The sequence below is a fragment of the Nymphalis io genome, chromosome 12 (genome assembly GCF_905147045.1).
Source record: "Nymphalis io chromosome 12, ilAglIoxx1.1, whole genome shotgun sequence".
NCBI classification, from domain to species: Eukaryota; Metazoa; Arthropoda; class Insecta; order Lepidoptera; family Nymphalidae; genus Nymphalis; species Nymphalis io.
The window spans coordinates 10146112-10218200 of NC_065899.1; the positions used below are offsets into that span (position 1 = coordinate 10146112).

The 72089-nt window shown below is 33.0% G+C and overlaps 6 protein-coding genes across 12 annotated transcripts in view; 2 read left to right on the forward strand and 4 right to left on the reverse strand.

The window, feature by feature from the left end:
* LOC126772482 (exportin-4-like) overlaps positions 1 to 2406 on the reverse strand; it is a 153809-nt gene extending 151403 nt beyond the window's left edge. For all 3 annotated transcript variants that reach the window (XR_007669666.1, XM_050492866.1, XM_050492865.1), the window contains exons 1-4: positions 1673 to 2406; positions 1289 to 1567; positions 368 to 1195; positions 120 to 286 (exon numbers count right to left, since the gene is read on the reverse strand). Coding sequence is in view for 2 of the 3 variants with exons in the window: in XM_050492866.1 (XP_050348823.1) it covers positions 120 to 286; positions 368 to 1195; positions 1289 to 1567; positions 1673 to 1723 (1325 nt within the window). In the remaining variant the exon portion in view is untranslated. The remainder of the gene's footprint in view (positions 1 to 119; positions 287 to 367; positions 1196 to 1288; positions 1568 to 1672) is intronic.
* Positions 2407 to 4130: 1724 nt separating this feature from the next.
* LOC126772492 (acetyl-CoA acetyltransferase, mitochondrial) lies at positions 4131 to 8540 on the reverse strand. Of its 3 annotated transcripts, none has more exons than XM_050492884.1 (4): positions 8425 to 8540; positions 6272 to 6460; positions 4948 to 5966; positions 4131 to 4572 (listed from the first exon to the last, which is right to left on the reverse strand). In XM_050492884.1, the coding sequence occupies exons 2-4, from the start codon at positions 6446 to 6448 to the stop codon at positions 4302 to 4304; spliced, it is 1467 nt and encodes a 488-aa protein (XP_050348841.1). In that variant the 5' UTR covers positions 6449 to 6460; positions 8425 to 8540; the 3' UTR covers positions 4131 to 4301. The 3 variants fall into 3 exon arrangements, with proteins under 3 accessions (XP_050348841.1, XP_050348840.1, XP_050348842.1); XM_050492883.1 differs by lacking the exon at positions 8425 to 8540 and adding an exon at positions 6708 to 6982; XM_050492885.1 differs by lacking the exons at positions 4131 to 4572; positions 8425 to 8540 and adding an exon at positions 6708 to 6982 and having other exon boundaries at positions 4619 to 5966.
* Positions 8247 to 21729, forward strand: LOC126772481 (sodium-dependent transporter bedraggled). Of its 3 annotated transcripts, none has more exons than XM_050492864.1 (14): positions 8247 to 8474; positions 9837 to 10926; positions 11002 to 11132; positions 11257 to 11538; positions 12553 to 12743; positions 14809 to 14946; positions 15665 to 15899; positions 16049 to 16266; positions 16403 to 16597; positions 16863 to 17087; positions 17671 to 17738; positions 18127 to 18253; positions 18505 to 18683; positions 19528 to 21729. In XM_050492864.1, the coding sequence occupies exons 2-14, from the start codon at positions 9884 to 9886 to the stop codon at positions 19943 to 19945; spliced, it is 3450 nt and encodes a 1149-aa protein (XP_050348821.1). In that variant the 5' UTR covers positions 8247 to 8474; positions 9837 to 9883; the 3' UTR covers positions 19946 to 21729. The 3 variants fall into 3 exon arrangements, with proteins under 3 accessions (XP_050348821.1, XP_050348819.1, XP_050348818.1); XM_050492862.1 differs by lacking the exon at positions 8247 to 8474 and adding an exon at positions 9517 to 9772 and having other exon boundaries at positions 19534 to 21729; XM_050492861.1 differs by lacking the exon at positions 8247 to 8474 and adding an exon at positions 9518 to 9772.
* Positions 21730 to 23802: 2073 nt separating this feature from the next.
* Positions 23803 to 28320, reverse strand: LOC126772489 (cell division cycle protein 20 homolog). The gene is made up of 10 exons (XM_050492878.1): positions 27928 to 28320; positions 27736 to 27842; positions 27442 to 27612; positions 27153 to 27246; positions 26570 to 26799; positions 26288 to 26434; positions 25838 to 25965; positions 25477 to 25624; positions 24792 to 24991; positions 23803 to 24496 (listed from the first exon to the last, which is right to left on the reverse strand). The coding sequence occupies exons 1-10, from the start codon at positions 28223 to 28225 to the stop codon at positions 24397 to 24399; spliced, it is 1623 nt and encodes a 540-aa protein (XP_050348835.1). The 5' UTR covers positions 28226 to 28320; the 3' UTR covers positions 23803 to 24396.
* Positions 28321 to 30667: 2347 nt separating this feature from the next.
* LOC126772471 (apoptotic protease-activating factor 1-like) lies at positions 30668 to 52292 on the reverse strand. The gene is made up of 20 exons (XM_050492851.1): positions 52108 to 52292; positions 46100 to 46254; positions 45724 to 45948; positions 45422 to 45630; positions 44010 to 44304; positions 43324 to 43556; positions 41935 to 42496; positions 40932 to 41122; positions 40014 to 40131; positions 38907 to 39090; positions 37991 to 38332; positions 37229 to 37490; positions 36913 to 37071; positions 36427 to 36712; positions 35699 to 36038; positions 35032 to 35340; positions 34474 to 34619; positions 33473 to 33681; positions 32519 to 32680; positions 30668 to 32110 (listed from the first exon to the last, which is right to left on the reverse strand). Exons 2-20 carry the CDS (start codon positions 46235 to 46237, stop codon positions 31948 to 31950), a joined length of 4533 nt encoding a protein of 1510 aa, XP_050348808.1. The 5' UTR covers positions 46238 to 46254; positions 52108 to 52292; the 3' UTR covers positions 30668 to 31947.
* Positions 52293 to 67777: 15485 nt separating this feature from the next.
* Positions 67778 to 72089, forward strand: part of LOC126772475 (toll-like receptor 6) — a 4864-nt gene continuing 552 nt past the window's right edge. Inside the window, exon 1 of the mRNA XM_050492854.1 lies at positions 67778 to 72089. This exon is cut by the window's right edge and continues 552 nt beyond it. Within this exon, the coding sequence (XP_050348811.1) occupies positions 67964 to 71989 (4026 nt within the window). The 5' untranslated portion in view covers positions 67778 to 67963 and the 3' untranslated portion in view covers positions 71990 to 72089.

The window sequence follows — 72089 nt, forward strand, 5'->3', positions numbered from 1 at the left end:
TAGTATATGTAGTATATCAGTTGTCTGGTTTCTATAGTACAAGCTCTGTACGAGCTTAATGGGAGATGGCCGTGTGTGAAAAAAGGCCCAGGACATTATTATTATTATTACTGTATTACCTGGTTCCATCAGGCGGCGCCAAGCGACATTGTAAGTAAGTGTTGAAGATCTCTATACAATGGTTCATCATTGTTTCATTTGGAAAACCTTCTGCATCATGGACTAATGAACTCCATGTATGAAGAAATTTATTCAAAGATTCTCTCCATACTGTATCATCATTTACCTAGAAGGTAATTATATAATAAATGTAACAAAAAATTGGCTTATTTCTATTTAAGTTTTAAAATAAAAAAAAAATACTTACACCTTCTTCAATAACAGATCCTCTAATGCAATGGCAAGTATATGTGGTCAAATATTGAAGGAAAGCTGGAGAAGTTGATGCTATCATAGTTGCTGCAAAGAACTGAACCAATCGTCGATATATTTGTGCTATACCCAACATTTCCCTTTCTGATGGATGAATAAAACCTAAAATCCTCACCAAACTATTTACATAATTCTCTAAGTACTGTTGTTTCACGTTACTGACAGATACAACGACACCGCTCAAACTTGCTAGCTGAACTAAGCATGTAAGTGAAGAATTAAGCAAATCTGGATTGTTTCGAACATACATATGTATTTCGAAGAAGAGAGTTAATAATTCTGGTTGCATAATTGTATCTCTCCAATTGAGACTAAGACGCAAAGCAGGTGCAGTGTCACTTTCATATATTGCCTCAAATGCTCCAATCAACCTCTTGGAAAGCAATGGTGATACATGATTCCAACATAAAACAGATTCTACAATTGTTAACAGCTGTTTTGTCAGTGACGCCTGTTCCCCTTCCGGTTGGTGACCTGATCTAACTATTTGTTCTAATACTCCAACGGTAAATCTAAATATTCTTTTAAGATCCTGACATTCAAATGTTTTTTTCAGTTTAAAATGTACTTCCCATATCAGTCCAACATCAGCTGATTTCACAGTGATGGCATATTCTTGCATTATTGATAATATGAGTGAGCATGCCAATTTTTGCTGACTTATTGGGGAGCTAAGGATAATTTTTTCTAGTTCCTCCAACAATGCTTTTCTTTCTCTTCCACCATCATGAATGCTACCTCTTTTAACTATTACTGCGATTGTCTACAAAAATATTTAACATTAAGTAAGTACAGTATTTGTATGCATAATATTTTTCATCATAGAACTATATATTACATATGATAAGTAAGATACCTGTAGTAATTTTTCTCTTAAATAAGTTGGCACTTCTCTTCTGAGAAGGTAAAGCAATAGGTATTCTCTGAGTGACGATATATCATCAACAGATAGTAAGTCCCATTCTCGTATAAGTGCAGTCTTAATAAGACTTGCACCTTCAAAGAGTACACAATCAGTATTTGATTTCTCAAGAATTTCTCTACACAGTTGGTATGGATTCTTAGTACTCCTGAATTCAAGAAAAACGCTTTCTGCCTGATGTCTCTGCTCAGAACTTACTAAATTAGGCGGTGCCTATAAAAGAATATTTCAAAAAATATAATATAATGTGTAAATTTTATTGTAAATAAATACACTAATTTTTAATACAACTTTTTGTTATTTAAAAATTTAACTTACCATAAGCACTTGCGCCGCTGCCTCCAACGTTTGTATAGCGGAATTATCCATGATTATTAGCAGATATTAAAAAATAGAAATATTTTTATGAATGAAAAAATATTTTATTTACTCCAAATCATATCAATACATTAATATATTTGTCGACCGCATATATCTCGATATTCACATATAGGTAGTGATGTATCACACTCGATGTTTCAGATATATTTAATTACTATTTATAAGTAACAAATCCAAAATTATTAATTTTGTATTGTGAATGTGATGTGATAGATGTTAACTTAATACCCCATATTTCGTCACAGACTAAAAAAGCAAATCAAGTATCAACATAAATCCTTCCACAAAGAGAAAACAGACTGCTAACTGTCAAAAGATCAATTTGCAAGGAATTTCAGATAGTTTTATTGCTAAAAAAGGGATTTTTTCTTTGAAAACATAAGTAAAACATAATATATATTTTTAAATTGATAATTATACATTGTAACCGTGATCGTTAATACTTCATCAGATGTCTTTGTATCTCATCATTTTTGAAAATTTTTACAAAAAATATTATTGGAACCTTACTTATTAAGTACTTATTATTTTTGGGCTTTTGTTGATAAAAATGTATGTATTTATGGCGAGCGTTAATTTTAATAATAATTTTAATACTCCGTCAAAGCGAAAGAAAACTAAATAACAATTGATAGGCAAAAGCCAAGTAATAGCCGTTAATATCTCGAAGCGCCCTTTAACCTCCGTTCGAACGTCATTTGAATTTTTCTTATCATTTTTAGGGTTTCACAAATCTGATAAAAAACGTACGTAAAATAAAGAAAAGGTGTCTGTTAATCCGTCGGCCCCAGCGTGTTCACTCTGATGTTTTCGTGTAATAGATTCGAAGTTAAAAGGTACGAATAAAGAGCTGATCTCATCAATATGAGTTTAGCCTAAACAAACGAATTTTGATTTTTGCATACATGACAGATTTACATTCAACCCATGAAGGAACCTCACGATGTTTTCCTCCGCCGCCGTGAACGACTTGACTTGAAAAAGTCTTTTACGAGAGTAATATATTTAAAACATACTTATATACAAATATCAAAGTCAATTAATAAGTACAAATTATGTATATAATATGACGACATTGATATCAAATTTTGTGTATGATAAATAAGTTTCTATTTTGTGAAACTTTTTTAAATAACGTTTACTTCAAATACCGAACTAGTACCTTAGTGCTAGTATCTTCAAATACCGATCAAAATATTTTTACAGTGTAAATTTCTAGTTAAATTTAACAAATAATAAAACGCGTTTTTTTTTTTTTTTTTATAGAATAGGAAGGCGGACGAGCATATGGGCCACCTGATGGTAAGTGGTCACCAACGCTCTTAGACATTGGCATTGTAAGAAATGTCAACCATCGCTTACATATCCAATGCGCCACCAACCTTGGGAACTAAGATTAAATAATGTCCCTTGTGCCTGTAATTACACTGGCTCACTCACCCTTCAAACCGGAACACAACAATATCAAGTATTGCTGTTTTGCGGTAGAATATCTGATGAGTGGGTGGTACCTACCCAGACGAGCTTGCACAAAGCCCTACCACCAGTAGGCGTTACGTGTGGTCAAATCTTGCAACTGAATTTTAAATTAGTTTCAAGTGAGTATCACCCAACTGAGCTGACACACATTTTTATACTAGTGGCAAAACAATCTAATATCTAGGACAGTTATGGTTCAATGAATAAATTAAAGCTGGTTTTTAAAAACAACTCATTCGCGTGGTCATTGGCCTATTCTGCTATTTTATTCATATTTTATAAGGTGCGGGGTTAAATTTCTTCCAAATTAAAAATATTTACAGAAACCAATCGAATCTATATTTTTTTTATTTCCTTTTTTAAATACAACGTAAAACGTTGTTATTTTATTCACTTATTGTTTAATGTACAGAACTTTAGTTTGATTCGCACGTGACCGTTTATTTTTATATTCGATTCAATCCGATTATGAGAACAATAAATTAATACTGTTTTACAATGCGTATTGTCAAATGTTGTCGCTGTTTACTGATTTGTTCTTATGTTTAATGTTAATTAAAAAATATTTTAGCGATACAATGAAAATATTCCCATAAGATCAATAATTCCTGATAACTTGATAATTATGATGGAGTAGCATGGCTTCATCAAATAATTAAGGAAATTGCTCTTATCCATGCGCTGTTAGTACAATATTAATAAATATTAATAAAATTTGATTGTTTTAATTCAAAGCGTCATTAATTATACAAGTACGCAATAAAGTTATATAATAACTGAAACATTCATTGAAGTATCTGTCTTTTACTAATTTAAAAAAAAAACCGAAAAAAATACTCATAAGGTAGTATGATTAGTTTACTGGGGCACTCTCAATGCTTCTGGGAAGGTTTGAGTATATTTTAAAGTTCACAAGTATGTATTTTTAAGCATAATTGTTTATTGCTTGATGTAGTAAGTTCATTTATAAAAAAAAACGTAGTTATTTAATGTGTACTATTACCAAAGTAAATAAATATTAAGCTAAACCAAGTTTAGCAAGACTAACTTTTGTTCTTCAACTAAATTAGTCATTATTTAAGTTTCTTTAATTGTTATTTTCAAGGTCTTGTAATCTTTTTTGTAACAAATCATGATCTAATCTATGCTTACATAAAAATTTACCATTAAAGAATAGAACTGGTATATCATATCTATATAGTCTTAGCCACCTGAGATTTTCTTTCTTTGTTATATCAACTTTTTGAATTATAAGTTTATTTTTATATGGTTCTAACTCTTCCATTGCTATGTCACATAATTGACATGGGTCTTTTGTGTAGAATGTCAAAATAGGCGGGCCATCAACACCATCATCTCTGAAAAATTACAATGTCTAAGGAAAAGTTATAAATGATACTATAATTAACATTTTAAACATTATTTTTATTATTAAAATATTCTGCTTTTATATATTTTAAATAATTTAATAAAAAACCACAATATAATTTTTATATGAAATGTGATATAAAACAATTGCTTAAAGCTAGCTTAATAATACATAGTATGAAATTCACCTAACAATAATTGTAGCAAATAAAGAAGGCACTAACGGATACTTATCCAAAGTATTTTTCTTTTAATCTTTTATTTATAATAATTTTATTTACAACAAATTTATATTTCTTTAAGATTTTTTCAATCATATTAATTCAGTGTCACAGATAACATTCATATGATTTGCATAAACTTACAATTTTTCGATCATAATAGAAGACGCACCACCACCTCCATTACAGATAGATGCCACACCCTTTTCACCTTTCTTTAAAGCATGACATAAGTGCACAACAATGCGTGCACCGGACATACCAATAGGATGTCCAAGACTAACTGCACCACCATGAACGTTAACCTTGGCAGGGTCTAGATCTAACAGTTTTTGATTTGCAACAGCTACCACACTAAAAGCTTCATTGATTTCCCAAAGAGCTACATCTTCCTTTTTAACTCCAGTCTTTTTCAATAAATTAGGAATAGCAACTGCTGGTGCAATTGGGAAGTCTATTGGATCGCACTCCCCATCAGCATAACCAACAACACGAGCCAAGGGCTTAATATTTAATCTCTGAGCTGCCTCAGCAGTCATCAATACCAATGCAGCTGCTCCATCGTTTAAAGTGGAAGCATTGCCAGCTGTAACTGTGCCATTTTCCCTTTGAAAAACAGTTGCCAATTTACCAAACTTTTCAAAATTAACTTTTTTGTACTCCTCATCTTCTGAAAATATAACTGGTGGAGCACCTCTCTTTTGAGGAACTGACACCGACACTAATTCATCAGCAAAAGCTTTAGCTTCATATGCAGCTGCACTTCTCTTATAGCTAGACATGGCATAATCATCTTGCTGTTGTCTGGTGATTTCTAATTTCTTAGCTGTATTTTCAGCACAATTTCCCATGTGGAATTTGTTATACACATCAGTTAACCCATCAAATACGATACCATCAACTAATTGCATTCCACCGTAAGCAGTTTCACCTCTTTTTAAATAAAAGGGCACATTTGACATGGATTCCATACCTCCAGCAAGTATAACATCTTGGGTACCAGTTTGTAGACCTTGAGTTGCTAGCATCACGGATTTCATTCCTGACGCGCATACTTTATTCACCGTGGTGCATATGGTGCTTTTAGGGAGACCAGCAAATATCACGGCTTGTCTGGCAGGAGCTTGTCCAAGAAACCCTGAACAAACATTGCCCATGTAAACCTAAAAAAAAAAATTAACTACATGGGTATTTTTTTTCTTTTTAAGTATAAACAAGTAAAAAAAATAATTCGTAGAATACTTTCCCGGTGTTAACTAAAGAAAAATGATTCTTATCTAAGTCTTTGATGCTTGATAACGTATCTTATTTAACAGATTTTTTTCTTATAAGAAAATTTTTGGTAATTTAATAATTATATAATTAATGGGGTAGAGCACAAAATTAGTAATAAAATATTAAGTAAGCATGTATATTCCATATCATCAAATATAACTGTAAAATAGAAAGTAGGCAAACATGAACTAACCTCTTTAACTTCTTCATTTGGAATGCCGGCTCTTTCAATGGCTGCTTTAACAGCGACGGCACCTAATTCTGTTGCTGACAAACTAGCAAGACTTCCTCTAAATGAACCCATAGGTGTTCTAACTGCTGATGCAATAACGACATCGTTGAGAGAAACTTTGGTGGAGTACGCTGCCATTGCTCTTGATAACTATTAGCAAATAAAAAGACAAAATAGTACCAATTTTTTAAGATAGATATCTGTTACAGTATTATTATTATTTTTCATCTATTTATCTTATACTATAATACGAAAAAAAAAGTTTTTTTTGTACTAAACCTTACACTACGACAGCCTAAAAGCGACTGATACTCTCAGCTCAGGTGTAATATAATATAAAAACGAAAAATACTTCGTCTTGAGCTTGGCGCATTGAAGACTTTAAATGAATACGTACCATACTCCTGGGAAGCATTTTTATGCTAATTAATCTTGTTCCTTTCAGAAATATCATATTTATTCTATTCACGGATAAACGATACTTATCGGATTGAATACTCGCGACAAAAGACTACAAATCAAATCTACAAGTTATCAAATAATTAAAAAAATATTTATTCAAAGTTATCTAAGTTTATGCTATATAAATATCAATCTTTTGTCTTGTAAATAAGGATCAAAATTTGGTGTACAAAATTATACAAATGTAATCTTTGACCCTGCGATGTAAGATCGAGTTTATAAGGATATGTTCACACTTTGGTGTAGGTAATATAATTCTATTAAAAATTACGTACATGTAAGTAGTGCTTATTGTAAATAATTCGATCATCGCTAGATAATATGTTACTGATGATATACATCATTAATTAAAATAAATAATCACCTGGAACTTAAGTTCTTGTTGAATTTATCCTTATTTTTTTTATAGAATGTTAAAATTATTTTTTAAAGATTGTACTAAATATTATCAAATCTGTTAAAAATCGATTGAGTTCAGTAAACCATGGTCACAATAAGTCAAGCATTAAGCACCTTCATATTTGTAAAAAAGACACTGCGGTCCATCTATTCATGATATATTCCAAAAGCCAAAAACTTTTAAGCGTTGAATACACATGAGATAAATTAGTAAAGATTTATGAAGAGAGACTTAATAGATTCTAGCTCAGTTATTTAAACACATGTAATTAAAGAAATGACCAATTTGCTTTAATTTATGTACATGTACATTAAACGAAATGATTGCGTTTTTTTTTTTATTGCACTTTATCAAATTCTTTTTAACTTATCTCAAAAGTCTAATAATGACTTTTGAGATCAGTTAAAGTCTAATAATGACTTTTGAGATCAGTTAAAAAGAATTGGAACAACTGGAAATTTAGCGTAATATAATTAGTAAATGTACAAAAAAAAATCTCAGTCCAACCCGATTAATTCTTTAATATATTTTAAATAGGCAAACAGGAGAGCCACGTTTTTCAATTATTTATTTTATTAATTGACCAAAAAATAATAAATGAAATGTAGACAGTTTTAAATAAAGAAACTGTGGTTCGGATTCGATAATGAAAATTTTGAAATCGAATATTCTTTTTTTTCAAATATACATTTATTTATTTTCTTAGGTATAATAATTTTAAATCTGGTTAAGCCTTAATATTATCTTAATTTAATGTCGATCTAACCTTGTAAGATCCATGGTTCTAAAAAGTAAGTTAATTTAAAGTAAAAATTGATAATATGTTAATAGTAACGTATAAATAATATAATTTAATAATTTTTTTGAAATTTCCTATTAAAAGTGGCTTGAAAAATGATTAAAATGTTAGTTTTATTTTTAGCTCTTCGCACTGTTCTTAACTAAATTTAATTGTAAAGTTTTTACTTGACTTTGTTGTTCGAATAATCATTCGATTGGAGTTTAGGTAAATTGGGTAACCTACCTATCTATTGTCATAATGTGAGTTTCGTTTCGCAGCGAACTGTCATTTATATGAGTAACCAAGTTGCATATTTGTTGTAATTATACTTTAATGTACCTATTAAAATAGGTATTAAGTTGCAAAAATAAGTTTAGGTTAGTGATTTTTGCCGCAAATAATAGTATTAATATTAAAAATGATTTGTTTTTCATACCAAATTGAATATTATTGGAAAATAGAATAACTTACCACAAGGTAAACTTGATGATGGCTTATGGTAGCAACAGACGAATAATTTGGTAAGTAATATTAAATTTTAACTTAATGTAGTTGAAAAGACTAATGACATTCAGTTTTATATAGTGATATTGTTTGCGAGATTTTTCTATAATATAATGAGAAAGATAAGATAATGTATGTCAATCTTTATAAGATGAAGTATTTATTTATTGTGTTTTATTATTATTAAATCACATTAAAACTGTTTTGTTAAAGAAGTCGTAATATATACGTATTTATTGAGATAACTATTATGTACAGTGCTTGTTTGATTTCTTATTTAACCTTAATTAAAAATTTAATTTTTAATGAAGAAATCTATTATAAAGATAAAAATATCTTTAAATAATATTCATTTCCAATTAATATCTTTAAATAATATATAATTGTTATAACAATCTATTGTTAGATGAGTAAATTACAGCAAAAAGGTGATAAGAATATTAAAATTTTTCTTCATCATCTATAATATCATATCATAAATCTTTTAATTTCTTTATGCTATTCTAAAATACATGTTCTTAATTTTAAATATGCCTGTGGCTAATAAACCCATATCTGTCACAACATCAGAAAAGTTAATCTTTTTATGATACAATCTTCCCCGTGTAGCTGGACAGATTAAAATAATACTTATCCATATAGGTTGTATGTGTTAAATGTGAATGATATTTTTATTTTAGTGAAAAAGGCCAGTTATATAAAATAGCTTAGTTTTTATAAAAAACTTTTTCAATTTTATAAAATTTTATATACTTAGGTATTTTTTATTTTATATGAAATATTTTTAAAATAAAAAGTTAGTAATTATTTATATAAATAATAAAATAAATTATGAAATTATCATTTGAATATTATCTTGTTCTGATCCAATATTGTTTTGTTTTTACTAAATATCTAAACAAAAAAATAAATAAACAAAAAGTAAAAATAATTACTAGAAAAACAAATAGTAATCTAAGATTGTAGGATAAATCTACTAAAACTTTTATGATTGTGATAATTTTTCATAAATTTTATTGAAACAGTATCAAGAGGTTGATTATTCTTACTCGTAAAGAAAGATAGTAGAGTAGGTTAGACATTAAGATTTTATCTTTGTGACTAGCAAATATTGTGAGCCTAGTATGATTCATAAAATTTGCAAGCATTGCATACTGAGTTCGCATTGTGGTGCTAAAATTTAACCATTTTTCATAAGTGTTTTACAATAATTAGAATCATTAGTTCTGTGTCTTATTTGCTTGTAAATAACCATTGAGAGTACATGCCTTGTTGACCATGTCTAATCTGTGGAAAATTGTGTCTCCTAAATATTGTATGTTGTAATTTTTAGTCTGTATTATTTTTTTTAACAGCTTAGTGATTGTAACTTGTTTTAGGGTTTACTCCAAGCCGTGCTGGTTATGACTTAGGCCATGCAATAAAAATGGAAGTTGTGAACATGGATGAAGGTCGATATGAACAGAGGGAGAGTCAGCCGGGTAGTAGTGCGGATAGTGATGCCTCGAGTCTCTTTGAAAGTAATGATAGTAGTGAACAAACAAGCGATTTTGAAAGGGCATCTGATGATGAAGAAGATTTGAAAGAAGATTTACAAAAAAATATAGTTAATTATTATAAGTCTGATTCAAATTGTACATCACATAATTCTAACGACATCACGAATGATGAAGAATTTCAAGCAACAGCTCTATGTCAATTTATGGATATATTGAATGACTTAGATGAAGTACTTGATAAATCACTGTTGGCATGTTTAGATGATGGTACAAAATCTCTAGATAGCGACGATGATGATCTCATCTGTGAAATAAAAAAATGTGATAACACTAGTGAAAATAGATCTGATCACTCAAATTCTCAGAGTTCAATAGATGATACTACTCAAGTGGTTATGTACCATGCTCACGCTCAAACTTCAGCACCCTCAATGGAAGAATTGGAAATTTTACAAAGTAATCTTTCACCGAAAGCTAATTTAGTGCGTTCAAAGAGTTTCTCAGAACTACCAAGAAGTAACAGGCAAGTTTCTGCATTGTCTTTAGAGAGAGCTGGTACTGTAAATGACTGTTTACGGAATTCAATGAGAAGATTAGATCCTATTGTATTGCCGGCAATTCCCACACAAGAAACGTCATGTGAACCTCTCACTTTACCCGTTATATTGTTCCTTGAACACCATGTTAATATGCGACCGACTAGTGCACCTATACAGCTTCAAGTTACAGCAGCTAATTTGAGCAGTGATGGATCATCAGGGCCACTCATAGTGGGCCGTCGGACATTGTTGATGAATAGAGCGTTGTCCTTACCTTCAGCTGGTGATAATGATAGTACAGCTGTAGACTGGACAGAACGGAATACAAATAGAAATATAGGAAGAAGTGTAAGTGCCTCCAGTTCTTCGAGTGAATCATTGATTCGTCTAGCACATATTAATCCAAGTGAAAATAATGCTTCTGAAGACAGGTAATGATTGCCTTATTATTTATGTGAGTGATGATTTTTTTTAATGTAAATTATAGTGAAATGTATTCATTGCAGAAATGAAGAGACTGATTTACCCCCTTTTGGCGTTTGGCCACACAGAATGAGTGCGATGCTAGCATGCCTTAGTTGCACCGTTGGAATATTCAACATTTCTAGATTTGCCATACTTAGCGTACATTTTGGAGGTAAGAAATACTCTTAATCGTTCATATCAAATTAAGTTTTAGATTATATTTATTTATTATTTTTATATCTTCAATAAAAAAAAGTACACTTAATTTATTTTTTTGACAATTTTTTTTCTTTCAGCTAGTTTTATAGTTCAGTTCTTCATTCTATCTCTTCTGGTCGGAATACCACTTTTTACTCTGCATTTATGTTTGGGGCAAGTGCTCGAGTCCGGTCCCGTGGATATGTGGCGAATCTCGCCGATATTCCAAGGTGTCGGCATAACCTTGTTGTTAATCCAAGCTGTGATTGGAATTTACAGCATAATTGGCCTGTCGTGGATATTCGTGTATTTCAGAGATTCATTTATAACGTCCGATGATAGATACAAGTGGGCACTGCCGCATGAGTTTAATTTTGACGGTGAGTTTGTCGGATTAAGTAATGACTTGAAGTATTCTTTTGGTTGAAACAATATATAAGCCAAATGTTGATCATAGTGCTCATACAAATATGTACTAGTTTATTTTTTTTTTATATAAAAATATAATCAGTTCGTTTCCTTAACATCATTTGCTAGCCCTTATTCCATCTGTTTACATTGCATTACTTTTTTGCATTCATCCGTTAAGTTACTCTCCCTTACTCATTTCATGACACACTGTCACGTCTTCTTTTGAATTTTCCCCTCTAATTGATACTATAATCTCCCCCCATGACCCCATAGTCTATACAATGATAAACGGTTTCCTATCAGCATATACCCTAGAGCTACTTTCAAACTTCATATTAACTATATTTGAACTATCCACTCTTGTCATTCCCTTGATGGATGTATACAGCGTCGACCCTGACCCTTGATCAGGGTAGAGCGAGATTGTCTTTCAGCGCCCTGTGGTTGAGCTTTCACTTCACATAAATTGCATTTCAATTAATCATATATAAATATTAATTCTAACATTTATAAAAATCAAACAGCGCTTATATACCCCTTGAAATTGTTTTTGACATTTCCGCCCCCCTTGCTACCTGGCGCCTATAGCGATCGTTCTTCTCGGTCTAACCCAGGGCCGCAGCCGGATGTATAGAATGATGAATGAAAAGCGAATTAATGCATTCGCTTAATCCATCACGAACAAAACATGATGACAGTCGTGATAAAGTCTTATATAATAAATATAACAATGGGTGACATGATAATTTCCGTGTAATTAATTTATCTGATATTATGCATTATTTACATATATTGTTACGTGCAAACCATTATAAATAAGCAACCAATCGTTTTTGAATTACGATTTTAAAGTAGCTTCTAGAAGGTCACACATGACTTCGAAACTTACGAAGCGTTTTTAATAAGGACAGTTTTGAATTACGTCTCGAATTATAGAAAATACTTGGTATAATGAATAAATATATAATACAATATATTTTCAGATGTCAGTCAAAAAAATGCTACAATTAAAATACAAGAGACACTGCCGCAATATTTCCACGGAGAGGTGCTCCAACGTAACTTAAATACAAACGGCTTTGGCTCAATAAAGTTTCAAGTTGCGTTCAACTTAGCCGTAGTATGGATGATTGTGTTCGTCTCACTCAACAAAGGATTGAGGTCATACGGCAAGGTAATTTACAAACGCTAATTATTCTGTTCCGCCTTCTCCGATGAATTTCGTCTGCAAATTAAATGTTGACCTTTATCAGCGGAAACCATTATGTCCGAAGTCTAAAGTATTTTGTTTTTGTTTCGACGTTTGATTACTTTTATTGCTATTATGTAAAGTTCTATTATTATTTCACTGTGTAGACTGGTTCTACATTTAATCTCGTATAATATATGTTTAAGTATGTTTGTATATTTATAATAATTTGCTATATCACCAAACTCACGCTAAAGTATATATGGGTCAGAATTTCTACACAAGCAGGCTTCCTCGCAATGTTTAGTGTACTGGTGGTAGGGCTTTGTGCAAGCTCGTCTGGGTAGGTACCACTCACTCATCAGATATTCTACCGCAAAACAGCAATACTTGATATTGTTGTGTTCCGGTTTGAAGGGTGAGTGAGCCAGTGTAATTACAGGCACAAGGGACATAAAATCTTAGTTCCCAAGGTTGGTGGCGCATTGGCTATAAGCGATGGTTGACATTTCTTACAATGCCAATGTCTAAGGGCGTTTGGTGACCACTTACCATCAGGTGGCCCATATGCTCGTCCACCTTCCTATTCTATATAAAAAAAAAAGTTTTCCTTTACTACGGAGAACAATGTTGTTTTTTGCCTAGATTTAAATCCGTTTTTTTCACATATGATAAACTCCTGCTTATACCTAATGTATCTAAGTCGAGAGCTCATAAAAATAGTTACCATTCTAAATCAGCGATGGCTCGAAAATGAGCTTTATAATCGAATATTAGGGCAATGTTCGTTAAGAATTTTAATGAACACAATACTGAATTTATTTTAACATAACGACCTAAATATATTAACATACAAATTTGATACGATTATATTATTGTAAAACCAAGCAAGGAGTATTTAATGGAAGTGTATTTTCGAAAGAATGTTTAGCATTTTCAATATATTTCATTTTCCGAATGCAAAATACTCGGTTCAAACCAATACAAAAACCTTTATATAATTGTTTATAAGCATTAAGGAAGCTGTTATCGTAATTAATTATGTAATCGATTGACTTCACTCATGTTATTTAATCTTATTACTATTTGTTAGGGACTTGAGAGCCGAGATGTCCGAGTGGTTAGAATGCGTGTATCTTAACCGACGATTGCGGGTTCAAATCCAGACAAGCACAACTGAATTTTCATGTATTTAATTTGTGCTTATAACTAATTTCGTGCTCCGCGGTGAAGGATACTCCAAAGCGGGTTGGTGGTGGAATGCACTTGAAACTTCCCCTCAAAAAGGACAGGAGGCTAAAGCCTAAAGGGCAAAAGCCCAGTGGGACTAAAGCAGGCCTTTACTTTCTCAAATATATAAATATTGTTTTAATAATATGATAAATAATCATGACTGACATATTTTTTAGTATATAATATTTATGACTTTTATTTTATTATTTTAAGCGTTAATCTAAAAATCACCATATAAGTTTCAATAAAGTGATCTATTTTCATAATTACCAATCCATCTAAAACGCATCGCGAGTATTAATTATTTAAATGACATATATAGTAAGTATGTTTCATCAAATTAAGTCAAAAGAAAATATTTTTATTCAAATTTACTTTTAAAAGCCGAGATGGCCTAGTCACCACTGAATTTTCATGTGCGTACTTTGTGTTTATAATTCATCTCGTGCTTGACGGTGAAGGAAAACATAGTGAGGAAATCTGCATGTGTCTAATTTCATTGAAATTCTGCCACATGTGTATTCTACCAACCCGCATTGGAGCAGCGTGGTGGAATAAGCTCCCAACCTTCTCCTCAAAAGGGAGAGGAGGCCTTAGCCCAGCAGCGGGATATTAACAGGCTGTTACTGTTACTACTTTTAAATGAATCGCCAAGCTCGGAACCACAAGTTCGGAATGTGGATACCGAGAAGAATCGACAAGAAACTTAGTATTAACTTTTTTTTAAACAAATTTGTATAAATTACATACACTTCCTTCACGAGATCCAGAAATCATTCAATCCATGCACTTCATGATGTGCTTATATTATTTTCAGGTGATCTACATGCTCATATTCCTGCCCATCTGCGGTACTCTAGTGCTCTGTACAAAACTATTGACTCTAATACCGTATGATTCAGTTATAAATATCTTCTCTGAAACAGAGTGGAGTGAATTTTTTATCAATAGCAATGTAAGTATGCGGATAATTTCCATCATCACGTGTTCTAGAAAGTTCGCCTCGGTTTTCAGTAGGCTTAATAAGAACAGGTCTCAAAGAATAGCAAAATTCACATGATATATTCGTTTGCACAAGTGTGAGTGCAACACACAAGTGTACGCTTTCTCGCTCTAATAATCCGATGGGGCGGCGAGTCGACACGACAGACAACAGCTCAGGCACGGCAGTATTACAGTTAAATAATCACCAATATTATAAATTATTTAGTTATCTGTAGCGGATATCTAGCTGTAACTAAAATAAAGAGGTAGTTAACGGTTTGAATGTATTAGATGAGATTGAAAATGAGAATTTAAAGACTGTACTACAGGCATCATTCGTTTTGCGAATAGAACGGCAAATATTAATAAATATGTGAAATAAAATTGGAAGGCGGACTTGCAAATTGATTACTGCGCTTAGACATACTGTAAGAAATATTAGCCATTACTTACAATAAAGCAACTAACTATGAGTACCAGTACTGGCTTAATCATCTTTCAGCTCAGCAATACTGAATATTATTAACTGACGGTAAAAAATTTGAAGAGCGTACTCAGCCAGACGGGCTTGCACATATACCTTAAAGGCCAAACAGTCCTGAAATACAAGACGTACATCTAAAATCATATGTACAAATATTAGATTGATCAATAAAAAACTGACTACTTTATGAAACTTTATCTTTCAGAGTTGGGCAGCCGCAGCTCAAGAGACATTTCTCACGTGGGGTCTACTCGGCCCCTGTATTATGCAGTTAACATCTCATAAAGATCCGAAAAATAAAACGAACATCATGCTTCAGAAAGAAAGCGGCTGTATAGTCGCCTTTACATTTGCAGTGCTATTACTGAGCTCATTCTTAGCCAACACGTGTGTTCAGATTTTGAAGAATTACGGTTACGTTTTTATACCAAGCAGTTTTGGTACGTTAACCAATCACATTTAATGTTTAAATAGAATTATTTATTATCTCATAATTTTATAAAGTTAAATATAAATCAGTGCTACACTAAGTAAATAAAATTATCTTTGTATTTTACAATAAATAAATATATTTTTTTTGTATTTTCAGAAACAATTAAGTCATCACAATTTCTATGGCCGGCTTCAGAGCCGTTACCTGGCAACACAGTGTCAACACCGGTTCGATACATGGGTCATTACGGCAGTTTAGTCGGTCTGACAGTGTGGAGAACTGGTAATCCTGCAAAGGTGCTAAGTGGCTGGCAACCCTTACAACTTGCTACGCAAATAGTGCCCGCTACTTTAGCCGTTTTGCCTGCTAATGTTGTAAGCTAGAATTTTTTTTTTCAATTTTCTTAATTATTTTATCTAATTATCATTATTACTCAAAGTCGATATGTTTCAATTTTTTTATTAAAATCTAAACATAAAAAAATTAACCTATTATTATCTTTCATTTCAGCTATCGCCAGCGTGGGCGGTAATATTCTACTTCATCCTGATAATGTTCGGCATCGCGCAGCAGCTGGCGATCTGGCACTGCGTGGTGACGGGCGTGATGGCCATCAACGCGCGCGCGCTGCGAGTGTGGGAGACCACCATCACGTTCTTCAGCTGCGTGTTCGGGCTGGCGATGGGGCTGCTCCTGTCCACTGATGTATGTGTAATTGGCTTTGAAAGCTGAATAAAGAAAGAGATTTCTTTGATTTGATCTCAATATCTTGGCTTCATTTTGCGTTTTATAAAAAATAATAGTAATAACACATATTTATTAATATTATTTGGCATAAAGTTTTTTTTAAAAAGACTAAATATTAAATTCCGACATTCGACAAGGTATTAAGAATGTATAAGAGTCGGAAAGGATTTTTTATAAAACAAAATACGGCCTCTGTTTAACTATGGTGTGATCCGGCCGGCAGGCGGGCATCCGCGTGGTGCACTTCGTGGACTACACGTGGGCGGGCGCGTGGTGGCAGGGCGCGGCGCAGGTGTCGCTGGCGCTGGGCGTGTTCGCGGTGCGCGGGCGGCCCTACGCGCCCGACGCGGTGGTGGCGGCGCTGTTCGGGCCCGCCGCGCGCGCCTCGGCCGCGCTCGCCGCGCTGCTCAGCTTCACGTGGACCGTCGTGCTGCCCGTGCTGCTCTGCGTGAGGCGACATCCTTACTTTATTATATATTTATTTATTATTCGACCGCCTCCGTCGGTCGAGTGGCTGGATGTGAGGCCGTATACCCGGAGGTCCGGGGTTCGAATCGCAGGTCGGGCTAATAAAAAGTAATTGGGCTAGAGCCGGAGCCGGAGCCCGAAGTCTCGAATTTGGAAGTGTGTGAACTCCCGGGTTTATATATAATAATAATAATAATAATATCCTGGCACATTTACACACAACCATCTGAGCCAAAACTAAGCAGAGCTTGTACTATGAAAATCAGACAACTGATATACTACATATACTACTTTTCTTTTGTAAATACATACTTATATAGATAATTACACCCAGACTCAGGACAAACAGACATGTTCATGCACACAAATATCTGTCCTGGGTGGGAATCGAACCCACAACCTTCGGCGTGGAAGGCAAAGTATTACCAACCACGCCAACCGGCCGTATAATATACGGAAAGCCTCTAATTATATAAATTTTACTCAAATTTATTATTAAAAGCTGCGTTGTTAATTAAAAAGTGAATTGTATGTAATGTGTTATGGTACTGTTTTGATTTCAGGCTCTATGCGTGATGGATTTCCGTGTCGGCCAGCAACGCCAGTTGTATAGTTGGAGGAAGCCCATAGGGTACTTGAATATTTCGTATTTTTGTAGCATTACTTATAATTTAGTATCTGTCGTGGACCCAAGTTGTTCAAAAGCACCGAATTTCCATGTGCTTAAAATCGCGTTTGTAATTAAGCTCGCTCGATTATGAAGGTAACATCGTAACTCATTACAATGAAAATCTACTATATATCTATCAAGCATTAAAACAGCACGTTATAATAAAGACTAAACTTCCTCCTCAAATAAGAAGAGGCATTAATAAAAAAAGACTCAACTGTGGCACATTAGTACTCATACTTTACTTTTATGTATTATTTTATTTACAATATCTAAAAAACTACTAAACTACCTTTTTCTTTGTGGGTTGAATAATTTGTTATCCTATCCGATTGCATCTGTGGGACAGGTACTTCCCTGTGTGGGCGAGACAAGTGGCAGTTTTTATGCAACAGGGAGCCCTTTTGCTGGTGCCGCTGGTCGCCTTCGTGCAGACCTGGCGCTACATAACTAAGGGTCCACCGGATATACTCGAGGTGAGACCTGTTTTTCGTATAAACGTAAATAAAAATAAAAAATATTATATACAATAATCATATTGCGGTCGCGTTGTAAAACATTTAAAATGTTGATGCTGCTAGGATATCGCATCGAACGACCGCTTGGACGACTCGGTAAGAGCGAAATTATATACTTAGCTTGTCAGGTGGTCGATTTCTGTTCACCACCGCAGTAATATTAGTATAGCGTATCGCGCGTCTCACGTGGTCGCGTTCGACGTCCGCAGCGCGTGCAGAACCTGTACCGGCCGCGCATGGAGGCGGCGGCGGGCGAGGCGGCGCCCCCCCCGCCCGCGCCGCGCGCGCCCGACCCGCCGCCCAAGTACACGCCGCCGCCCTCGTACTCCACCGCCACCGGCGCGCGCCTGCTGTCCACGCTGCGCCGCAGCTTCCGCACGCTGCGCAGGTGAGAGTTTAACTATTTAGTTCGATTCCTCCGTCACCTGTTTACCATAGAACTGCGAGGCATTAGTTGATGTGTCTGAGACACGTCCGAAACGATTTGCTTCCTCGTTTCTGACACGCATCGCTAAGATCTGGGATACCCTCTCGACCTTCAAGTCTAGAGTGAATAGGCATCTTCTAGGCAAGCGCGCTCCATCTTAGACTGTATCATCACTTTCCATCAGGTGTGATAAAAGTCAAGCGCTAGCGCTTATATATTAAAAAAAAAGAAAAAAAGAACGGCTCCAGCTGTATAGACTGGCTACCTGTAAGGTACAGAGCGAAAGGAAACGATAACGATAGGACCTAAAATGAATCCCTGTGAAACGCCTCTCATTGGCGCAGTTCCAAAGGACTTGAATCCATTTATAAAAACTTTAGAGTTCTTTGATTTCGAAACGAGAGATCGAGAGTATTCTGCTTACCTAAAGGTTAATAAGATTTAACTCTTGCTCTTGGATATTAAGCGTAAATAAATGCGTTTCGTGTGCCAAAAAATCATTGATGTATTTTGTGAACTTTCTAAGGCAAATGCCTTCCAATACCAATAGCTTCCATGCATTGTATATGTATGGTTAAGTAACACTACTCGTCTCAGTCATTCGTTGAGCGACACCCTTGTAAACCGCATTGATCACATGACTGAAATATTATTTATTTATTTCGTAATCAACAGCGTTAAATTTCATTTTTGTGCACTGATAAATGTATAAAAAAGGCCAAATACATTACAAAATATAAATAATTAAAATTCATAATGTATATTCATAAATCAAACGAACTACATAAGATTCATATTAATTTAGTTTCAGGATAACTACAAACCGCGCTGAAACCACAGACGAGGTATCACAGATTCCAATCACATTAAGCGAAAGCGTCGATCGGCAGCCGCAGCCGCAACCCCCACAATACAACTTTACACCGACGATCACACTTACCGACGAAACCGATGGTCGACCGACACACTCGAACAGACCGACATCTTCCCGCCATTCCCTCACGCTGACCCGCGATTATTTGCGAAGATCATTCGTCAGGAAGAGCGATTCGGCTAAGAGCATACGTTCAAGCTTACGTCGCAGCTTCAAGTACGGGGGACCGCTGACGACCAGCCACGAGCAGTTGGTGCGAGACGTCGAACCGATATCCAATACAGTGGCCATGTCCGCGATGCTAGGAGACGATATTACCCACACCCGAAGTCTTGGCTCTGTTATTTGATTTCAACTAAACCGCCTTAATAATATAGGACAACAAATTTAATAATAATGATTTTACAATTAAATTTTTTTATTGAATAATAATTTTAGTGATATTTTTGTAACGCAACGAAATCAGTTGTATTTTATGAAGAAGTCTAAAAAATCGTTTAATCGATAGATCAGTTAGGTTACTGTTTTTACAACTTAGGGAGTACGGATTTTGTTTAAGATCGGAAAAGTAACACAATTGATTATAATCTCATGAGGTATATGTGTAGTTATAAGTATATTAAATTGTAAAAATCTTACTTTTAATTCGATTTGAGTTCAAAAATACTCACATGAAACATTTAAAATGTTACAGTACATCACTATTAAAAAATTTAATTGTTTACAACGACAAACAAAGTAATTAAGATGTGTCATAATGAACATTGTACAATGGTTCCCAAACCTAAGTTATAAACCCCCCCAAAAAGTTAATTATTAATATAAGAGTAATTATATTATTAACACAGTATTGATCGAGGGAATCTCACAATATTTTACAATGAGCGATGGAGGTTATTTTTACAATTAATAGGTACTTAATAATATGAGAGCTTACAGAATAAAAAAGTGCTACTAAATTAAAATGGCATTTTATACAATAGATTTTGTAATGTAGCAATAAGTACAATGTGGATTCATTGTATCGTTAGTGTGTTGATGCATTTTTATATAAATAATGTTACATTTGAATGTCGTATTTATTATGTTATGAGCGGAAGCGTTTTTAAGGGAACAGTTGCAATATTTATGTATATGGAAACAAAATTAAATCATTTTGCAATAATTTTCACATAATTATGATACACAAAATAGTTATGGCAATATTTTTCGATAAATCAACTATGTTGCAACATTTTTTTATATATTTTTAGAAAATATCAAATAAATTAAGTATGTACTTAGTACGTTTTTACAAAGAGTAGTTGTGAGTTATTGAAATAGTATTTTATTTTTTTATTGTTTTTAAGAATTACAGTGGACTTGATGGGCTCTGTTCACACTATCAACTTAATCAAAGTTATTATGATATGTTTCACGTATGTTTACTTATTATTTCGAATGTATTCGCGAATTATTTAAAATTTTTAATTATACAAAGTAATAGTTATAAAATATACAGTTATTAGTACAACAAAATTATATCAAGTACTTCATATAATTTTACAGTTTATATAACAATTTGAAGATATAGTAATTAAATTGTTTTTTTTTTATGTTAAACTATATTATTGTACATGTAAATAGCTACACTTAAGCAATCAATGTTGTGTACACTATAGAATTCCTTGTAGGGTCAGAAATAAGGAAAAAAAGTTATGAATGTTATCTTGTCACATCACATAGAAACTAGAACTGCCGGCTTAGTCAACATCATATTAATTAACTTATTGTATTAATTACTTTATTTTGAAAAGCTTTTTTTTTTTTAATTGTGTAGAATAGTAAAAGTGTACTTTAAATAATTAAGCTAACCAAGTATATCACCACGCAATCCAAAGTTAAGCTTATATATTTAATTTAGTTCCTTTCTTGCATTTATCAAATTTTATATAAATCCTTGTATAATTTTAGTTCTAGTCATATCACGGCTTCCATGAATTTGTCGCTTTTTAAACATCACACTTTTTAAATATAGCGCACATTTTATTCGAACATCTATTTGAGTTTATTCTTTAATGTATTTATCATTTTACATTCCACTAATAATTCCAACATGTACTAGATAGTTAATAAACGTTTCTTTTTACAACATTGTTGTTTAATTTTAAGACACCAATATAAATAATTAATATTATAATTTTGCCAACTTTATGCCATATATTTAACTATTAAATGGTGCCTTTCTCCTGTATGGCGTATAACTCTCGTGATTCCTATTCCCAAAGTTTCCAATCCTTGGCTTCCTTCTCATTTTAAACCTATTTGTGTTCTTCCATTTCTTTCAAAGGTATTAGAGCGTGTTGTTCACTCTCAAGTAAACCAATTCCTCACTATTAATAAAATCCTGTGCCCTTTTCAATCTGGGTTTAGATTAGGCCATATTACAGTTACAGCTCTTGTTAACATAATAACATACATACATAACATCGACTATGACATATGCTTGGCAATCCTAAGATCGTTAAACATAGATTCTACTGCCATTGAATGGTATGGTCTGTTTAACCGACAGCAATGCATAATGGCTAATAATAAATATTCATCCTATCTAGATATTCCTTCCGGTGTCCCACAAGGTGGTGTGCTCTCTCTTCTCTTTCTATATTCATTAATACTCTCTCTTCATTTATTTCTTCCTCTTATCATCTATATTCTGATGATCTACAAATTTACGTTACCGCTCCTTTAGACAGTATCGATGAGGCTGTTGCAACTTTGTATCATAATTTGGCAAAGATATCCGATTGGTGTAAATCTTACGGTCTCCAAGTGAACCCGAGAAAGTCGCAAGTGGCTATATTTGACAGTCTTAAGCTGCTGTCGAGGGTCCAAGGTAATCATCTACCTCCAATCTTATTTGAGTGCCAAATATTACCCATGCAAGAGACTGTTAGAAATTTTGAACTACTTCTTGATGCTTCCTTTTCCTGGGTACTTCAAATTGCTGAAATGAGTCGTAAGATTTTCGCTGTCATTGGTTTTTTAAGGCAATGGAAAAACCTATTGCCTATTAAGGCTAAGATCAGCTTGAGGAATCGAATTAGCTTTCGTTCCTCTTACCAATACTGGATTATGCTGATGTCTGCTACATGGATTTAACTGAAGACATAAATAAATTAGAACGGCTGCAAAATATAGCCATAAGATTTATTTTTAGTCAGTGAAAGTTTGATCATGTTTCTGAGTATCGGTCTCGGTTAAAGTGGCTGCCAATCAGACTTCGAAGAAATCTACACGCCTTATCTCTTCTCTACTCTATTCTTTATATCGATGACACACCATCTTACCTTAGAGAACGATTTAAATTTCTTGGTTGCGACAGCGCACACCTGCGTTCTTGGGATGATCATAAACTAGTTACCCCCTGCAGCCGGACCCAAACCTATATATATATATATATGTATTATTATATGTGGTAAATGTACTTACCTATTCACCAAAGGTTGTCTGTGTGAGATCGCTATAAGCGATAAGACCGCCTTTGCGCACCATTTTTTATTTTTCTTTGATTGTTTCTTATTTCTCTTATCTTATTTATATGTTGTGCAACAAGTGTTAGATATATAAATAAATAAAAACATATTATACACAATTATCTGTTATTTAAATAAAATTATCATTTTTTATTAATGAAATATGTATACTTTAATTATATATGCCTTAAATATATTACAAATTAGTCTTAGTTTGAGAGTTCGAAGTTTTGGAGTTCGATTTCTCTGGTGTAAACAGCATTATACAGCGCTTCAGTGATCATAAATATCAGGGCCATATATATGTTCAATGAAAACTTGCCATGTATTTGTTACGTTGATTAAAAATAATTTTTCTTAAACCGATCTAACGATGGGTCAAATGTCCTATTTAGGTACTAGTTTATCTATTTGAGGCGAAGGAAGCTCGGTCGTTCATATACAATAATGGAGCTAAAAATTTACATTGATATACAATAAACTTTTTCTTGAGTTAAGAAGATATAAATTGGGGGAAATTGAAAGCAATTCTTATTATTTTTAATCATTTATTAAAAAATAACAATCACTAATTAAAATGTTCACAATTTATTTTTAAATCCATAGAAATTAGAAATAATTAGCATATATACTCATAATACTAGTCAGAAATATAGATTACAAATATATTAAATTAAAATAAGGAAGCCGAGGTAATGAAATGTTAAATAAAAGAAAGAGAAGTATGAAGATAAGAAATGAGGAAGAGAAAGTAAGACAAGTGATTCAGATTGAGAAAAAAGATCGCGATACATTTAACGACCTCAACTTCTCTTGTTTTCAGTCAAAAAGTAATAAAATACTCTAAAATATTTAAATCAATGTTGTCGCCTTCGAAAAAAATATCAAAACATTAACATTATTAAAAAAATCGTTGCGTCAATTCTTATAATAATGTATAAATAAGTAGTCACTAAAACACAGCGTTTTACATTAAATTATTTAATTGTAATTAATTTTTAATTATAACGCTAAAATCCTTAAAAAAATATGGCAACATTAGTGTTGATTGAACAACATGCTCGTTTTACACACCCCTTGGTACACCTCAATACAAATTATGGATTAACCATTCAATAGCAATAATGCTTGAAAATACATTAGTGTATTCACAAGTAGTCAATAAAATCCAACACTATTTAGGGTCAAAACTTTTATTGGGCAACATAATTTTTGTCCATTTAATTTACTTTTAATAATAAAGAAATCACATTTTTTTTTCGCTATTACATTTAGCTAATTTATATTACCTAATTAATGCATTCATATTTAGGAGAGATTTTGCAGCCTTTGAATCAGTTGGTTCTTTTTTCTTAGACGGATCAAGCATGAAGCACTTCCAGAGGCTGAAACAAAATAAAAATATTTTTTATTCAAAAAGACTTTTACAAGTACTTATCAATTGTCAAGCGCTACCACCGGGTCGGAAAATGAAATAAAATTAATATCAATTGATACTGTATAAAAAAACATATTTATTCGTTTTGAATTAGTCTACCTAATATGCAGCGTTTATTGTTTCTGTCTATTATATATATTGGTTGTTTTTTTAAATATTATGCAGTATAATAACATTAAATTGCAATTCATTTAGTTTCGTTGGATGTTTATGATATTATGTTCGGATGCAGTGAGTCATACCGCAGCGTCTCGTCGGCGCCGGCGGACAGCACGGTGGTGCCGTCGGGCGACAGGGCGAGGTGCAGCACGCGCGCCACGTGTCCGCTGAGCTCGGCCACGCGCGTCAGCGCCGGGTACTTCCACAGCACCAGCTGGTTGTGCGCGTAGCCGTGTCCCGACACCAGCTCCTTGTAATGCGTGCTCCACACTATGGAACACACCTGCAACAGAAATAGACTCTCATTCACTTGCTCTATCTCATTTATTTAGAATTGTAGTGTCTTTCTCTTTCACTTATTTTTTTTTTTATTATATTGGGACATTCACACACGGCCATCTGATCCCAAAATAAACAGAGCTCGTACTATGGAAACCAGACAACTGATATACTACTTATACTACTTTTCTTTTGAAAATACATACTTATATAGATAATTACACCCAGACTCTGGACAAACAGACATGTTCATGCACACAAATGTCTGTCCTGGGTGGGAATCGAACCATAACTTTTGGCGTGAAAGGCAAGAATTTACCAACCACGCCAACCGGCATGTCAATCTCCTTTCTCACATCATATCTTCAGTGACTTCCTCCTTAAAATTGTCCTTACATATCTCACAGCCACAGCTATCCATAATTATAGAGTAACATTCATTTTAGTCACGCGCACAAGACCAGTTTTTAGTTAATATTAGGATGTTACCTGAGACTTAGTATCCACTGTGTTAACATTGGTCCCAGTATTGACATTCCAAATGCGTATTGTTCTGTCGGCAGTACCACCGCCTGAAGCAAGGATGCCTGCACTCCATGGACACCATGCTAGACCTTTCACTGCTGCCAAGTGTTGACTGAAATTTAATTTTTATTATTATAACCTATGTAGTTAAACTGACCTATATAGTAGCTATTATTGAACTTGTAAAATGATTAAAAGAAATATATTTGCTTGTTATTATATAGCAGAGCACAGCACAACATTATCAAACAGTTTACCATTTAAAATTTTATCATATATTTAGGTTTTATACATTTGTAAAATATCAACATAATGGTTTGCTTACTTGAAAGAGTACAGGTGTTGTGGCTGAGAGTAGTGCTGGCCTTGGTTAATGGGCCAAATATTCAGCAGATTATCATTACCACCGGATGCTAAATATTTACCATCTGGTGACCACTTTAAGCCACATATCTAAAATAAATAAAATTGTTAAAAAAACTTTTTAAAACATTGTTACATCTATTACTTGATTTATATATCCAAAAATGTAAATGATAATGATGATGCAACAGTGATAGTTAACTATGCAGGAAATATTATAGTGGTGCAGGCACAAGCACACTTCACGTTCACTTGAATTCTTATATTCTCATAGTCAGATGTGCAGATATCAATCTGACATGGCCAAAGATAAATCAGCCCTATGAAAAAAGATCTGCAGTTTCTAGTCTGCAGTTTATTACAGTGCAAACAGGGCATATAGCTGAAATACACTTAAAAGTAAAAAAAATACCTCTTGCGTGTGAGCAGCAAACGATGCGACGGCGTGGTCACGTTGCCGCACATCGTGATGCACGATATTGCCATCGCGTGCGCCGCTCGACACCACGTACAGGTTCCACGCAAGCGAACCCACGCGACCTGTGTGTCCATCCATTATCTGTGCAATAGAAGAACTTAAGCTGTTTACTCTACTTATTTTGTTTGTTCTACTTGTTAAACCTATATATATGTTATTTTGCAAAAGCAATAATATTATAATAATAAACTAAGCATTAAATATAACAAAACTTACTCTCAATCTTTTAATCTTTTCACAATCCCATAGTTCGACTGTAGCTGCAGATGTACCAACCGCTAAATGAGAACCACCTCCTTGTACCCATGCAACGGAACAGACAGTTTCTGACCCTTCTAATGTCAGTAACTGTTCAATTTGGCCAGTACCAGCATTCCATAAATATACCGAGTTTCCTAAGGCAACAGCTAGTATGTTGGATGCACTCCAGTCAACTAAGTTAAGGTCTGAAATGGAGAGATAATTTATAATAACTTTTTTACTGGTGTATGACCTGGTGTGGTTAAGTGGCTAGAACATGTAAAGCTTAATCTAAGATTACAGGTTTACTCCCAGGGAAGGGCTACTAAATTTTCATGTGCCTAATTTAAGTTTATAATTCATTGCGGTTGGTGTTGAAGGAAAACATTGGTGCGGTTTGCCGGAATAAGTGCCTTCGCCTCAAGTGTAGAAAAGGCCTTAGCCTTTGCCTTAATAGTATTGAAGTTTTTGAACAAATAAAACTAAATATTATATATAAATAAATTGTAAAATATCTATCAAGCTATGTTTTAAATCAAGCATGAAATATTTAACTTACAATAATCGTCCAGAATGTCAGGTGCATCCAAAATTCTATCTGGTGCTTGTGGGATGTATCTTGTTGTATTTTTTACTGATGATGGAACTTTAGCCTGTATAAAGTTAATTACTTATTTTTATCAACAATAAAGAATACATTTTATATAAATAATATATTTTTTGCATTACGTTTATGCTTTCTAATTATTTTGCATACTTTGTGTATGCAAATATAAACTATATATACTATGTAATACATATGTAAATTTATAAAATTACTGGCACATCTAATTAATAAATAAAAATACCTGTGAGTATACCACTCTGAGCCTGTTCTGGTAGCCTTCAGGAGCAGCAGGTGCTTTACAAGTGTATTGTAAGAGTCTGCCTGGCTCAGTATCAGTTAGTGCACGCCCAATAGCTTCACTGGCTGCTGTTTGAGAAATTACTTCTTCACTTTTGTCATCTTCTCGACTTAACTGTGATAAAAAAAATTGATAATTTTATTTGTGTGCCTAAATATATAGTTTATAAGTACAAAAAATATACCAAAACTTTTTGTTAACTCCATATTGTTTAAAAATAAAACTCAATATTCTTACCATATAATGACATAAATCAAAATTTGAGTTACTTCTTGAAGGGATAAATCTGTCTGCTTTATTAGGAGTCTTTGAAGCTTTATTTGGGGTTGGTGTTGTTGATCGACCTACAGTTACGAAAAGAAATTCAATTATTAATTCAAAACAACTGACATAAGACTAAAGAAATTAGATTTTAAATTAAAAAGTTACCTGGAGACTTGTTTTTAGAAGGAGTTTTCTTGCCTTTTTTAGATTCATTTCTAGGCGGTGTTTTGTTACTGGACAAAATATTGTTATAACTTTGATTACTAGAAACTGACAACTTTTGCATAGATTGGTTACACGAACTTAAGTTTATATTTGATATATTTTTAAATGATGTACTCAAAGATGGATTCAGATTTTCATTATTACTCTTTTTAACCCATCGCTGTAGTGGCCCACGAGTTATGGGTCCGTCTATTGTAGCTAAACTATTTAATTCATTAAGGTAGTTAAACTGTGCCATTTTTCTACTTTTTGCACTGAATAACGGTACAAAATATAACACTATTAAAAAACAAGCAGAAATCAAATGTTTAAAAGAAATTTTCAGTCATTTATATAATTATATTCTTAAAATTCTTGCAATTCTATTCTAACTTGTCTTCAAACATAATTTGACAATTGTTCAAAAATCCGTTAAAATTTAAAATCGTAGTGGTGGAAACATTGTTGCTACGATAAAAAAAATTAACTATTAGGCTTAATATACACTATACACACATACATATAACTAAAAAAAATTAATAAGAATGTAACGAAGCCATAAAAAATCTTTATTATAATAAAAAATAATATTATAATATTAAAAAATAATAGCAGCACACACGTACGCACGTGTATCACGTACACGTGATAGGAGTGCAAATTCTAAATAACAATGTATATCTGGTACCTTTATGTGTAACGTTTGAGACATCTACAAGTCGTATATGCGTGAGCGTCACATTATTTCATTCACTCTTAGATTAACTGAAAATCAATTTATGTGAAGTGAAAGCGGACCAAGATAGGACTAGGGCCAGCCTTCGACCGTGTATCACAAGCACAATGCCAAAGGAGAATGACCAAAAATGTATGGATCTTAGTCAGAATGTACACTACAAACGAGACCTATGTAATAAAATATTCTACTAAATACTGAGTTATTATAACCAGACAGCAATAAATAATTTGCAGTCAGTAAAAAGTTATAATTGAATAAAAAGTCAAGTTTTTTTATCCTTTTTATGCGGAAAATATCGTTAGCATAATTCTGCCCATCACATATTTTGAACTAAGCTACGCATGTTATGTCATACCACTTAGTGTCCCTTGTTAGATTTCACTGAAATACCATTGTTTAGTAGTACCAGGTACCCAGGTACTACTCTAGGCACTCAGTTAAAATCCGATCGCTTTAGTGTTCTAGCGCAGAATTTGTTAAGTGCGAAAGGGATAAAAATAGTGTTATCTACAATATACGCAGGGTTATGGGTGAAACATCATTAGCACCGGTAGCAACGCATAAAGAGTAGCTACCTGCGCACAACTGGATTTAAATAAATAGTGAGCAAAAAAAAGTTAAATTATTACTATTTTTCATATAGTCATAACTTTTTACTGACAGCTTATTTTTTGTGTCATAGTAAAAGTTACTCTCTGTTTAGTGGACTATAAGTCAACATAGGTCTCGGTTGGATATTTAGACTACTTTTAGTCATTCTCCTTTGTAGTTCGATACATTCGATTTATAAAATATATGTTTTTTTTTCGCATTTATAATATTAGTATACTCTTAGGTATAATATATTATAAAGGCGAAAATTAAAGAATGTATATGCTTAGTTTTTGCGTTAATCTAAAATAAATTAGTTGTTTTCGTTTTGGTTGAGTAGTCATAAGACTTAAAAAGAGACAGTTATACTTGAAATCAATTTTAGTTTGATGTAAATCTTGAAACTCGACCGATTTCAATTAAATAAAGACTATATTGTATGTGGAATACTTGTTACTCATAATAATTTATTTGTTTTGTTAATTTGAAGATGACCCTGGATAAACAGACGGACAAAAAAAGGATTGTTTTGGTTATGGTAACTCGCATGTTAGTATATTAGCTTAAAAGGAGCGGCTATTTTTATGCAAAAAGGAGACACTTCTACTTTATTTATCTGTAGATTTTTATTTTTCCGGATTGTTATTTACACATTTAATAATAACGTCGTGCAGACCGATTTCACCAACTGCGCACGAGATTATAGTGCACAAGTGTGTGCGCAAACACAGGTGCACTCTATTCCCTAGCTCTCTTTCATAATCTGATGTGACGGCAACCCGACACGACCGGAAAGAGTTCAGGCGCAGAAAAAACGGCGTTACTTGCTTTCCGAGGCACGGGAGTGTACACACTTCCAACTTCCAGACTCCGGGCTTCTACTGAGAATTTTCTGACAGAAAATCCCAATAACTTTTTATTGGTCCGACCTTTCTGGGTTCAATTCCCAAATTAAACCCAGGATCTCCGGGTCTGCGGACTTACATCTAGCCACTGGATCAACGAGGCAGCACGTCTAATATTATATATATTTTTTTCGGATTGTCTTGTTAGCCTTACTGGCCTCTACAGCGTCACCGGGCGGTATGGGCGAGTTGAACTCAGCCGGATGTTGGGAGCCACACTGGGCTCAAGAGAGACGGGCGTCCTAAAGGTGCCTCCTGTGAGGCCGGACCTCGGCTTAGGACTCCGTTGAAATCGGGAGGGAAATATTATATTGTTAAAACTTTTTAGTAACTAAAGTTGTACGCAAAAGTAAGTTAAAAATCATTTTAAGAAAAATGCATTTATTTAAGAATGTAAAGAATTGTTCACAAAATATGTAATGTCTAAAACATCAAAAAATATAACTATTATTTTTGCATTTTAAATAATGATACACCATACATATTGTTACTTCTTATAATTACGTTTTCTATAATATTGCTAATAATTATTTGTTTGAAGATATTGTAAATGTTTTATTAAGATCACATTTAAATAATTTGTCACATTACATCAACATAAAAATTCAATTATGAGCTACGTACGGTATTTTTTTCGTGTCGTATACAAATTTAAACAAAAAAAAAAAAACATAGATGGTAAGTAAACTAGGAACAATTAGCAAATGCATCATTTGAGCATTGACGTTTTCTAAAATAATAATAATTTTATAACAAAACATTACCGATATTATTTGACATTTTATATTCAAACTTACTTGAAATACGACATTTATAGCACCATTAATAATTACATTATATATAAGATACATAAACAGTTTTTCTATCTTTAATCATTTACTATTTACAATCATTTACCAAAATGGCACAGACAAATCAAATGCGGACATTTTTCAAACAAAGAGGTTTCAAATAATTTTATATCCACATCCTAAACACTGTTATTCCTTTTTTTTTTTAAATGTCTTTATTTTAATACTGGCTATCCTATCCACCTTACCTTTACGATAATTTCTTATAAAAATAGTATTTTATTTATATCGAATGCCACTGAGGATCAAATAATTCCTTAGTTTATTCTTAACAACATTATATACTTATTTTATAAAAAGCACTGGTGGGAACTGCAATTATAGTACAAAATTATCTCCATAAATTTATTTAAAACATTCATATTAGTTTAGACATTTTAATTCTTTTTCACCAATTAAAATGTATAATTAAAATTCTAAATGATATAATTTATGTATTGATTGTTCGTTGTTAAAATTGACTTAAAAAGAGATACAAAAAAATTCTTAGTTTAATTGTAAAATGGCAGTTTATATTAGACTATAATTGTTCTATACTGATTGCGGTTACTAGTTAACCAAGTATCACGAAGGCAGAGAGCATTTAACATATTTATTACTCATAATCTCGTTATTGTAAAATATTGTATAAAAAAATTAAACTAATATTATTATGAATGAATGTTTGTTCATTTCAACTATCTATACTTGATATTTTTTAAATGCAAAGTACAACAACCGATATTACGGAATTTTAAAAGTAATTTAAATTCACAAATTTTTTATAATAAATAACAAATTAAATTAATTTTACGTACTTGTCATCACAGGGTATACGAGAACCAACTGTATTGTTTAATTAATAACAATAACATTAAGTATAATTTGAGCGGAAAAGAATAATATTGTATCTGTGCTACGTTGAACAAGTACTCATCATTTTCATTATATGAATATGTCCAGGGTTGTCGACTGTCACGAAACAGGAGAATTTCTCGTCGAGGCAAATTTGTTTCGCGTTCATTCCAGATAGCTTTATACACGCCAGTATTTCTTTTCTTTTCGAATTTTCCTTACACCTTTAAAATAAATTGTAAAATAAAAAGTTATATGAGGCAAGTTTGTGAATATCCCACTGCCGGGCTAAGGCCTCCACTCCCTTTTTTTTAGGAGAAGGTTTGGAGCTTATTCCACCACGCTGCTCCAATGCGGGTTGGTGGTGTTACTGAGACAAGTTTTACACATACATTTATGTATACATATTATTATAAAAATGTATAAGTTGTTGAGTGCTACTATATAAAATTAAAAATAGATACATAATTTTTCTCATTCATAATATATATATTATGCAAAAAAAACAGGCCACACACACAAAAAAAAAACTTCCTATTTGGACTGTTTTACTAAAATGCTAAATGCTGTTAATTAAAATACTTTTAATTGTATCGTTTAGTTAATTTATAATTTAACAGTTCAATACTTACGTTTTCTTTTTCCAGTTAACTTTCCAACACTGTTGCGGATTTAACAGATTACCTCCGAAGAAGAAATTATTGCACGTGTTTGAGCTAGAATTGTCGACCGATTGGACTTCGTTCCTTACGTCTAGTGGACTCGCTAGTGGTGTGATTACATTAAGACCAGTCCTGTAAAGGCATATATGCGAATTAAGCGAATTTATCATATAAATAAAATGTTTATATTATATAGTCCCCGCTAATCATAGCCTGAGAAGTAAAGGTTGTACAAAATTTTACACATTTACAGATATCACTGCTATGTTAGCTATCAAACTTTTTTGAGTATTTAATCTTTAATTATACAATAAGATTTAACTACACAAACTTTCTTTTAAATAACTTAAATGACATAATTACTTTACAAAATAAAACCAATGCAGTTATTTGTTTTTTCATCTTCAGGTAATTTGTTTTTGAACTAGTCATTCAGTATTATCTTTATTATTGAACAATCATGCTATCCCTAAAGATTTTTAACAATAAATCAATAAATTTATTAGTAGCTAAAGTCAGCTCCCAATTACTTTATTGTAAGTATAGTAGTATATCCAAACCTTCTCCTCAAAAAGGGAGAGGAGGCCTTAGCCCAGCAGTGGGACATTTACAGGCTGTTACTTACTTACTTAATTAAGTATAGCAAATAGCCGAGTGTTTAATACTAGCGGTAGAGCTTTGTGCAAGCTCGTCTGGGTAGGTGCCACCCACTCATCAAATATTCTACCTCAAAACAGCAGTACTTGGTAGGCACAAGGGACATAACATTTTAGTTCCCAAGGTTGGTGGCGCATTGGTGATGTAAGCGATGGTTAAAATTTCTTACAATGCCAATGCAATGGCGTCGGTGACCACTCACCATCAGGTGGCCCATATGCTCGTCCGCCTTCCTATTCTACAAACGAAACGTTTGGATGAGCTCACCTCAAGAAGCCCTTGCTGCGCACGCGTATGATGTGCGAGACGTTCCACCACACGATCTCGGCGGCCAGCGTGACGAGCACGAGCGGCGGCTCGTCGCCCTGCGGCGCGCGCGGGCCGCGCTCGGGCACGGGCGAGAACGCGCACCACTGCACCTTGCTCTTGTGCTGCTTCAGCAGCTTCACTTGCCGCTTGTTCTGCACGCTCCAGATCTGCGAGAGACACGTACGATTACTTCGTGTTCGGTTCCGACCGGCGTCGTCGGTCTTATGTGAGTACGGACAGCAAAAACTTTTTTTTTTAAATTTCCGGTTAAACTCACTATTGAAATGCGAGCGACACGTGTGATTACTTCGTGTTCGGTTCCGACCGGCGTCGTCGGTCTTATGTGAGTACGGACAGCAAAAACTTTTTTTTTAAATTTCTGATTTGAAACGTTGTTATATATCGAAATAATGCAGGCGCAACTTATAAGCTGCATATAAAGGATTTGCCAGTATTTCATGGCCGGTCATCTGTCTGACGTCAACTCTTTTGTAATGTGGTTTGTTACATTGTTTTCCTTAATTGATTACAAAATTAATTTGAAAAAAAAATAGTTATAATTATAATATCCTGGGACATTATTCACACACGGCCATCTGATCCCAAATTAATAATAAACAATAATGTACTATGGAAACCAGACAGCTGATATACTACATATACTGATTTTCTTTTGTAAATACATACTTATATAGATAATTACACCCAGCCACAGGATAAACAGACATGTTCACGCACACCAATGTCTGTCCTGGGTAGGAATCGAACCCACAACCTTTGGCGTGAAAGGCAAGTATCTACTAATCACACCATCTCACCCCTCAAAATAGTATATTAGTAGTTCGTAAATAGTTATTTTAAATGACATCGTTTTATAATTTTTTTTAGAAAAAATGTAATAAGTAAAATATACGACTAATTTTTGACATAATATATAATAGTAAAATAAAATTATTTACCACGACGTCACCGGAGTCAAGTCCCATCGCCAGCATGTTACCGTCCTCTGTAAGGGCGCAGGAATATATCCTGTTATTAAGCTTATATTCTTGAACTGTTTCCAGTTCAATCTGTTCTCCCCTTCTTAATTCGAATATCTGTAAAAGTTTGTGTGTTTCAAGTTTTAATTGAAGAATGCAATTTCAAATTATTTAGACAATCAAGTGTATTAATATTTAGTGAAGTATATTTATATAAGAATTTTGAACATTGAACAAAGTTTGAAAATTAAATGTAAAGTTATCATCGGTTTGGAATGTAGATTCAACATAGAACCGGCATGAAACTCAATAGTTGAATCATTTTCAAATGTAATATAATCAATTATATATATATTTGTATTACATGATAAGTCTTATCAATTGATGTTTATTAAATATAACTTTAAATAAATAGCAAGAGAATGGTTATATTTATTTAGTACCAATGTCTTTGGTTATATGTATGAGTTTACTATTTCTAAATGGCCGAAATGTGTCCACTATCGAGATAAAAATAGTATAGACTTGCCTGAAAAGATAGATTGTAGTCATCACATAAGACCAATACATTCTTCTGGAATGCAGAACAATAGACGCAGATGTCGCTCTGTCGTCCGTTCAGAACGCTCGCTAAATTCAAATCCTTATCCCAGAGCTTTATAGTGGCATTGGATTCTATCGTGATAAGTCCGACATCCTGTATCCAGAAGCAGTCCACCAAACTGCTTCCTTTACATAGACGTCCCTTTAGATCACAGTTTCTGAAGAGACGGTCCCTGGAGCTTATGCTTGTGTCGCTTTCTGAACTTGATATTTTATCAGATTGATTCGATTTCTTCTTAAAACCTAAAATGTATTATTTTTTAATGTTATGAAAATATTTATTATAATAATTTTATAAATTAATGTTCAAATATATAAACATTCTGTTAGAATTTTTGCTACCATTCCACGCGGGTTTGTATGGAAGCTATTTAATAATATTGATTTGAAATATATATAGTTTTGTAAATACTCAATGTAGATAATTATTATGCATGTAACGTTATATAATTCATAAAAAAATATTTATTTACTGTCAATACTGTGTATCGCTACAACAGTTTGGAAATATACATTACCGGGTAGGCACTTAAAAATTTAACTAAAATTCAAAAATTTCTGCGAATAAACTCGCTGTAGTATTTGTCAAGTGTTCTCGTACCATTTATATCGTTTAAGATTTCTTGAGATCCGAGGTTAGTATTTCCTCTTTGTAACATCTTAGGTTTCCATTCGCCATCTTCAGTCAATCTATATGCCATGAGACAACGGTTCTTCCCCGCGACCATCATTAGATTTTGATTTACGAAATTCATGTATTGAACTGCACTATTGACGTCCATTATATCTTTATTTTCTTTGGAGCGTAGAGTGAACTTTCTAACGATACCAGAATTTAAACCGTATATGATATATTGGTTACAGGGAGATATCTTGATTTTTGTGATATGGTAGTCGGAGTTTGACGGTACCTCTGTTATGAGTTTCCTGCCGCGCATTATCTGAAAATACATTATTATGATTTATTAATCAGATTTTAGAATTTTAAATATAATACGGAAAGTACTATCAAATACGATTATGGACCATTTGGCGCCATGAAGTAGTAACAAGCAAGAAAAATTCAAATTCTTTATTCAATATAAAAGCGTTGCACTTTGTGATTAAATATTAAAAATCTACCACCGGTTTGAAAATAAACACCTCAGACTTGAGATGAACCTGCCTCAGAGGTTTATTTTCTATCCAGCTTTAGCAAATTTGATTTTGGACCATTACCAAGAGTTTGCAAACTTGTAAACATTATATGAAAAAAAATATTGAAACAGTTTTAAAAGGGGTATTAATTACACATATAATTAATAATTTTTACAGTTTATTAGTCTTAACCTGTATATTATTTTTATCATCGACAACAGCCAACAAGGGCTGAAACGCTCCATCACTGTTTCCGTTGCATATCCCTTTCAAGTTGAGAGGTTTTAGCGAGTGTCGATCCAAGCTCATGGTGGACTTCACCACCCTCTTAGTTTCTTTATGACTAACGAAAGATTGGTGACGTTTAGGGGTATTGGTGCTGCTCTCAGGTGCACTGCTAGATGTCGATGTGCTCGGAGTGTTAGGAGAGAGAATGTTGATGAAACTCGCGTCGAATTTTGTTGTTAGGCGCACTTTGCTGCAAAGAGAAAAATAATAAAGTTAAAATTCAATATATTTTCTTAAATTGACTTGCACTTATTTTTTATAGAATAGGAAGGCCGACGAGCACATGGGCCACCTGATGGTAAGTGGTCACCAACGCCCATAGACATTGGTATTGTAAGAAATGTTAACCATCGCTCACATCAGCAATGCGTCCCGCGCGCTGCAACTCACCCGGCGGCGTCTCGCGGCGAGCGCTGCGCGACGTAGGCGGCGTCGAGGTACCACACCTTGGCGCAGTTCTCGTGGTCGGCCGTGCCCGTCAGCAGCACGTCGGTGCCGGGCTCCAGCTCGTCCCACGCCACCTCGCTCGTCGACATCGACGCCACGTTCCTGCGACCGTTTACACACGTTTAACGGTTTGGACGAGAATGTTCTAGACTTAAACATCGGAAGTTCGAATGCATAGATAATAAGACACTGTGACATTCCATAGACAACCCTTCGAGTAAAATATTAATCGATCCATTGTTTTCTTCAAAATTCTCACCCTCTTCTATTTTCCAAATCGAAGAGATACGTATTCGTCTTCAAGTTGACACAAATGACGCGGCTGTCGTCCGTCGACACGAATAGGAGCGTCCCGGTCTTGTTCACCGCCATCGATATAAACGTGATCCCGTCCTTCACGACGTCGCTGGTTATCACGGTCTTGCGAACGCAGTTGTTGCAGTTCTTATTGAATCTACGGAACGCTTTGAATTCATATTCGGTTACTTCTTGCTTCTTTAATGTTAATATTCTCTTGGTGCCTGAAACGGAATTAAAAATTATAGATATTTCGAGTTTGAACTCAAATAAAAAAAATTACTGCAGTGGCGATTCGTTTTACCTGAACGGTAAATTTACTTCTTACTAAATGTCTTTAATTACGTATGTTTACTTAATAAATTAGTGAGAGTCATGTCAGATATTGAGTTGAGCCGACTAAGAGAAATTTTGTATTAAGACTATAAAAAATGTATTGAGCCTAAAGTCAATTGATCTAATAACTTATTAATAAAATGATATAGGCATATCTTGTAAAATATGAGTGAAGTGACCTATGGCCCTGTTTTGCAGGTATGTAAAAAAGCATACGTCCTTCATTCCAAATGACATCGAATTTGGATCAGTGGTTTACCCATGAAAACGAAACAGACAAACAGACTTTCACATTTAAAATATTAATATATATTATATAATAGATATATATTTATATAAAGATAAGCAATAATTACAAAGAATGACAGGACATTTGTCTCACACTCACCGGGTACACTTATGATGTCCAGTACTGTATCCGTCTCTTCATATATCTGCTTCTCTTTGGTCTTTACATCGACAATTTCCAGCATATGATTACTGTTAGTTGTAGCAACTATCAAATATTTATCACAATTACATGGTACACAGCAAAGTATATCCCTGTCCCGATACAAATTATCCATGAGGTACAGAACTTTACCGCTCGTGCTGAACATAACAATCATTTTAGACGTATGTGTGATCAACGTTTCTTCAGTATTGGCCCAGCGACAGTTTATAAATGGTCCGAGTTTCGGTGATATAGTCTCGTTGCTCGGATAATTATTGTTCAACGATTCTTCAGATTCTAAAATAAATAGGAAAACGAATTAAATATTATCAGTTGTTTATTTTAATGTGTTATGTTATCATTTTAATTTTGAAAAACCCCGGTTATCCGGGTAAAGATTATGCGCGTGATTATCATGCTTGAAAATTAGTGAAAAAAATTAATACAGTATAAAAAAAAGGGAAAAACGCTTATGGTTCAAAATATTATTGTCTATGTGATTAGAGTGTTAATTCCTCAAAGTATATCGGCAATTATAATTATTTATTCATATTATAATATATATATATATATATATATAATAAGGGTAAAACATGCAGAAAGTGAACCAATGAAATATCTCATATTTATAATAATATATAGTTTGACGGTTTGGATACAGATGTTGATTTTTTGCCTTTTCAAAGTATATTTTGCAGTTCAATATTTTTTAAGATTATGTGATGTTAACAATCCTCTTTGCTTAAAAGCATACTGAATATTATTATTGCTTTGTAAATAACAAATGAAGTCGATTAACAGCTTGTGTAGTCATTACTGGAATTGAGCTGGCAATTCATAGTAGTTTGTTTTTAATAATGATTTAATATACCTTCTTCGATCACGCCTCCTGCCCCCTCATGTTCTACATCATCGATGTACCATAACTTAATAACCCCATCATATGCCAATGATGCTATAAACAGCGGATTAATGGGACAAGCTCCGATCCACTTGACGGGCGATACTGAACTATGTATTTCCTTTTTCAATTTGTTCGTTCCTATATGAAAGAACTGCAAAGAAAAAACAAATCATAGAATAGAATAGAATAGAATAGAATAGAATAGAATAGAATAGAATATGCTTTATTGTACACCAAAAGAGTTACAGAACCATTTTAAACACAAACACAAAAGAAACGAAAACTATTTTGTACAAAAGGCGATCTTATCGCTAAAAGAGCGATCTCTTCCAGACAACCTTTGGGTGAAGGACATGAAATAAATAAATAAATAAAGCGGTAAGGAGGTGTACTAATCATCTCAATTTTTATTTTTTAAATAAATATATATATACACAGTACTAAATATACATATACATATAAATAAATAATATGTACATAAACATACATATATAATATATAAAGCCGAGATGGCCTAGTGGTAAGAACGCGTGAATCTTAACCGATGATCGCGGGTTCAAACCCGGGCAAGAACCACTGAATTTTCATGTGCTTAATTTGTGTTTATAATTCATCTCGTGCTTAACGGTGAAGGAAAACATCGTGAGGAAACCTGCATGTGTCTAATTTCATTGAAATTCTGCCACATGTGTATTCTACCAACCCGCATTGGAGCAGCGTGGTGGAATAAGCTCCAAACCTTCTCCTCAAAAGGGAGAGGAGGCCTTAGCCCAGCAGTGGGACATTAACAGGCTGTGTCTTATATAATATATAAAACAAAAAATTACAAAAAAAAAATATGTAATTATGATAATTATAATAATAAATAGTAATAAAGTGCGGCAGATTTTAAATGTGTTAATAGTTTGAGATTGTCTTAAGTGGAGTGGTAAAGAATTCCATAGGCGAACTGTTTGGTCAGAGAAAGAATTGGTACAAAAAGAAGAAGAGTGAGAAGGAATTTTAAGAATTCAGAATCATGTTAAGTATATAAACTTATTAGATAATTACCACAGATAAAATAAATTAAATTACCTTTATAGTCCCCGTGACCGTACCAACAAGTACATAATCACCCAGAAAACATACGGCAGTAATCGTTTCCTTGACATCGATCGTTGAATGTTTTATTTCTTCGACATTTTGTTCGTGCCTAAAATTAAATACGCATTTATAAAAGCAAAGTAGACAAAACTATGACAAACTAAACTAAGAAAAAACTAAGATTGGCGATGGTCATGGCGTTTCGGCTGATTTAAATATAAACATAGTTAATTATGTGTTAAAAAATAAAACCGACTTCAAATAAAATTAAATCCGTTAAAAAAAGTCTTCCCATACTTTTTTCTCCTTTATTGTGGTATTTTTTCTTCACTTGCGATAAGCACTGTTTTTGATACAATACAAATACGCACGTGACCTATAAACTTATATGTACAACTTTAAAAGATTGTTAATTGTAACTCACAAACTATCGGTTACTAATGTTCAAGAAGAGCCGAGATGGTGATGGATAGTGGTTAGAACTCGTGATTCTTAACCGATGAACGTGGGTTCAAACACGGGCAAGCACTACTGAATTTTCATGTGCTTAATTTGTGTTATAAATTCATCTCGTGTTTGACGGTAAAGGAAAACATCGTGAGGAAACCTGCGTGTGTCTAATTTCACTGAAATTCTGTCACATGTATATTCCACCAACCCGCATTGGATCAGCGTGGTGGAATAAGCTCCGGACCTCCACAAAAAAGGAGAAGAGGCCTCAGCCCAGCAGTGGGACATACACAGGCTGTTTCTAATGTTCAATAAAGATAACGATTCCCTAAATATATAAAATTAGTCTCTTGTTTTCAATTTTTCAAATCAATAAAGTCTTAAGAAACGTAGAGTGTTTACAGTTCTATTAAATTTACTGAGTATAATTTTATATTTTATAATAATTGTAACACTTACATAAATTCAAAATATAACTCGTTGTTCGTGCACCTCTCTTGAGCTATTTGCCAAGCCTTGGTGTAAAGTATTCCCTTTGATTCGTTTTGTAGGATATTTTGTATGATGTCCGTACAAGGATATCTGTATAGATCGATTCCATACGTACTTAGATATTCTTTAATACTGAATAATAATGTTTTATCGAGTTCCTGGAGGTAAACAGAAAAAAATATTAAATTAAAATTTATATATTTTTTTTTTAAATATATAAGCTAGCGCTTGACTGTTATCACACTTGATGGAAAGTGATGATACAGTCTAAGATGGAGCGCGCTTGCCTAGAAGATTTTTTTTTTTATATGCCCCGGGATGGCAAATGACTCTACTCCACCTGATGGTAAGTGGTAGTAGAGTCCAAACGCGACGACGGCCAGTACAGTCGGGAAGAATGTTCTGTACTAGCCGTCCCCGCCTTGCCAGCCCGCAAGATGCCTCTTCACGCCTCGTTTGAAGGAACCCGGGTTGTAAGAGGAGGGGAACACGTGAGCTGGTAAGGAATTCCATTCTTTGGTAGTGCAAAGAATGGAAGATTCGACTATGTCTAATAGAATGGAGACTAGATGATTCACTCTAGACTTGAAGGTACCCATATTGTAGGAGGTGGGAAAAACGGAGGTCGGGAGGGTATTCCAGATCTAAGCGGTGCGTATCAGAAACAACATTTCTGTTTTATATAAAAACAACGTTATATGTTTTATATAAAAACATTTCCACAAATATATATATAAAGACGACTTTTTTTCATCTTGCGCTTTCATAAATAGCTGCTACACTTATAATGCCTCAAACTTTTTACTTGATGGTTTGTGTAAATTCATTTGTGTAGGTACCACCCACACATTGGAAATGTAAGGTTAATATTGCTTACAGTGCCAATTTTCATATGCAATGGTGACCACAATTACCATCAGGCGAAACATTTACCCATTCGACTGCAAACAAAAAAACGTTTATCACTTACATCATTAGCGATATGACTTTCATATTTCTGAAGATCCAATATAACATCTGCCGGTCCGGTTAGTCTCGCCTTATTTCCCAGAAACTTTAAATCCAAATATAATCTGTTAAAGAGCGTCCATTTACCGTTTAAGTTTCTCGTGTTCGCTATATGGTAACCAATATAAAAGGCTATGTATCCATCGTCCTCTATTTCCACTGGTGCGTTATTCGCACTATCATAGTCGTAGCTTTTCAAAAAATCCTCATGTAATTTCTTGACGTCATCATCATTCGAACTGCTCCGTAAATAACCCATTATTAAGTCGTGTATTTCGTATGAATAGTTCACTTGATCCTTATCGTAGAATTCTATTATTAGCGACTTGCTTCGAAGTTGCTTTATAATACTATTAACTTCGAGCACCGGTTTGTTCCATAGCTTGCTGAACACTTTTGCTGACAATTTAACATTGTCGGGTAATATTGTGAGCATCTTGAATAAAGGTAGAATGTTTGGTTTAAGCGAATTAATGCATACTTCGATTGTTTTCATCGGATTAACATTGGGTCTTGTTAAATTGCTGGAATATTACAATTAAGATTTTACTATTTTTTTTTAAATAATATATAGAACTGAGTTGGTTCATTAGAATGATCATAGAGAAAACAAATTTTAAATGTGGAACTGTTTATTTTTATTCATTTGTTTTTATAATAATATGATGATTTCGAAAGTAAAACAGTTCGTAAATGTTTAACAACTGAGCAAGGCGTTCTCACCTCGTTAGGACAAAGTTTGGATTTTTTTTTAACATGCTTTAGATAGTAGAGCTTTGTGCAAGCCCATCTGGATAGGTGCCACTCACTATCAGACATTCTACCGCTAAACAACAATCCTTAGTATTGTTGCGTTGCGGTTTGAATGTTAAGTGAGCCAGTGTAACTACAGGCAGAAGGGACATAAAATATTCGTTAAATATTGACGTTCGCTTACATCGCCAAAGCGCCACCAACCTTTAGAACTAAGATTGTATGTCCCTTGTCTCATTATTAAATCAATTTTTAAAAATAAATTAAATATAAGTAATACAGTAACAGTACAGTAACAGCCTGTAAATGTCCCACTGCTGGGCTAAGGCCTCCTCTCCTTTTTGAGGAGAAGGTTTGGAGCTTATTCCACCACGCTGCTCCAATGCGGGTTGGTGGAATACACATGTGGCAGAATTTCGATGAAATTAGACACATGCAGGTTTCCTCACGATGTTTTCCTTCACCGAAAAGCACGAGATGAATTATAAACAGAAATTAAGCACATAAAAATTCAGAGGTGCTTGCCCGGGTTTGAACCCGCGATCATCGGTTAAGATTCACGCGTTCTTACCACTGGGCCATCTCGACTAATACTTACAAGATAAATTCTTTTTTCTCCAACTTGTTCAAGTAGTAGTTCCAATGTCTGGTATCGTGCACTAATCTCTCTTTATTCTCCGCCAACTCCGCTCCTAGTAAGGCTATGTGGAATGGACTGCCTTTACATATTTCATGCAATTTCTTTGCTTGTCTCGGCAGATTTGATACTTCGACTTCTAAACAAGAGGCGAATAGTGCGAGCGATTCCTCTTCGGAAAAATAATTTTCTACCTGGAATTAAGAAATAAAAAAATATATATCTCATACTATTTAACATTTTACGTACATGTTATTAAGTTGAAATTATAATATGATAAGTTTGGATTAACTTCAAGAGTCGAACGTAGCCCATTTTTTTTTTAAAATGAAATTCTATAATTAGTTGGCATATTTATGGAGCTATACAGCGTAGAACAGACATCATGTCAACTCGTGTCAGAAAAGCATATTGGCTTTTCTTAGGGATTTTTCGTAAAGCGCATTTATCAATGTGTGTTTTGGCGGGAAATTAAACCAGTAGCAAATGACTGTTGACCATAGACATTTGGCCGGCCATAAGCCTTCCAAATGTTATTCATTCATTGCAATATATATAAAAAATCATCGACCCGACGTGTAAATCATTTATTTCATCACGCATTAATACATTTCAAATGTTAGTAACGGTAAATTAGTCTCACTTACGTTAATAATCTGTGGATGAAAATTCGTGACGACGCCCGTATCTCTAGTCGTGACAATTATTTTACAGCCAATGTCGAATGCTTCTAGACATTTCTTCTCGTTAACTTCATCGAGTACAAGCAACGCATCCTTCAGGGATAGTTCGGCGAATAACGTTTTCAGTTTGTCCTTCAATTCCTGCCACGTCCAATCGTAACTAGACATGGAGTCCGAGTTCGAACCTATGCTGGACATCGATATCGACGAATTCATGTACGAATTGTGTGATGTCATCGATAACGCTTTGCGATATAGTCTGCGAGAGGATGAGGTCTTATTTAACTATATTTAATGCACGATACGTCACATCGTTTTTTCAGATTTTTTTTTATAGAATAGGAAGGCGGACGAGCATATGGACCACCTGATGTTAAGTGGTCACCAACGCCCATAGACATTGGCATTGTAAGAAATATTTACCATCGCTTACATCACCAATGCGCCACCAACCTTGGGAACTAAAATGTTATGTCTCTTGTGCCTGTAATTAAATTGGCTCACTCATCCTTCAAACCGGAACACAACAATAACAAGTACTGCTGTTTTGCGGTAGAATATCTGATGAGTGGGTGGTACCTACCCAGACGAGCTTGCACAAAGCTCTACCACCAGTAATTTAAGTAGGCAGACGAGCAAATGGGCCAATAGATTATAATAAACGTTGATATTGCGATTAGTACAAACTACTGCTATGTCAATCGTGATTGTGAAGCGAATTATGGGATTTAAAATGTCATTTTTGTCTGTGATAGGCTCCTTCACCGCGGAACATAGAAATACAAAGTATTCACATTAGAAGATAGAATAACTAATGATATTATATAAACACGTACGCAAGTTGGACGCTCGTGTCATGTTGTGGTAGTATCAGCTGTCTGATACTACCAATCTTTAAATATGAATGGAATAATTGGATATAAATAGTTTTGCACGACGATGAGGAGAGATAATGGAAATCAGTTGATGGTAGGGCTTTGTGCAAGGCCGTCTGGGTAGGTACCACCTACTCATCAGATATCCTACCGCTAAACAGCAATACTTTGTATTGTTCCGGTTTGAAGGGTGAGTAAGCCAGTGTGAGTAAGCAACTACAGACACAAGGGAAATATATAATCTTGATCATATATGATCTTGATTCCCAGGTTTAGTGGCCATTGATAATATGTAAGGAATGGTTAATATTTCTTACAGTGACAAAGGCTATGGGCGTCGGTGAACACTTACCATCCGGTAGCCCATTTGCCCGTCCGCCTACTTTATATATATATATATATTTGTATATATTATATTAGAATAAAATAGGAAAATAAATTAATCTATTTAAAAAAACATTGTACACATAATTTACGACCGTAAGCTGATAAAGCACTTACTTGTTCTGTTGAGCAATAATGTCGTCTTCCGTTTTACAGTTGCTGAAATTAAGCCAGTACACGACACCATTGAAATCAGACGTGATCAGTTGCGGATTGTTGCGTAACACGCTGATTATTAAAGCCGTTTTACCGCAGCCCGACATGCCGTGAAGACTGAGGACTTTGTGCCTTGTTAGCGTCTTTAATTTCATATATATGTCGTTTTCCTGAAATTAAAAAAAATATATATATTGGCAGTTATTTAAAATAATATTTTATATACTATGATAAATTTTCATTGTAATCAACCGTAGTCTTACCAGAGCCAGTCTTCTAACGAAATGGTCTGGCAGCCGCGGTACGTCTCCTCTGCTGAGACTATCTTCAAAACTGTCTTCGATCATCTCTTTACTGTTCCCTGTCGCCAGTTCCTTCCACAACCAATTGTAGTCCTTCGCTAAACTATCTACGAACACTTCGAACGCGTTGTTATTTCCATTTTTAATAAGTTTTAGGAGATATTTTGTTCGCTCTTCGCGGTCTCTCTGTAATTATTGGAAATTTTTCATTATTAAGACTCATATAAAGAGCATTTGGTAAAGTACTGTAAATATATGCAATACTCGAGTCATATAAATGTAGAATATAATGCAATTATCTTTTATCGATTTCATTATCAATTGAGTGAGTTAGTACCAAGTTAGAGATGTGGTCGTAGTCTTCGTTCGATATCGCATTCTTGGTAAACAGCTCATCCAGGATGAACATGACATCTAAATCCTTAACGATAGCATGCTGGTGATGCTGCAACAACTTCTGGTTCTTAATGTCCATTGTGTTCTAAAATTCATCTGAAACAGAAGGACAGAATTTCTTTTAACTTTCTAGTGCTTTCGAGAAACGTGAGATTTCCATTCAATTCCGTAATTGAGAGAAAATATTCATATATTACTTTCGGAATTAAGCGCTGTACGATACCAACTGCAGCTTTAAGTTAGCATAGCTGAGTTATTTTTGCATTATATTAATTTGAAGCAAAATTTATTTTGAAAATCAGTTCTACCAGACGATGTGCTAAGTAAACGTTATCGGAAAATTCTTTTGAGATAAACTGTTTTATGTAACGTTTAAAAATGAAAATTAGATGAATATTTTTTTTAAATATTTCCATCTTTGCCTGGGTTAACTACTACAAACATGTGTTACTGACTTTAGATATTTCATTGTTTTAATAAAGCGGAAATATACAATATTTTAATAAATCACAAAAACTATATCTTACAAATATTTTAGTATCTCAATTGATTCTTTTCGTTTAAATTAAAATATTTATTTTGATTAATAATATGAGTTTTATTTTTACTCGAAATTGAACTAATAATAAAAGTCGGAATACAGCCATTCGTTTGCTAGATACCGAGCAAGAGAGGTCTGCTGGCAAATAAACAATTATAATACATAATTACTAATTGTCTTTAATTATAATTCAAAACCTAATAATATTATAAGAAAAGGCCGTAATACATGTTACTTTACGTTTATGATAGGTACAAGAAGTACCTAACATGAATCGTTCTTGTTTATAATTAAATTGTTCTTATTTCAAGCGTTAAACATTAAATACTGTTTTATTAAATTCATTGAAATTATAAAATTAGACACATGCAGGTTTCCTCACGATGTTTTCCTTCACCGTCAAGCATGAGACGAATTTTAAACACAAATTAAGCACATGAAAATTCAGTGGTGTTTGCCCGGGTTTGAACACACGATCATTGGTTAACATTTACGCGTTCTAACCACTAGGCCATCTCGGCTTGATCGTTTATTTATACCTAAACATTCGATGCGTCAGTACGAGTTATTAGTCGCTACTTCAAAATCATGAGATATCGAAAATTATGGTCAGGTGATAGTATTCACACTGTTGTTCTTTCTGGGAACGACAACAATGCATCTAACTATAGAAAAAAAACAACATCGTTTATTAAATCTTAGTAGTTATAAACACTAACTATCCAACTCAACTTGCTCAAAGTAAAATATAACTATTATATTATTTAAAGTGGTAATACTATTGTCATGTTATTTTATTAAATTAATTTATTGCCTCTTATGTATAATCGTGTAAAATTTTAATAACAATTAACATCTCGTTTATAACTATATATTATATATATTTTATTAACAAGAAAAAAAAACATTTTTTTTTTTTATAGAATAGTAAGGCGGACGAGCATATGGGCCACCTGATGGTACGTGGTCACCAACGCTCTTAGACATTAGCATTGTAAGAAATGTCAACCATCGCTTACATATCCAATGCGCCACCAACCTTGGGAACTAAGATTTTATGTCCCTTGTGCCTGTAATTACACTGGCTCACTCACCCTTCAAACCGGAACACAACAATACCAAGTATTGCTGTTTTGCGGTAGAATATCTGATGAGTGGGTGGTACCTACCCAGACGAGCTTGCACAAAGCCCTACCACCATTTAATACATTATATTATATATTTAAATACTGTATTAAATATATAATATTGATAATAATTATTAATATATATATATATATATATTTGTTTGTTAATATATATATATATACATATATATATATAAACAAACAAACAATTTCGCATATTTATAACTATAATTAAGCAGAGTAGAGTATTATAAACGGTCTAAATTTGACTTGAGATTTTATCATTTCAAATTAAACCATTGGCTTTGAAATAGAGGAATTTATATTATAGCTGGCATTATAAAAAAATTAATTTAATATTAGGTAAAAAAAAAAGTTATGTTTTTCCATACTATTTCTTATATTTAGAAAATATACCCATATATCATTAATTTGTGATATTATTTAAATTATTACCAGGAAACACGATAAAATTTAGGATAAACCAATTAGGCACTGTATTATTGATTATCTTGTTTATGACTTTAATCTCAAGCTTCTCACATAAACACGAATACAGGAAATTATGCACCATTACGGAGCCTGATTTTGCACATTGGGATTTTTTACTACGTGACGTCTTAATCAGATTTTAAGTTAATTGAAGAAAATTAACAGCAGACACTTGGTTCTGTTTATTAGTCATACAAATAAAATGAAATAGAATTATGTTCACTGTCAACTAGTTATTAGTATGTGCTTTGTGTATGACGGCATGTCAATTTGGTACAGCAACGATATCAAGCTGTTGATAATTGATAGGAGCCTATCAAAACAGTTCATATTAAAAATTCTTCATTCTGTGTTTGAATATGGAATCTTATATTTTTAATAAATGTAAATATGCGGACGATCAGCGTATTATTTTTACGTTATCACTGACAAAATGAAATCATAGCTTAACTTACGTAATAAAAACCACTAAGCGAAATAAAACGTAAAGTCAGCTCGAGATCGAATTCAAAATAAGTTTGTTTATATTTCGAAACAGGTCATTGCCTATATTACCATCTTAAAGTATGAATGACTTTTAAATTATATCTGATCCTGATCTGCTTACCTTTTTGAGAAAAATTGAAACGTACAACTCAAATGATTTTTTAAAAACTTTAGAATTAGCAAAAACACTTATCAGCAGTACACAACCGAAATTAATGAGGCACACAGAAAAAGTGAATAGATGGACAGGTAAGTATTCATACGAAACGATTCTCAATATAACCTTGATGACTAGAGCCACCTACACGACAATGAGATAAATACATAAAGTCCGAAATACGAAAACATTTGTGTCATTGACCTTACTAGGTCTCAAGGTCGGTTGAATTTTTTTTTTTTTATAGAATAGGAAGGCGGACGAGCATATGGGCCACCTGATGGTAAGTGGTCACCAACGCTCTTAGACATTAGCATTGTAAGAAATGTCAACCATCGCTTACATATCCAATGCGCCACCAACCTTGGGAACTAAGATTTTATGTCCCTTGTGCCTGTAATTACACTGGCTCACTCACCCTTCAAACCGGAACACAACAATATCAAGTATTGCTGTTTTGCGGTAGAATATCTGATGAGTGGGTGGTACCTACCCAGACGAGCTTGCACAAAGCCCTACCACCAGTAAAGTAAAGAATAATATAATATTGATAATACGTATTTATAATTATAAGTACCCATGTTAATAGTGCAATTAACAGTTCTTAAACTTAACTAATAGCTTAAAGAATCATGCAAACATTGTGATAAACATAATACACAATACTGGTGGTAGGGCTTTGTGCAAGCTCGTCTTGGTAGGTACCACCCACTCATCAGATATTCTACCGCAAAACACCAATACTTGATATTGTTGTGTTCCGGTTGGCAGGGTGAGTGAGCCAGTGTAATTACGGGCACAAAGGACATAAAATCTTAGTTCCCAAGGTTGGTGGCGCATTGGCTATGTAAGCGATGGTTGACATTTCTTAATTGTAAGAAATGTCAACCATCAATTGCCAATGTCTAAGGGCGTTTGGTGACCACTTACCATCAGGTGGCCCATATGCTCGTCCGCCTTCCTATTCTTTAAAAAAAAAAAAAAAATTCAATGTTGCCAAATATTTTGTAAACAATCTCTCAATTAAACTGGCTAGAATAAAAATATTGTTATCTCTCTCATGTTTAAAGTAAAAGAGGATAATAGGATATCAAGTCTTTTGATTCCTATAAAAGCAGTTTTTTTTTTTTTTATAGAATAGGAAGGTGGACGAGCATATGGGCCACCTGATGGTAAGTGGTCACCAAACGCCCTTAGACATTGGCATTGTAAGAAATGTCAACCATCGCTTATAGCCAATGCGCCACCAACCTTGGGAACTAAGATTTTATGTCCCTTGTGCCTGTAATTACACTGTTAAAACTAGTTAAAACCCGCTACCATTTTTATAAATCTTGACGATGCAAATAACAGTAACCTCATTATTTTTTGCATTGTGTGGGAATTTATGATCAAATTTAATGGTCTGATGGATTTTTACAAAGAGAAGTGAAAATACTGTCGAGATGTTCTCCTTTACATTTACATTATACTAAGATCTACCTGATTATTTAATTATGAGAATTGTTGAACAGAAATAACTCAAATTTATTATTGCAATTTTTTTTTTCTAAGCTGCTATGTGATAGTCACTTTACTTTTTTCTTTTAAATAATTATTATCCTATTAATAATTAATTGGTAAAGTTTTTATTAAATTTTTAAAAGACTTGTTAAGTGTATGCAAGATGTATAAACATAGTTGATTAATTAAACTGTAGTTTTATATATCTTAGTCTCAAAATAAAGCATACTTTTGTTTATATAAATATATATAGTTTAATACAAGTTTCAAAATAGTTAAAAATCGTTAACTGTAATTTAATGTTCCTAGGAAATATTAACCATAAGTGTTTAGCTTTGACTATTAAAATCATCCTTAAAACTTATAACTGCTGTAATATATTTACACTTCTGTGTTATTTCAGTGATAAGAAACACATATTCTAAATTTATGTGATTGTTCATGTAAACACATTACACACACATTTATTCTCACATGAAATGAAAAAACATTTTCAGAGTATAAAATATTAAACAATATTTTTAACACATTAAGCTATTATTGTTTTAATATGACCGAGTATTCAAATAGGGATGTTTTTATTGTTAAATAAAGATATTTGCAAATAAGTAAATCACATTTCCTTAATAGCACCTTGTATGTGGTGCACTAGGGCAAGGGTTTGTTATCTCGATTTTAAAATTAGTCATTCTTTGAAGTATCATGTATTGGTGTCATATGGTAGGAACTAATGGTTAAATGATAAGTGACTGATAAGTAACTATTGTAAACGGAAGTGGAATTTCTATTTATATAGATATGTAATTTATCACTTATGTAAATTATTAACACTTGACTAGTCATTATAAGTTGTATTTCTGATACTTTATAATATGTGCCTACATATGGAAGTATATATAATTTTCAACAATAAAAACATTGAAACAGTTGAATATTTTTTTTAAAAGTTAATAACGCAAATCTTTTATAATAATAATAAAAGTTTATTGGTTATAAATCAATATACATGTTTTGAACTCAAATGAGTTCATTTTGGTGTAAAACAAGGTGACTCATTACATATTATTTTTTATAAAGCGAGAGTCATCCAGGTAGTAATTAAAATTTTGACTGTTTTTCATTCTTAGTACTGACATTTAAGCAAAACCTTGTAAAAGGTTAATTTTTCAAAACCCTACTACTACTACTATTATGATTACCTTTTCTTTATAATTTTTTTATGACAGAAACAAAACTGTGTATATTCTTGCTGCAACTTACTGTTACATTAATTTCTAATTTCTAGTTGTTTATTTGACAATTTAACTTTAAAACTTACGTTTTTCTTGTTTAGGTATAACTATTGAAAAAAGTGATTTGTTACACTTATTCAGTGTTTCCATAGAAAAGATAGGTGTCCATTTTCTGAATTTTAAAATATGCTTAATGTTTACAATTTATTGGTATAGTTTTCTGTTAATAAATTAAATAAAATAAACAATATTACGTTTGTAAGAAATGTAAATTTGTGTCAAAGTAAGCAATTTTTTAATTGTAGTTTCTGATCAATATACATAAAATAAATATATATTCATAATTTTAAATAATCGTTTTAACTTATATTAAAAACATTAAAGTAAATTTAAAAGCATGTGAGTACTTACTCCTTTATGCCCGAGACTGATGTTGAAATCATATGACTAAAGTTAAGCACCTTTATAAACACTAACTTATTTGAAAATAACTTATTGATACTAAAACTAAGACTCTTTTCTTCATAATTTTAAGACAAATTAGTTTTAGCACCAAAGTAACAAAGCAAACAAACACTGCACTACGCGTTGCATTCGTCCCGTTTGTTTTGTCTGACGATGCATTCGTGCAAGGATGGAATGCATTTTCTTAAAAGCTGTATTTTGATTGGTTGTTATAGATAAAAACCGTTTATGATTGGTCTAAAGTTATCAAATGTATTAATTGACAATGTCTATGAAAGCCACAGATTAAACCACTTTTGCACAGATTAATGATTATTTCAACGTATTAATATTATTAAACGTGTACATATAATTATTTCTATATTTATAATTCCTAATTACATAAATAATTTTCATAATAATAATTGTAACATGCGTAGTCGAAATTTACCCTATTTTTGACACTACTAATAAAATAATAAAATCCAAAATTATGTACTCTGTGGGTTGTATAAAACCCTAACTTATTACTTTATTACTTATTTTCATGAAAATTAAATAGTTTATACTTAAGTCATTAAAATATTTATTTTAATGGAAATTAAAAAGTAATTTTTAATTTCAACTGACTTACCACTTTGGCACTTGGTGGTAAATTGGTAATGCTCTGTGCAATAACATCTGTAGGTACTATCCACATCAGAAGAGATATTCTACCGCCATATAGCAATACTTATTATTGTTGTGTTTCGGTTAGAAGGGTGAGTTGTGAGTAAGCCAGTGTAATTATAGGCACAAGCGACATAGCATCTTAAGTTCTCAAGGTTTGTAGCGCATTGGCGATGTAAAAAACGGTTAATATATTCCTTACAGCGCCAATGTCTATGCCCGTTGGTGACTATTTATTTTCCATTACGTTCAATTTACGTTCATTAGTTTTTTTTATAAAAAAGAATCATGATTTTGCTTTACATCGGTGCGACATTAATTTGAAATTTTTATGGACTTTTGAACGAGCAATATGCCAGAATTTATGTACAGAAATTATTTTTTCTTTTATTAATATTGTATAGGTATAGTTAAAATTTCAATACTGTTTTGAATAAAGCTTCGCAATCGCATTACAGCAATTATTAGCTGGTCAATCTTAGACGGTAATAGACTGTGATTAGAGAAATCCTTTTACTGTTACATGCAGTATGCTTAGAAACATTGTCATATTGGAATGTCTAAATGACCGGATGCACTTATCAGCTTAGCTTTACATTAATTCAACTACTAGATTTTTGTACTGCAATTGATCTCATTTTCCTTCTATCAATGTGGCCCATAAAAAATGTATGTTTCCAGTATAAAGGCTTTCGGTTAATATTTTTATTTGGTACTACATTATCACATGGTTATCACATCTTAGACTTTAGAACACGTCATGTTTACTTGTTTTTTTATAAGAACACAACTACCCTGAATGAATGAATAAATGAATGATTTAATTCTTAGGCACTCGGTATGATATAAGGATGCTAATGATATCTACACCCAAATGTGTTCGACCATTTAAACATTATGGTGGAATAAACTCACATATTTACATACATACATAGATACATACATGAACCCTGATAATATTACACTCCTTTTTTGGGCATATTTGTCGATTATCATTCTGACATCAAAATCCAAATAAGATTTTATAAGTGATCTGACAATTGGTGGACTGATTGGCACTCTGACCGTAAACAAGTGTGAACGAGCGTAGGCGGCAAGTCTTAGCTATATATAATAGAGATAGATATATACTGCAAATGGTATAAAAACCAAGCGTGCCTCATTTTAATTACGTATTTACTGACGCTTCGCAAGAAAATGCTACTGATTTTATGGCACACTACAAAAAACGTCCATACTATTCTATTCAAACGAAGTTGTTTCTATCTAAAGTATAGTGAAGAAATTGTGCTATATGTTTTTCATGGGAACCAATTAATGTGATACACCTTCTTCGATAGTTTTTTAAATTTAATGATAAAGTCAATAAAATTATAATACATTAAAATAATAAAGTTATTTATAAACTATTTTTATTGATCACAAAATATCAATAGAATAATATAAATCTAGAATCTTATCATTCCTTAACTTTTATTTCGATATAGACACTTCCATAACTGAAAGCGCACAAAAAAGGTGCTTAAAAAATAATCTACATGCACACATAAACTATTTAAGCATAACACAGAAACAACAACAACACAGAAAAATAAAACAGATTTGCTTTGCCTTATTTTAAAACACTGATATGATAGATATATTTTTAATTTTTGATTTTGCTTTTTAAAAATAAATCATATTATTGTTTTTACAAAAGAGGCATCATTCGAAAAGTGAAAGGAAACACTCCACAATGTAAATTCTGTCCCGGTAATTAGTATACTAGGAATAGATACATTGTTGATGCTTTTTTTACTTATCTAACCAATATATGAAAGGAAAGTATTTTGAGATAATACAAAAAATAAATGTACATAAAGTTATGAGTCTGATAAAAAAATTGACTTGATTTAATAAACGTTTGTAATTATATGGCCACCACAATATGTAAAGGTACGTGTAAACTTAATTAATTTATCATTTCAATAAAAATATTCGAGCCGTGGCTCAGTGGCTTATGGCTCAGTAGTTAGAACAGGTACATCTTAACCGATGATTTGGAGTCAAGACAAGGCAAGCACATCTGAATTTTCACGTACTTAATTTGTGTTTATAATATTTCGTGCTCGGCGATGAAAGAAAGCATCGTGGGGAAACCTGCATGTGGCTCATGAAAATCTACCATAGGAACAGCACGTTCAGAACAGAACATATTTTACTATGCTATGTACACATTTCTCCAACAATGTCCAAGTTATCATGCAGTTGTTGCCAGATAAAATGTATATCAAATGACCATACGAATAACTCTATTTCGTGAAATTTGCATGACCACTGAATCATATTACCTTTATTGCCTGAAACAAAGTTGCTTGACGCAAAACGTATGCTTGAATTCGAACCTAGTTTTGATTCCAGATAGAGCTGTAGAAATATTTTCAAGGTGTATTGTATTAGTTTCCGTTCGCGTACTTGCCCGCGTGTGAGTGGTGGGAGGGGGGTGTTAAGTACCCTACGTCTTCATCTGTACCTCTGCTAGAACACAAACCTAAACAAACACTCATTGGCATTTATAATATTAGTTAGCATAAGGAGTAAGGTGTGTGATATTAGAAGCGTAATTTGCAAACTAATCTTTCCAGTAAGTAGTTGCAAACACAAAGCCTAGTAAGCATTATTCAATTAGCCGACTATTAAGAAGTAGTTTATCAGTTCGGCTTTGTTTTATTTGTCCCCTCTACCCAAAAGTATTCATTTGGTCAAAGTATTTTCGTCGTAAGGCTGGACGTCATTATAACTTAAATAATTGAAAAAAAATGCTTAGGTGGTATAAGAGTTACATATTTTTAATATGATAGATAATTTTAATTTAATAAAATAAATATTTTTATTTATAAAATGTTTTCGTTTGTATAATTAATTGATTATCGCTTTTGCATAATTTCTAAATGGTAGAAAGATCAGCTGAATTAAATGTTTCGACTCTATATGCTGGCTCCTTTTGCTATATAACATTATACGTGCAATTTAAATTGTGATTATTGGCTTAGTTTTGTAGTGTATGGCAATAATTAGTTGCTTCTTTTAAGTAGCTTCATTACGTTTGCTCACTCCATAGGATTCGTTAATTATTGTTCAGTTGGAAATACAAAATGGCCATATTAGTTTTATGGCACATATATTACCCTAGAGGTCATTTCCACAATTAAGACGACTCTAACGAGACCTCGTAATAGTTATGTTAAAATTCATCCGTTTACTTTCTAGAGCTTGCCAAAAAATAGGTATGAAGGTACATACTTGTACACAAATATATGTACCTATGTAAAAAGGGCCTAACTCTTGCGAAAAAAATCTACTAAACTAAATACTTACATCTTTAGCGATATTCTTTAAGACCTTTACGGCAAAAAAATAAAAATAAAGCAAAAATAACTATAGTATTTGTCTTGCAAAATACCTTTAATCACGTCGTTGGTTTAATGGTTTGCTAAAAATGTTTGCAACGCCGAAGTCCTAAGTTCAAATCTCAGGTTGGGCCAGTTAAATATTTTGGAGTAGTTTTTTTAGAATTTCACAAGGGATATTACTGAGCAAAAATGTTTGCTGCAAACTCTTTGGTCCCTTAATCCAATAGTCAGGTGACATTCGAACAGACAAAGAGCCAGTTGGCAAAAGATACACGGCTTTATTTGAATAACTTGCTTTCCGATACACGGGAGAGAATGTTGTCTTTGAGTAGCCCTCCTATTTCCAGATTTACAAGGCAAGTAAATATTAAGCAAATTTTATAATAGGTGGCGGGAAATTACTTTAGTTCTTACTACAAAATGTATTTACTTAATCGTAAAACTAACACTGTATAAGTATAAACATAATTTAAAAATGAACATAGTATTTCTTACTTCGTATGTGGTACACATAAACTATTAATTTTTCCTAACAAAGTATCTAAAGATACAGCAGATGCAAAACCACAAAGGCATTCGCAATATCCGCGTTTACTGTAAACAACTATTCTTTTGAATATATCAAAGAAGTTCATGAATGGCGGTGTGAGGCCGAATCTTAAACCGAAGTTTTAATAAGATTTATTGTAACCGATCTTGTTTTGACAATAACAATAGACGGCTTTCTGAGCGGCAAACGACACTCTTTGTGTTCGAAGTTGTGTGGTCTCGATACTTAAAGACTATTCGGCTTATGTCAAAATTGCTTGCGATACGACACCTGGATTACAAAAAAAAAAAAATAAAGGTCGTGGAAAAGAAAAAATGTATGTTGACTTCAATTATTGTACATTAAAAAAATCGGGATTACGAAAGACAAGAATTTTATGTGCGATATCTTAGATAAATTATCTTTATATTAAGAAATGTAATAATAAGTATTTAATATCGTAAAACTTGCAAAAAATATTTTTACCTTTTATAATTAGAAGTCACTATATTATGATCTGTCGAGATTATTATTATTATTAATAATAATAATACATTTTTATTTACACCCATGTAAACAATTTGTTTGCAGAATTATTTAAATCTAGGAATTTTATTTACATTAGCAACACTGGTGATGGACCATATATATATATATACTGACTCCGAAATTAATATAAATTGCTATGCCAATATAAACATATGTATTTTAAATAAATAGTATAACAAAAAATCATATTCAAAAGTATATATATTAAACGAGTAATGCACCAACTATGGTGCATTCATACTAAGCTGTATATCTACTTCTAGTAGTATAAATTTTAAATTTCCATGTATTATAATTTCAATGACAATTTCATAATTTTGTATTACTGGGCTGAACAAATATTCTCTGTGATTTTTATTGCGCTACTGACAAATGCTTCTTTTTTTAATTATTTTTTATTATAATGTGTTTGCATTGAACGTTTATATTTCATTTCAGATAAATTATAATGTAAGCTGATACAAGAGCTATACTTTTGTAGCGCCTATTAAAGCTGAACTACTGTCAAATAGTTTTTAAAAAATTGAAAGTGTTTTAAATTAAGGGACTTGTGGCCTGCCGTATTCAAATTGCAAGTATTTAAGTTTTATTTACTGAAATAGATAGATTTTTGTAGAGTGTACTTAAAATAACGGTAAATAGTGCTTACTTTTAAAACGTCGTGATTATCGTGAGTCTGCCTGCTTTATTTTATTTAATGTGTCATTAAATTTAACAACAATCGCTTTTTAGTGACGCGGAGTGGACATCTTTATGTTTATAAGCCGTTAAGATAAAACAGTTTCTACGTTTCCGAACTCCGTGAATGACTCCCAAGGTATCGCAAGGTGCATTAGCATAACTCAAATGCTTTCCACTGCTATCATTATGTGCATTTAGTGCTTCATATGTTGAAGGGACAATATATACAAATATAAGCTTTATTGTTTGGAGATATGAGCGTTTCTAGCATATTCATTTGCCTCTATACCGATTCCATTTAAGAATGCTATTGAGTCTCAGTAGTGATGCAGATGATTTAAACTTTGCTTCTAGGTCCAATAAAAAACAGTTTTAAGACGCTTATATTTATATCACAGTTCATTTTAGTAGAGTAGAATTTGTATATTATAAAATAATTAAATTTATTGTGTAACGCCATGCCACACACCAAGTCAAGCCAAGCCAAGCTGAACCCATGCCACGGCAGTTACAGCTAGAACTCTCCGCCAAGCCCGCCTGTGACAATTAGTAACATCACATCCGACTGTCAATTGCAAATAATTACATACCCGATAAGCTTATTTCGGAACGTTATTCGCGAGATTATATGCAAGAAATATATTGCAACCTGAATAACAGACGACAGGGAGTGTCGTCCATAGCAACAGAAATAATAAAAGGGAAATTGGAAAAAAATATTAATATAAAATACATTACATCATTCATTTATTGTTATTATCCTCCCGTTGCAGTCGCTACTATGAAAATCGTAATTTTGTTTTGAATAAAAAAAGGTGTTGTGTAGACAAAGCATATAAAAGTACCTACGAGTAACAACGTGTATTATCACAAAGACTTCAATCTTGTTACCCTAATTACCCAATTCACAATATAGGTATTAATTATACCAGAGGTGTCCGGCACAGATGCTACTCATAGAGTCTTCTGAGGTACTGCGTAACTAAGTATTAGAAATCAAAGACATTGAAAAATTCCAATAGACAATTTACTTTTTTTACTGATTTGACATAGGTATTCCAAACACAAAAACATACATAGAATTTTAACTAAAGACATTTTAATCGTGTTTGACGTTAAAGAAAATTATTGCGAGGAAATTGCATGCGTCTGAATGCGCATGAATTTCTGTCACATTTGTATATAATAAAATACGAAGGAGAGACACCGAAGTTAGGAAGTTCTCAGCGTTACTCCTTGTTTCGAAAAGCACAAATCCGGTGGTCCTCTTATGTCTTATCGAATATCCGTCCAACACGAATAAGGGAATGAACGAATAGTGAGTACACATACATTTGTGCACTGTAATTAATAATCGCTAATCCTTGGTATGGACCGCTGGGGCTGAAATTAGCTGGGGCCAGAATTAAATTCTGAATAATGTATAATCCTATACCTATAGATATATTATTATTAAATAATTTATTAAATTTTATATTTTCCTGACTATTTGTAGATAGCGATGAACTTTTAAACAGCTAAGCTAAGCATAAGGCAATTGAATATTTTATTTGGTGTTAATAAAAGTTTGAATAACTTTCGAATTTTATATTGTTACTATTTTTAGTTTTGTATGAAATATATATTGGCGGCGATTTGATTCAGCCTTTAGGCGGCGCTGTTGTAAATCTGCCTCTATCTATTGGAGCGAAAGTAAGCATCATTACTTCAGTTAAACAGGTGATGTAAGAGGCAGCGCACGTTCTTATTGGTCATTTCAGTATACTCCTGATAGAACCTTTGCGAATTCTGTATGAAAGAATTATTTTTATTAACTTAACAAAACAATTTACACTATAAATAAAACGCCTGATATATTTTAAGAGCACGTGGTGGTTACGTGGTTTTGGGTATATGATATATAATAAATTTAAGTAGTGTCGAACAAATATATTAAATAATTGAAGACAAGATTATACAAGAAAGTTCACCTTATTATTACTAAGCATCATTTCATTTCTGGATATCAAGAAAAGATAAAAGAAAAGATTTATTGTTTTGTACTGAGCATAAGGAATTGTTTTACTAAATACCTATTGTCAATATTAATAACAAATTGCAAAAATGGATTGAAATAAAAGCTAAATTTGTTTTTAAAGCAGTTCTATTTTATAACGCTTATAAAACAACATCACGGTATTTACCCATGAAAGATAATGCAACAATTTTATAATATTTGAATTTTCTAAATATCTACTAACTAGTTTTAGTTAACGATATATTAAAATATATTGCTAACTAAATGGTCACGTAATGAGGTTTTTGGTTTCATGTTAACGATATCATGACATAGAATGTTCCCGCAACTGACCATCATTAGCTGCCGATCCCATTGTAAGTCCACCATTAACCTGGCTTAGGCGATTTAATTTAAATTTTCCCCTCAATATCATCGATAGCACCTAATCACGGCCTATGGACAAGATAATCCTACGATTTATAGCCCATAACAACGGATCCTGTCGTCAACTAAATTGATATTGTGGTCATACAAATTTAAAAACAGTTTGGTAATATTGGGGCTAATCAAATTATATTGGTTTGTCGTAATATTTTATTCCCATATTGTTGGAGGCAGGGTAACCACAGTGCTGTCTATTTACAATGCGTTTGGTTTAAATAGCCCGGTGGTTATATCTGGGACCACCCTATTTTCAACCTTTCACTATTCAAAGCCGAATGATTTAGTGTGTTTGGTAATTTTACTTTGATATTTATCCATATTTAATTATAGTTTTTCATAGATTTTGTTTATAACCAAAAAACACCGAATAAATGAGAAAAACGGAATCTTTCGAGATCGCATCATCAGCAAATCTCATTCAGAGCTCAGATTAACGGACTACTTCCTTAATCTGTTTATTGTAGCTATCTCACTTAGCTCCGCAGTTTTGGTCGTAGCTTAACAGATTATTCCGTAAGATCACCTTCGTTTCGCTTAGTCGTGTAAGTATGTTCGAAACATTTTATTAATTTAGTATTATCGAGCAACTCGTGCTTAAACTAATATATAAATTTAACTAATAATAATATATCTAAATGAACGTTTTTTAAATTTATCTTTAATTTAATAATTTAAATTTAGGACTTCTTAGTACGTACGTTCGGTTTCTCAAAGTTTTAAGAGCATGACTTGTTAAAAAAAAACGTTCCATCGCAGTTTCGTATCATTCGTAACAATACATACAAATTGAAAATATGGAAGGAGACGTGTTTGAATTCTTTTTATAATTAGAGTATTCGTTTTATAAAATACAAGGTCTTCTCTTGAGTTTCCTTAGGGTCATGACGTGCCCAAAATATTTGAGGACAAAGGTTCGGTAGGGAGCGTAGGTAGCACGGCCTACCGTCAATATCGCCGACAGCGGGGAACCATTGTCACTGCTCCCATTGTACCCGAACCTACCGATGCACTGACCAAAAATCATTAATTTTGTATCACAAAGCAAGAACCCACAAATCGAGACGCTGAAAAAATTAGGATCATTCAGAAGCGTTCACTGACATTGATGGGAATTGCGGCCCACTGATATTTTGATTTGAGTTTTAATTATACTATTTGGATGATCCGCGCCGGCTAGATTTCGTTGTAATTTAGAATAGGTGAAAATAAACCCAAATGAAGTCCAATGTAATTATTATAATATTACCTTTTCAACTTTTCATAAGTTTTTTTTTATGCTTTATTCTCTAAGCATAAAATTTATTGTTATAAACAATTATATATTAAATAATGTTACAAAAACTAGTTTAGATGAAATTTATTTATTTATAATAGTTTTTTTATACAATCTTTATTCTTATTATTGTTTATAATGAATACCCTTGTATTTAGGCACACACTTGTGCAATATACTAAATGGATATTTAAGAGTAACCATGTCCGAAAATCTTTGACTACTAACATTTTGCAATTTTCTAAATATAAAAATAGGAGATTATTTTTATTAATTTAAAAACTAAAGAATATTAAAAAAAAATTGTATACATAATTACTATTGATATACTAACATGATTTTCAAAATCACAGTATGCGATATGAACTAATATAAGAAAAACATTTTTTTATGTATGTCAACTAACAACTCATTAATTTAAAAACCTTGAGTATCTTCCAAAAATAAAATCATCATAATTAAGAACTTAACAAATTATTTTAGACATGTTAGAAAAAGACATAACTAATTAATAACTTTGAATTTGTGATTAAAATCGAACCGACCTGTAAATGCTTCGCATGATTGCGTTAATTGATTGATGCGCAAAAAATATTGCGTTTGTGTGAATGAACCCTTGCATTGGTTAAAACAAAATCACTTTGTTCATTTATATCTTTCCTGTCAATCTTTCATCACTCATTTGTTCTGCGCGTGCACAAGCGCGCCATGTTGTTCTTTATTTAAACAAGCTATTACGCTTATCATTTATCTATAACTTGTTATTTTTATTGTAACGTCATATCTGTATTGCCATGTTTAGACCAATACATATCGGCATTAACAATAAAAAATCGTATATTAAGTACATTAGTATAAAAATGTTATATGATTGTTCAAACGAATTAGATCTGGTTAGAATTTTTTTATTAAATTATAAAAATGAATTACATTTAATCGTGTATTTACTTACAATAGTTTTTTATTAATATTAATTATAAACTGTTATATTATTAAATAATGTTCTTTGTATCATATAATATTGTTTTTACTACACTTGTACTGAAACTTATTGAATATCGTATGTGACCTCAATGTACTAATGGTGAAACAACTTTCTTAATAAAGATTTCATTGTTCCTTTTTCAAATATTTCTTAAAGACACGTGCACGGTGGCGGTCACTCGAAAAGTTATAAAATGAATAATACCTCTTTTGTTGGCGCCTTAAATTTAAAGCACGCTTTAGACTAAACTCCGCATTAAAACGACTTGTTGTTATATAAATCACTTGGTCTTTTGTGATTAATGTCAACGTTAGAGCGTAAAGATTCATATTTAGTGCAGCGAGTCCTAAGCATCCGTGACAAAACCGACCGGATTAACCAGATCTATAAAATGTGGTAGAAAATAAAAACTTTCTGCTTACTGTTTACACGTTTCTTCTATATGTAATTATTTATTAAAATCCCCACATAAATTTTGATTCATCCGACTGCACAAAAAAGTTTAGGGTTGCGTGAATGTAAAATGTTTTCTAACTTTGAACAGATACTTTTTTTAAATCCATTTAATTTGAAATAAGAATGTCGGTCCTTACGGAAGAAATAATGCGTATGTATTAATAGGCAAACAAATTGCTTAGATTTATATTTATAATGTTGTTATTTATACTTTGGTCATTGTAATGATTATGCATTATAATGCGTAATGTTTGTAAAAATAAAGTAAGTATATACTATAAGTTTTTTATTATTATAATTATTTGTATTTTTTACGAATAATTTACAACATAACGAATTTTCTACTACGAAAAAAATTATTTAAACAAATCATTCAACTATTAATAACATGTGGCGTAACAAATACGATTAAGCCGCCGTTGTCGGTGATCGAACACAGATGTTTGAGGTAAATTTAAAAAGTGCTTTTAAAAAAAATGGTTTTTGTATTGGCCAAATTCGCTTTATCCCAAAAACCGGAATCCGCGGCCCCTCCGAACCAAATAATGCTAATCATAATGGCAATACATTCATTCGAATTTCGTCAAGTATCTGGGGATTCGGCTTGTATTCTCATCATTATTTTTTTGCGATTCACTTCTAACGAATTCTTTATAACAACGAACTAATCAAATCCGATCTTACGGTTTACATTTGACTGTTTTCGTCCGAGGCATCGTCCGCGTTTTGGGAGGTAGCAGGTTTTAGTTATATCTAGGTATATTTTGAACCCCTGGGGATAAACTACTTTATAAAGGAGATATCGCTGGGTGTTCAAAATTGCTTAATACCAAATTTTGTCAAAATCGGTTCAGTGATTTAGCCGTGAAAGCGTAATAGACAAATCCACAGACAGAGTTACTTTCATATTTATAATATTAGTAAAGCAGTATATATTGCTTATATGAACAATATAATTACGAAATTAATGATAAATTAATTATAATGAATTAATGATGATTATATGTATCACCTGGCTTTTTTGACCGATGACCTTAAAAAGGTGGCGGGCACCAATTGGATGCGGAAGGCGGAGGACAGGGAGCTTTGGCGCACCTTGGGAGAGGCCTATGTTCAGCAGTGGACAATGATTGGCTGTTGATTGATTGATTGATTGATTGATTGATTGATATGTATCATACTACAAAATTATATATATACATTTTCTTATGATAAAAGTATCGTCAGGCTGTCCATCAACATAACTGAGTTTAATTATAGTAAAATTGATATTTCTCTAATACTAATTCAATAAAAGTTTTGTTCCGGTGTCATGGCGATTGTGACGTTCATCATTTATCAAACAAATCTCTTAAGCTCATAAATTTTCTACAAACCACAAAATGATGCACATTTGGCCACAATATTCCCGGATAACATAACAATATGAACTTAATGCTAAACTTTACAAAGTGCAGCCATTAGCACAGCTGATATAAAATATTTTGACGTTTACGGCCAAAAATGTATAGGTCTTTAGGGAGTTCACCCATTGGAACCATAGACAGTGTAACGAAGTGAATGGCGTGTTAGGAAGATCGATTCGATTTATGCGTTTTTTTGCAATAGCACAATGGACCCTATTTATTGATAGATAATGGAACCGCAAAGGCAGGGAACAGTTGGCAAGAATCGATTTGACTTATAATGTGGTTAGGTATGGTGATCAAAGTCACATGTTGTTTTCATTTGACATGAAACATTGCCATATTGTCAACATTTAATGTGAAAACATCGGACTATTAATAAATATTTATTTCTACTAAATTATAAATTACTACAAGTAATTTTAAACTTTCGTAAACATAAAGTACATACCAAGTTGGAAATCCAGTCAATTGTGATTTTCGAAATGATCTTATAACGGATGATTTAAAAAAAAAAAAATACGTCACAATTTGAAGACTTTCATAAAGATAAATCAAGCCACGTGATATTTTTGATTAATGACTTAAGTTGGACATAAACAAGTAATTTATTGTTCTTTTGATTCATAGCTCACATCAAACGATTAAGTTGACGGATCTGGATTTTTTATTTTCCTTACAGTCATCCGAAGAATGGTACAGGATGCGGCTGCAGTAAAAAGTAGATTAAACACTTTCAGTGGTTCCTCTTAATGTGAGCCAGCGTAACATGACCTACGGGACATAATCTACGGTGGAAGCTTGAGAAAATATTTACATATTAAATAAATACATTATTATTTTATTTTAGAAATAGATTTATACCCCAACGCGTAGATTGTGTAACTTCATCATTACTCACGCCGTTTATTTTATATTTTTTTATAAGACGATAACAATAAATACTTCACTTACTTGATTTGACTTTATCATTTTTTTATAGAAAGTAATAAAATATAGAAAATAATTTTAATTAATATTTTTGTTGTAATATTTACTATTTATGACATATGATAAATGAGCCACCAATCACACGTTATACATACGTATGTGTCTGTAATTACACTGGCTCACTGACTCTAAAAACACAGCAATATTTTATCCTGTACCGCCTGTTAAGTACCGTCAAGGTAAAAATATTAAATATTATAATAAAAGTATTAAATGTAACCCTAGTTTATATTACACAATAGGTTTTACTTTTACAATTCCTAACGAAACCTGTTACTTCATTCATTTATATTTGTTCATGTAATCAAGATAGTGTCAAAGTGAAGTGTTAAGGGACAGTTCAAGCGAGGTTGGTGCATTAGTGAAGAGTCTAACTCGGTGATTTACAGCTTCCTGAATGAAAGGGCGTCTACGCCACCTGATGAAACGTCTAACGACACTGTTTAGTATCTTACTAAGTTAAAAGTGTGATTAAATATTTTTCGTGATTAATATTTAGCACTGTCAATAATATTACAAAAGAACATATATCTAAGTTATTTTGTATCTTATTTGTATTGTTGTTTGCTAATTACACGAAGGTTATATTAACTAATGCTGTGTTAATTCATAAAACGATCCCTAAATAAATAATTAGCTAATTATTGAAACAAACAAATAAAACAATCGACAATTTATAAATAAATTAAAAAGAAAAAATACGATGTTCAAGTTATAATTTTTTAGCACATTTAATTATTTTTAATTTTAAATCGATGATATTTGTAATTTGTATACAGCAAAATTTTTACCAAATTTATGCTTTAAAAAAAGAGGAATTATATTTTTCAATAATATAAAGAATGATTTCACAAAAGCGCTCTTGTTTTTGAAATATATGAATATTTTTCATTATATCCTTCAGCATTCGCGAAGTGAAGGGTCTTTTGATTAGTTACCTTTGTTCAGTTTAATACTAAGTGCCTATAAAAGTCTTTTAAGTTCCCGACAGCATTTACCCTGAAGTGCAATTACTATGCACTTACTATTGTACCCATTTATTCCTTATTTTATCTGATTGACATTTTTTTATTTATGTTATTGGAAAATTGATGTAAAAGGGTTTGTTAATAATAATTATGAAGGCTCAATGGATTAACATTGCCAGAGTTTGAATACGTATAAAAGAAATGATTTGAAGCCGGAATAAAGCTTTTGTGTAGACGTGGTGGTATTTTAAGTACCTGTGGTACTAAATTTTATGTTTGTTTCGAAATAACAGTATTTTATAACTTCAGTACTCAGGCCTCATAGTAAAATAACATCCTGCAATTGTGCAGGTTTGGAACATATTCCATCGTGCTGTTTCAATGGTTGGTTTGGTTATACATGTGGCAGAATATCATCTAATACATGCAAGATTACTCAGGTTTTTATTTACCTCCGATCACGAGAATAAACTAAATTGTGCTTGCTCGTATTTGAACCCGCAGTCATTTATTAATATCTGACCATCTTTGTTCTATAGAAAATAAATTGAATTTGTTCGATCTAAGCTTTCTTTCACCCTGACTCGCAAAAATATTTATTTTATTATTTGCATCGATTTAGTAAGTAACGAAGACATTATTTTTGCTTTAGAAAATAATTATTCTATGAAATGTGGAAGGAAACACCTAAGTGGTGATGTCACTAAAGCTGTCTGACAAGTACTGATAAGAAAGGGTTATCGCGAATACGAGTAAATGCGTCATTTGCACAGGTATTTACTAGAAATTAGAAACAAAGGAAATGACTTAATATGATTTCATTGATGTGTGAGTTTAATATTTATAACATTATATGTGTTTAATATATATTATATAATGCGTTTGAAAATAAACTGTTTCCTACATAAATTAAAATGTGACTTATATTAAGTTTCGTTTCATATTATAAAGATTTGCGTTAAAGTATTTTTGTTTGATTTATATCTATGAAATAAATATATCATTTATCTATGCAAGCTATGTTTTTTTGTGTAAGATTATGTGTACAATTGAAACTTTACGATTAAGTAAAACAAATAAAGTAAGAAGTATGTTCATAAAAGCTCGCGAAGCGCGCTCCTGTTCATGCCAATCTTGCGGTGAGCAACTTGTTGCCGTTGTGAACTTTTGAAAGAACAGAGAAAGTGGTATCGGACGTCTTTGTCGGGGGAGGAGCGTGAGCGCGGGGAGCCGCCGCTGGCCGTCGCTCAACTGGCTTCATGCACGCCGTCACTCAGTCGCTTCTCACTCGTTGGCGAGAGCGGTGCTGTAGCGCCTTTATGTGCGCGAGTTGGCCGTTATGTGTCGTACTTCGAAACAAGTTTGACGGGAAATTCGTTAAGTTTTCCGATTGCATCCGGACTAGCGTAGAGATGTGCGCGTATATACTGAACCAAATAGTGACGTATTAATTAGTGACAGTTTTTAAGTTAGTTTTTAGAAATGTTGTCATTTGGATTATTAACTGTGTGGTATGCAGCATGGAGTTGGATGTACCTGGGTGCTGGTGGGGCGTCTTTGACGAGTCGAGTGGCGGAGGCGCCGCAGGAGTGCGAGTGGCAGCGTGTATCGGGAGGCGCCGGTGAGCCCACGCGAGTGCAACTCGCTTGCTCGCTCCGGACCGCCGCAGGCGCCACCGACCTGCTGGCTGGTCTTAGCACCTCGCAGGCGCAGCGAATTACTTCTTTGGATCTACATTGCACGGATGTGCTTTTCTTTGAAAGTTCATTGGATGTTGGCAGAAGAAAAGAGGAGGGAACTGAACTTCTGTCAAGATTTCACAATTTAAAAGAAATGAGAATCGAATCATGTAAGATAAGATACGTGCCGTCGGCTGTGTTGTCGCCGCTTAGTGGGTTACGAAGTTTAAGTATTCGTACACATAATACGGATTGGTCAGCTATGTCTATGGAGTTTCATCGTGATTCTTTTCGAGGGTTAACTGATTTGAGAAACTTGGACTTAGGAGACAATAATATATGGATTTTACCTTCTGAGATATTTTGCCCGTTGTATAATTTAAAGGAATTAAATATAACACAGAACAGATTGCAGGATATTTCGAATTTGGGCTTTTCGGACTGGGGTAATGGTCCAACGGCACCTGGAAAGTCCTGTAACACTGTATTGGAGACCTTAGATATGTCATATAACGAAATCAGTGCTTTGCCCGATAACGGCCTTTCAAGTTTACGCGCACTTCAGAAATTATTTATGCAGAATAACAGAATATCGAATGTAGCGGATCGTGCTTTTGTGGGACTAAGTGATTTACAAATTCTTAATTTATCAACTAATGCATTAACCGCTTTACCACCAGAAATGTTTCAATCTTCGAGAGATATTAAGCAAATTTATTTAAATAATAACTCATTAAGTGTACTTGCGCCTGGATTATTGGAAGGATTGGATCAATTGCAAATATTGGATTTATCTTTTAATGAATTAACCAGTGAATGGGTTAACAGAGATACATTTTCCGGCTTGGTTCGACTTATAGTTTTGAACCTATCACATAACCGAATAACAAAAATAGATGCGCTACTATTTCAAGATTTAAATAATCTTCAGTTTTTAAGTTTAGAATTTAATAACATTGCGCGAATAGCAGATGGCGCTTTTTCTAATTTAAAAAATCTTCATTCTCTTTCGTTGGCGCATAATAATATAATTGAAGTTGACAGTAACCATTTTTCTAATTTATATGTATTGAATCAATTATTTCTTGATGGAAATAGAATCAATAAAGTGGATTTGCGTTCGTTTGAAAACATAACGAAACTTCATGATTTAGGTTTAAGTGGTAATCAGCTGTCTGAAGTACCAGATGCCATAAAAACACTAAGATTTTTGACATCTCTAGACTTAGGAATGAATAGGATAACAAAAGTAACAACAATGCAATTCGAGGGCTTGGATGACTTATATGGTTTACGTCTTGTTGGAAATAAAATCGAAAAAATTTCAAAGGATACATTTTCTGCCTTGCCATCTTTACAAATATTAAATTTGGCTTCTAACAACATCGACCAAATTGATGATGGAGCTTTCGCATCAAACATGCAGTTAAAAGCTATAGGGTTAGATGGAAATAAATTGGTTGATTTAAAAGGCATATTTACGAATACACAGCCTCTTGTATGGTTAAATGTATCCAACAATGAGTTACTTTGGTTTGACTATAGCCACATACCAACCAATCTCGAATGGTTAGATATGCACGAAAACAAAATAGAGAAGCTTGAAGATACCTATGGTGTGAAAGAGACATGCAATGTTAAAATGCTTGATGTTAGCAATAACAAGATTCGGAGCATTGATGAATTCTCATTTCCTAGTAGCATTGAAACTGCAGTTTTAAATAATAATCACATTGAAAAAATAAATCCCGGTACCTTCTTGCAAAAATACAATTTAAACAAAGTGATGCTTTATTATAACAAGATAAAAACCTTGGACGTTGGTGCCTTCGCAATATCGTCTGTTCCAGAGGACAAGGATTTACCAGAGTTCTATATAAGCGAAAACCCTTTTGAATGCGATTGTACAATGGAATGGCTCCAGAGAATTAATCAATTAAGTGACCTCCGACAACGACCCAGGGTAATGGACTTAGAAAGTGTAAGATGTTCTTTAACACATTCACGGAGCAATTCGGATATGCTTTTGCTTGAAGTTAAGTCTTCTGAATTTTTATGTGAATATGATTCCCACTGCTTCACCCTGTGCCATTGTTGTGATTTTGATGCTTGTGACTGCAAGATGACTTGTCCAGATAAGTGTTCATGTTATCATGATCTCACTTGGAACTCGAACGTGGTCGATTGTTCGAGCGCTGGCTACGATCACGTGCCAGAACAAATACCAATGGATGCAACCGAAATTTATTTAGACGGAAACGTTCTTAAAGAATTAGGAAATCACGTATTTATCGGTAAAAAACGATTACAAGTTTTATATCTGAACAACAGCAACATCAATACGATACAAAACAGAACATTTAACGGAATTGAATCGTTAAGAATTCTTCACTTAGAAAACAATAACTTAGAAGTGTTAAGAAATACCCAGTTCACAAGACTTCAAAATCTCAACGAGTTATATTTACAAGATAACAAAATTAGAGTAATAGAAAACGATACATTTAACTATCTACCATCTTTAGAATTTTTAAATCTAGACAATAACGGATATGTTGATTATATGCCTTGGAGAGTCATCACGGACAATGACCCTCGCACTCGTGTGTCTGTAGAAGGGAATAACTGGGTATGCGATTGTAAAGACGTTGCTCCGTTGAATCAATGGCTAATAAAAAAATCAAAGGATACCGAGAACATGATGTGCTACTTTGCTCATGGCCAGCCGATGAATAAAACTATAGCGACCGTATCTAAGGAATGTAAAACTGAGACCACGACAGAGGAAACAGGGACAGAAACTTTAGATCGGTTGTTTATCGAAAGTAAGGACGGGGTCGAAAATTATATTCCTTATATTGTAGTGATGATAATATTAATAATAGTATTGTTCTTAATGTGTGCGCTACTTTATATGTTTCGTGAAGATTTTAAATTGTGGATGCATTCAAAATATGGCGTACGAGTATTCAGTTCGACGTCAAAAGATGTAAACGATAACAAGAATAAACGTTTCGATGCGTTCTTTGTTTACAACTTGCGGGACGAAGATTTCGTTACACGCGCCGTAAGTTCCGAATTAGAGAATTCGGGTCATACTTTGTGCCTGCAACATAGAGATTTACAATTAATCGAGAGACGTTCTAGTGATAGTTTAGTTAGTGCAGCAGAGAGTTCAAAAAGACTTGTGATAGTATTATCTATAAACTTTTTACAACAAGAGTGGTACAATCCAGAGTCGAAAGCGGCGGTCCAAAGTGCGATTAATTCAGTGAACGTTAGACATATACGTCAAAAAATTATATTCCTCGTGACTATTGACTTAAGTGCCATAAACATTGATCCAGACTTAAAAGTGTTGCTTAAAACGTGTACAGTGATTGTGTGGGGTGAAAAGAACTGTTGGGAAAAACTAAATTTTTGGTTGCCTGACGTTGACGTCACGTTACCAAATCGGACGCTGCATAATGCGAATAATATGAAAACTGGTAATAGGGAGGGGTTTGGAAGGCACGGGAACTTAAGGTACACGGCGCCTCCAACTTCTCATGATCCTTGGTATAAATACGGGATGGCACCTCCCATTCTAATGATGTCAAGTCCAATGCACTCGACTAGTGCCAGTGCTGAGGTGTCCGCCCGAAGCACTGAAGACGAGACGTGCTCGGTAGCCAGTAGTGAAGGCCGACCTGACGACCGGTTGCCTCACCATCATAGTTATGTCTCTATAGATAACCACCAGTGTGAAGAGCGGCCCCTTAGGCCCGCTCAACAAATACCTATGTCAAATACACGACCCACTAACGTAAGAAAGACTTACTTTGTATAAAATTAAAAAAAAATGTGATTTATTCTAAATGTAAATATTAATTAATTTAATTTAAGTAGTTTTTTTTTAATTACGTATTAAAATATTAAGATATTAATCT

Bases quoted from the DNA above. Each gene is read 5' to 3' on its own strand.
- LOC126772492 (XM_050492883.1), bottom strand. From the start codon at position 6,764: ATGATATTTCTGAAAGGAACAAGATTAATTAGCATAAAAATGCTTCCC. The intron at 6,461-6,707 runs GTACGTATTCAT...ATTTGCTAATAG, and splicing joins AAATGCTTCCCAGGAGTATG to TTATCAAGAGCAATGGCAGC. The intron at 4,573-4,947 runs GTAAGTTTATGC...GTAATTTTTCAG, and splicing joins TCTATTATGATCGAAAAATT to AGATGATGGTGTTGATGGCC.
- LOC126772481 (XM_050492861.1), top strand. From the start codon at position 9,736: ATGTCTAATCTGTGGAAAATTGTGTCTCCTAAATATT. The intron at 16,267-16,402 runs GTAAGCTAGAAT...CTTTCATTTCAG, and splicing joins CCGTTTTGCCTGCTAATGTT to CTATCGCCAGCGTGGGCGGT. The intron at 18,254-18,504 runs GTGAGACCTGTT...CGACGTCCGCAG, and splicing joins GTCCACCGGATATACTCGAG to CGCGTGCAGAACCTGTACCG.
- LOC126772489 (XM_050492878.1), bottom strand. From the start codon at position 28,225: ATGGCACAGTTTAACTACCTTAATGAATTAAATAGTTTAGCTACAATA. The intron at 27,613-27,735 runs GTAAGAATATTG...TTTTTATCACAG, and splicing joins TTGATTTATGTCATTATATG to TTAAGTCGAGAAGATGACAA. The intron at 27,247-27,441 runs GTATTTTTATTT...AACTTTATACAG, and splicing joins TCAGAGTGGTATACTCACAG to GCTAAAGTTCCATCATCAGT.
- LOC126772471 (XM_050492851.1), bottom strand. From the start codon at position 46,237: ATGGACATTAAGAACCAGAAGTTGTTGCAGCATCACCAGCATGCTATC. The intron at 45,949-46,099 runs GTACTAACTCAC...CAATAATTACAG, and splicing joins ACGACCACATCTCTAACTTG to AGAGACCGCGAAGAGCGAAC. The intron at 33,682-34,473 runs GTAAATAATTTT...TGTCTCTCGCAG, and splicing joins TTGACTCCGGTGACGTCGTG to ATCTGGAGCGTGCAGAACAA.